Source organism: Notolepis coatsorum (genome assembly GCF_963971535.1).
Source record: "Notolepis coatsorum genome assembly, chromosome: 12".
Taxonomy (NCBI): domain Eukaryota; kingdom Metazoa; phylum Chordata; class Actinopteri; order Aulopiformes; family Paralepididae; genus Notolepis; species Notolepis coatsorum.
Genome location: NC_140176.1, coordinates 8,902,859 through 8,974,947, shown reverse-complemented (window position 1 = coordinate 8,974,947; position 72,089 = coordinate 8,902,859). Strand labels below are relative to the sequence as shown.

The 72,089-nt window shown below is 41.4% G+C and overlaps 1 protein-coding gene across 1 annotated transcript; it reads left to right on the top strand.

Moving 5' to 3' along the window:
* Positions 1–29,985: 29,985 nt before the first annotated feature.
* Positions 29,986–49,669, top strand: LOC311237599 (myosin-7-like; the record flags this gene model as incomplete). Its single annotated transcript, XM_084325540.1, has 37 exons — positions 29,986–30,189; positions 32,687–32,830; positions 32,921–33,077; positions 33,162–33,189; positions 33,292–33,388; positions 33,490–33,582; positions 33,868–33,931; positions 34,030–34,128; positions 34,821–34,924; positions 35,019–35,157; positions 37,182–37,300; positions 38,216–38,365; positions 39,173–39,343; positions 39,632–39,941; positions 40,131–40,207; positions 40,315–40,520; positions 40,614–40,737; positions 40,848–40,984; positions 41,063–41,318; positions 41,409–41,651; positions 41,755–41,931; positions 42,604–42,749; positions 42,830–42,920; positions 43,001–43,390; positions 43,791–43,917; positions 44,888–45,006; positions 45,094–45,290; positions 45,927–46,110; positions 46,190–46,355; positions 46,452–46,576; positions 46,680–46,988; positions 47,195–47,398; positions 47,515–47,811; positions 47,928–48,032; positions 48,127–48,222; positions 48,305–48,439; positions 49,649–49,669. The coding sequence occupies exons 1-37, from the start codon at positions 29,989–29,991 to the stop codon at positions 49,667–49,669; spliced, it is 5,808 nt and encodes a 1,935-aa protein (XP_084181666.1). The 5' UTR covers positions 29,986–29,988.
* Positions 49,670–72,089: the final 22,420 nt, after the last annotated feature.

Here is a 72,089-nt window from a genome sequence, read left to right as displayed (position 1 = left end):
CTTTCCCCCTCAGAATACATTGTGTTGTTTTCAGTAAGACGTATTCCTTTGACACTCCCTGAAGGTTTAACAACCAAAGTGCATAGGTCAAACAAATAAAGGTGGTGTTAAGTCTGAGTAAAATTCTATCTGAATTCTAACAGCTGACTATCACAATGCCCTTACTGGGCAGCTCCTTGTTATTCTAACCCATCCTCAAGAAACACCTCTCAACACTTATTGGTCATAATTATACCAAACAGCGACCTCTAGGCAAAAGAGCCCTTTGTTTACTTTTTTTTTTTTAATTTGGTCTGACATGGGGGTTGGAGTTTAGTAACTTATTATACTGTGGATTATACTGAGTCAATGACAAAACTGAGGAAAACAAAAACAAACCCTGTGAACTTTGGAAATTACTCAACAACCAATTTGTTATGGGAACAGAGGAACGGGACCCAAATAAGAGAGTGAAACAGCCCAACAGTTTAAACGCTAAAACAAGCGTCTATTTATTTTTACAAACAGAGACACATTTTTAATTTTTTTTTATTTACTTTTTCTCCCCATTTTCTATTTTTCTCCCTTCCCCAATTTCATATTGTCCAATTCTGCCCTCCCCTGTCTCGAACGCTGTTAGGCCATGCCTCCCACAAGCCGGCTGCAATGTGGACGAAGCCTTGCATCAAGTGTCCCCTCCGGTACACGAGGAGGCAGCCGTCGCATCTTTTCACCTGCACAGCGCGATCTCTCAGCGGCGAGGGTCTGCGTGGGAGGGACACGCCGCCCCCGTCGCTTCCTGATTCTACTGCGCAGGCGCACCAACCGACCTGTAGGAGTCGCTGTCCACAACGTCCGATCCCCACCCACCAGCTTCCCACCCCCTAATACTGCCAATTGGATTAGTATGAACGACCAGCCAAGCTGGTAGCAACGCCGAGAGCTGGGCTCGAACCCAGCATCTCCTGCGTTGGTGGCGAGCGCCTTTGCCCACTGCGCCACATAGCTGCCCCTAAACAGAGACAAATTCAACAATACAAAAAAATGTACAAGGCATACAAACAATGAACGGTGGAAATGTAGTGTCAGCAGGTCGGGACCTGGGTTATGAGGTGTGTGTTAAAACCCGAAGTATGTGTGATGTAGCAGACTATGTGTGTGTACTTAATATGTAAATAAAGTCTTACCGTGTTGAAAAGATGTAGTGGAACATGTGGCCTCGGCCACGCTGGGGCGAAACAATAACTGATTTCCCGAGAGGGAAAATAACACAAGGGACTTGGCGTGGCAGGGGGGAGAAAATAACAAGGGAATTAACGGTCGGATGAACGCGACGAGTATCCGAGACGGCGTCTTCCAAACTAGATGGAAGAGAGAAAAAGAGACACGATATTAGTTGACCAGTAAACATCTACCCACGTTGGAGGGGGAGAAGAAAACGAGGTCAGGGTTACAAGCATTTGAACACGCGTGTCGTGGAATATATTATCATGTCATTATGGATCTGTGTTGTTTTATCATGTTATACAGCTTGAGTTTCAATATGACCAGATTGACTGGTTAATGTGTGTATGTCTCTTTAAGATCACTCTGACATTCTACCAGTCATAACAAAGTTGCTGTTGATCCCAGTTACTGAGAACCATTTTGTTTGCCTTCGTCATCATATCTGATATATTGTTATGTCTGACAACTGTGTATTTGACATACGTGGGAACAGCGTTCTGGGTCAGTCCTCGGCCAGACGCTAGTGGGTTAATATATCTGTCTCTGGCTGTTGACTGTCCTTTCAACGTGGCCACGGTGAAATAAACTTTCTTATTATTGTTAATAAACCTTTCTATTATTATTAATAATGACTCAGAATGATTTGTAAACGGCTCATCGTTTAATCCTTAGATATTTCCCATTACACGTGCATCAAAACAACGAGGTTAGGTGGTTAGGTAGCAGACAAATAAATGACAACAATCAACGAGAACTAAGTTAGACAGAAATGTCAAAAGGAAATAATTAAGGCGCAACAAACCTACTGTTCCTACAGAACGAACTCGCCTCGACTGCTGGGGCTGGTCAGGTGTTTATAGTCCGGGAAGAGGCAGCATTTTCTAATTGTTCATTAGCACCAGCCGAGAGACGTACACCTCGGGGTTGTGTCAACGTGCCACGCGTCCTCAGGGTGGAGCCAACAGGCTGAGGTACTTGCTCAAAAGCAGCCCTCACAACACAACTAGGCGGCAGCAAAAAACTAAAAACCAGATTTACAAACATAAACATAAAGACAGAAAGCACGCTCATCACAGACAAACTGGATGTGGACAAATACCTAAACATATTCTTTACAAACATAGCCACAACACTGGTTAATAAACTACCCTCCCACTCAGGGCATTATGGGGTAGAAGTGACCACATAGTAGCATACTACAAAAACCTAGGGGTCCGCAAAGACGACTTCAAACTGGAAATGGTAACAACAGATGAGGTACTCAAAAAAACCAACCTAACAAGGCCACTGGTCATGACAACATCCCCTCCAAATTCCTCAGAGACTCAACAGCCGCCATCACCCCAGTCATCACACATAATAAACCTCTCCATAAAATAGGGACACGTCCCCAAGGACTTCAAAATTGCAAGAGTGACCCCCCTGCACAAAAAGGGCAGCAAATTAGACCTAGGCAACTACCGCCCTGTTTCTATTCTTACCTCCATCTCGAAAGTCATGGAAAAACATTTCTACGAACAGGTCGAAAAGTACCTAGTGGGAAAAAAATCGAATCTACGAATTCCAATCTGGCTTCAGAACATCCCACTCCACTGACACATGCCTTCTCTATTTGAACGACCACATCAAACAAGAGGTGGACGCGGGCAAATACTGCGGCATGGTCATGCTGGACCTACAAAAGGCCTTCAACACTGTCAACCACTCCATTCTGATTGACAAGCTAAAAGCAATTGGTTTTGATAGTTTATCAGTGAGCTGGATGCAATCCTACCTTGAGGGGAGAGAACAGATGGTGGATGTAAACGGTACCCTATCCCCCCCCCCCCTCACAGTGAGCTGTGGTGTTCCACAAGGAAGCATACTAGGTCCGCTACTGTTCCTAATTTATGCAAATGACATGTTGTCAGCTTGTGACTGCAAGTTGTTCTTGTTCGCGGACGACTCAGCCCTGCTGGTCTCTGACAAGAACAAGTTACAGGTTGAAAAAACCCTCAGCTCAGAACTCGGCAGAATCTGCACGTGACTCGCTGATAACAAGCTATCATTACACATGGGCAAAACAGAGTCCATTCTCTTCGGTTCAAATAACAAACTCAGCAAGACCGACGGCTTCTCAGTTACAGTGGGTGACAATATTGTCACAAGGAAAGACGAAATTACATACCTAGGTTCCATCCTAGAGACAAATATTTCCTGTGACAAAATGGCATCCAATGTAATAAAAAAAAGTCAACCAACGAACTAGATTCTTGTACCGGATCTCCTCTCTGGTAAACAAGAATACCCTGAAGACTCTGGCAGGAGCACTCATTCAAGGGTACTACGACTATGCTTGCACCTCATGGTACCAAAGTACCTCAAAGGCGCTAAAAACAAGATTACAAACATCACAAAACAAACTGGTCAGACTACTGCTTGACCTTACTCCTAGAACCCACCTCACCCCTGCCCACTTTGACTACCTAGGATGGCTTAGAGTAGAAGACAGAGTACAGCAACTTGCAATGGGCCTGGTCTACAAGATACACTACACGACTAAGATACCCATGTACATGTCAAAATACTTCCCAAAGGTCAGTGAATACCACAACCACAACACCAGAGGGAGCTCCACAAATCATGTTAAACCCAGATTCGGCTCAAACAAGGAACTAAACACGTTTCGCAATTATGCCACATCAATGTGGAACGCCCTACCCACAGCTGTAAAGGAATGTGAATCACTACCCACTTTCAAAACCACTCTCAAAAAACACCTACGGGAGACTGCAATTCGAAACTGGCCCCTGTAAATGTCCTAACCCAACCCCCTCCAATGTACAGTAAATGACCTAACCCAAGAATACACGAGACACTCTTCTTAGAACCAAGTATGGTTTCATCGATATTCCAATGTACAGTTTTGCTTGTACAGTTGTACAGTTCCCCCCCCCCGCCTACCCAACCCCCCCCCTCCCCACCCCACCCCACCCACCCAACCACCTCCAATGTACAGTTTCTATGTCAAATGTATATACTCTCTTTTTTAGACTCTTTTTGTATCACAAACAGTACTGTATTTGTAAATCTGGTATGTCATAAATGTATATAGCAGTACTGTCTGTGTAACACTATGATGAATTGAAAATGGGGGACCCTGATGTAAACAAGACGAAAGTCTTTCTCTGGTCTGCATCCCCTTAACAATTGTGTGTATTGAGCTGTACTGTACTGTACCCATTCTGCAATCTGTTAATAAAGTTTTCAATCAATCAATCAATCAATCAATCAATCAATCAATCAATCAATCAATCAATCTCAGCTTCAGATGGCATGGCAGCCTCACGGTTTACCTCATGTAGCCCCTATACTGTATGCAGTAAAATTTCACTCAGTCTTGAGGCATCAAAAAGTATAATATCGTTAGATTAGATCATTGTTTTTGTCATTGCACAGCATAAGTACAGTATAACTAGATTAAGTTGGCATCTAACCAGAGTTATATGATGAAGCTACAGAGTAAATATGCTAAGCTAATGTATGCATTATTAATATTATATACATACATTCATATACGTATGAATACACTATGGTAGTAAACCATACTAGCCAGTGTATATATATATATATATAAATTAATAAATGTATATACAGTGCATACTGTGTTATTGTACATTACTATCATATAAAGTGTTATATGGATAGATTGAGGTAGGTAGTTATGAGTACAGTGTAAGACAGTTGTATTGGTTATATGGATATAATATAGGCTAATACATTGTACGCAGTCCCAAAATTGCTATTGCTATTTCTTCATCTACATCATTTCGCAGAGCTGCAATTAACACAAGGATTCAATATCCCCAATGACATCACATGGCCATATTCAAACGCATTTACTCTCAATAACTCAAACTAAATGAATGTGTGCAAAACCGTTTCAGATTTCTGGACGTGTGTGAGATTACATGCACCCATGTGTTTTGGGTGAAGTGCCCCCTTAAATGGTACAGTATATGGCTGCATTTATATAGCGCTTTTATCCAAAGTGCTTTACAATTTGTTCCTCACATTTTACACATTCACTCACACATTCACACACCGACGGCAGAGACAATCATCATCATCATTAGGTGGCTTCTTCGTTCCGAAGGTTGCCTATCACTCTCCAACCCATTCTGTCCCCACTTCTTCTCTCCAACTCCGTGACTCCGCCTCTCACTCCGCTCCAATCACAGACGTCGTCTACCCAGCCTCTTCTTGGTCTTCCACTTCCTCTCTTTCCATCCACCTTCCCCATCACCACCTTCTTGAACATCTCCCCGCTGGATCCTCTCAGAACATGCCCGCACAACTCCATCTTTCTCTTTTTCAACCTCTCCAGCAGCTGTCCTCCTTGCATATCCGCTCTTCTCAGTACCTCCTCATTCTTGATCTTATCCTTCCATGTTATCTTCAGCATCTTCCTCAGCGTCCACATTTCAAAAGAGTCTATCATCCTCTTTGCCTCTTCATTCAGCGTCCATGCTTCTGCTCCGTATGAAAAGACTGACATAACATACGTTTCCAAAATCCTGGTCTTCGTTTTCCAACTTATGTTTCTTCTCAATAATTCTGTATGGTTCCAGAATGCGCCCTTTGCAATTCCGGTTCTTCTCTTAATGTCCATGTTAGCTCTTCCACCTTCACTGATCCAGCTTCCAAGGTACATGTACTCCTTCACTTGTTCAAGTTTTTCTCCATCCACCTGTATTTTACAAACAGTTCCTGGTGTTTTTTCAATGATCATTACTTTAGTTTTCTTTGTGTTTAGCGACATTCCATAGTTTTTGCATTCGACATTCAGCTTATTCATCATGTCCTGTCATCATCATCATGCAAGGTGCCAACCTGCTCATCGGGAGCAATTAGGGGTTATCGAACCGGAAACCTCCGGATTACCAGGCGACTGCTCTACCTCCTTAGCCACTGTTGCCCCAATAATAAATACTCCTTCCACCTTCCAACATTCCTCCTCTGTGACCACGACCTTCACACCGTCAGTGTGGCAGCACTGGCAGGCATGTGGAATGTGTTGGCCGTGTATTTTATTGTGACAATTAATAAACAAACTTGAACTTGAAACTAGTATCAAGTTCAGTTGATTTTGGCGCGGTGGTCAGAGAGACCAGCTGGAAGGTCACAGGTTCAATAGCCAATGTGCTCATCCCAGTCAAAAGTGTCTCAACTATGTAAGCAACTCCCTGACGAGCCTCTTTAGCCATCTCCCCTCTTTCCTTTTTTATATTTATTTAATTTAATTACATGTCCCTTTTTAAATATATATTAGTACTATTTTTTATTTATTTATCGTTCTCTTTTTTCTCCTTTCTTTTTTTAAATTATGTATTTATTTATTGAGGGAGGTCGTTGGGGTGGGATTACGTTGTTGTTGTCAAAGTACCGTTGTTTGTACATGTATTGTCTTGATATCTTTTTTACTGTATTGAAGTTTTGAAAACAATACAAAAAGAATGTCTTGCTAAAAGAAAAGCGTGTGAGCAAGATATTAAATCCCCCCCCCCCTCTGACCCCCCTGGTGAAATGCAAACATGTATGAATGTGTGTCTCTTATAAGACGATATACCTGAAGATGATTAATAAAGTCCCACAAACAATGATAATAGATCAGTAAAGAGCTCCATAACGTGAAACAAAGCCTTATGAGATTCCCTGGAAGCATCACATCTGAAATATAAAAAGATAAATCAAACAAGCCATTAGTCCTGCTACAGAGTCATATACGATTAGTTAATAAACATGATTACAGTGTTTTAAAGATGTCAGTTTTGCTAAACGAGTGACTGAAAAATATATATAATAATGATTTTAAGATTAGGTGTTTAAGCATTAAATTAATTCCTCAAATTCCTTAAATCCTCAACAGCCCAGTGGTTAATCTGAAAGGCTGTTTATAATTATTTTTTATCCACTTTTTCTCCTTATTTTTATCCAATCCCAATTTCATATAGCCATTTCTCCCCTCCCCTGTCTTGAACGTTGCTAGACTATGCCTCCCACTGGTCGGTTGTAGTGAGGATAGAAGCCTTGCATCACGTGTCCCCTCCGGTACACGAGGAGGCAGCCTGTCGCATCTTTTCACCAGACAGCGCGGACTCTCAGTGGCGAGGAGTAACGCGTGGGAGGCTCACGCTGCCCCCGATACTTCCTGTCTCTGCTGTACAGGCGTCACCCAACCGACCTGTAGGAGTCGCTGTCCACAACGTCCAATCCCCCACCCATCGACTTTCCACCCGCTACCTCTGCCAATTGAGATAGTGACGACTGGCCCAAGCCGGAGGCAACGCTGACTCGGGGAGTCGAGACCGGAGTCTCTTGCATTGGTGACGAGCGCAATCTCCGCTACGCCACCCAGCCGCCCATGTTCACCCCATGTCACTTCACTTCAGAGGACGTATATTTTATACACCAGTAATGTAGGAGCCATATTATGTAAGTTTCAGTATTCTCAAAATTACAAACATCACAAAACAAACTGGTCAGACTACAACTTGACCTGAACCCCAGAACCCACCTCACCCCTGCCCACTTTGCCAACCTAGGATGGCTTAGAGTAGACGACAGAGTACAGCAACTTGCAATGGGCCTGGTCTACAAGATACACTATACGACCGGGGTGCCCATGTACATGTCAAAATACTTCCCAAAGGTCAGTGAATACCACAACCACTACACCAGAGGAAGCTCAACAAATCATGTTAAACCCAGATTCGGCTCAAACAAGGGACTAAACACGTTTCGCAATTATGCCACAACAATGTGGAACGCCCTACCCAAAGCTGTAAAGGAATGTGAATCCCTGCCCACATTCAAAACCGCTCTTAAAGAGCACCTACGGGAGGCTGCAATTCGAAACTGGCCACCGTAAATGCCCAAAACCCCCACCACCTCCTAATAGACAGTCTCCTCACCACCGCATGTATATATTCCCTCCCCGCCGTATGTATATTTCCCTCCCACCCACCCACCCCCTCCTAATGTACAGTCCCCTCCCCATCATATGTATATACTCTGTCAGGATCTAGGGGTAACAGTACTGTATATTTGAATACCGTTATGTCACAAATGTATCAGTACTAAATACCTATATGTCCCTATGCCATAAATGTCATGTATGTTGTGTATGTCATAAATGTCTATATGAATTGAAAATGGGGGACCCTGATGGAAACAAGACAAACGTCTTTCTCAGGTCTGCATCCCCTTAACAATTGTATGTATTGAGCCGTACTGTATTGTACCCATTCTGCAATCTGTTAAATAAAGTTTTCATTCATTCATTCATTCACTCTATGGTGTTGTATTGTTAGTTGTACTGTCACTTTAGGTGGTGGGCGTTGTGTAATATCTTTTTTTGTATTCTATTTATTTTTGGACTTTCTGTATTTTCCACTCATCCCAATTTAGCCATTATGCCAATTCCCTTCTTGGTCGTTGCGCACATTGCCCCACTGTCGGCCTGGGGAGGGTGTAGAACTACCACATGCCTCCTCCGATACATGTGGAGTCAGCCAGCCACTTATTTTCACCTGACAGCGAGGACTCTCACTGGGGGAACGTAACACGTGCGGAGGTTCACGCTATTTCCCCCAGATCCCCTCCCTGCTGAACAGGTGCCCCAACCGACCAGTAGGAGTCGCTGTTTACAACGACCAGGACACATACCCCACCGGCTTCCCACCCGCTGCTAATTGTGTTAGTAGGGACGACTGGCCAAGCCGGAGGTACCGCTGACAGCTGGATTCGATCCCAGACTCTTAAATCCACTGCGCTACCCAGCCGCACCCCAGTTGTGTAATTTTAATTAAAGGACAGACACTTGCTTCTCGGCCTTGGGTGATTTATTCTGTAGTTTTATATTTCAGAAACCACCCAAGTGTATTAGGAATTACCAAAAACCACACTACAGCACATACAACTGGAGTAGTTGAGTAAAAATGTCCTTAATCCAGGCTCAATTCAAAACGAGTAAAACACAATGACGTGTTCATTCTGATAAATAAATCAACATTGCCACCTTGTGGCGTATGTGCGGTACTGCGCTACTGCTAACCAGCTGCAGGAGAGAACACAAATTCGTTTTCGATCTGATACATTAACCAATACTGCCACCTTGTGGCGAATGTGCAATACTGCGCTAGTGACAGTTTCATAGCGCGAGTCAAGCAGACTCACTCAGCTGCAACTGAACACCAGTAGGAAACTTGAGCTCAGGGAGCCTGGGGGAGCGTATCTTTTCTATTGACCGCAAGAGCGCAAGTAACGCAAGATCGCAACAGTATTAGTTTATGTATGTACGTGTGTTTCATTAAGTGAAATAATAAATAGTTTAAAAGCCTATTCTGGACGTGAAACTGAATTATTATATGATGTGCGAGCGTCAGTGTGGAGTGCGTCAGGAGTGTTTATAGTACTGTGTCATGTTCTATTCAAACTTGGTTTGGTCATTGTGTTTTCCCTCTTGTGGATGTTCTGAGTACTGCACTAATTTTCTTTAGCTTGTTCTAGAGTTGATGCTATTGGCTGATTCAGTCATGTGACGCTGCCAGGTCAGCTATTTTATTCTCCAGAAGGTGTTTTGCCATGAGGTCTGCTCTCAGCTTCAGCTCCTATTTTTTCAGCTCTGTCTGTGCCTTGGAAATTATTGCTTGTAAGTTTTGTATTGTGCAAGCATCATATTGTATTTTGTTTATAGATGTGTGAGTCATCTGTTCAGTTTAAGAATGCTCAACTAGAGTAGTTGAGTAAAAATGTCCTTAATCCAGGCTCAACTCAATTCAAAACGAGGAAAACACAATGACGTGTTCATTCTGGTAAATAAATCAACATTGCCACCTTGTGGCGTATGTGCGGTACTGCGCTACTGCTAACCAGCTGCAAGAGAGAACACAAATTCGTTTTCGATCTGATACATTAACCAATACTGCCACCTTGTGGCGAATGTGCAATACTGCGCTAGTGACAGTATTTCATAGCGCGAGTCAAGCAGACTCACTCAGCTGACCGCAAGAGCGCAAGTAACGCAAGATTCGCAACAGTATTAGTTTATGTATGTACGTGTGTTTCATTAAGTGAAATAATAAATAGTTTAAAAGCCTATTCTGGACGTGGAACTGAATTATTATATGATGCGCGTCAGTGTGGAGTGCGTCAGGACTCGGAGTGTTTATGTGTCATGTTCTATTCAAACTTGGTTTGGTCATTGTGTTTTCCCTCTTGTGGATGTTCTGAGCATTGCACTCCTTTTCTTTAGCTTGTTCTAGCTTTGAAGCATCATATTGTATTTTGTTTATAGATGTGTGAGTCATCTGTTTAAGAATGCTCAGTTAACATGTTTGCTTAGTTTTGGATACATTTGTGTTAGCTCCTGGTTAGCCTACCTGCATTGCTAATGCTATGCTAATTCTCAGTCAGCTCAAAGGCCTTTCATATTTTAGTTTAGTGAACTTTGTACATAGTGTACTTTATAGGGCACATTCACATCAGCATTAAGTGACATTTGTAACTTTAGCTTTCCTTTGTCATTTTACATTAGTTGATGTCATTTTACACATGTATGTATTTGTATTGTATACTGTAGTGTAATGCAATGTCATTGACAATTCTTTTTTCAACATTCTTTTTTGTGTATTTCAGTTTTACAAATTTGTACTTGGAGAACAGACAACAGTAAAGTCAATCAACTTTGCTCCAGCTTCTGGATCTCCTTTACTCTTGTTCACTATCTATCAATCAATCAATCAAATAAATTTATATAGCACGTTTAAACATGACGCTTGTCAACCAAAGTGCTTCACATAGCTAAGCTAAGAACAAAGAAAAGTATCAAATAAACAGAAAAAAGAAAAAAAATCAACGGATAGACAAAGGAAAAACAGAACAACACGTCAACAAGTACGGCAAGAGTCAAAGTGAGTCAGGGAAGGCCAGGCGATATAGGTGGGTTTTGAGTTTTGATTTAAAAGACTCGATGGAGGGGGCAGATTTAATGGACATGGGGATGCTGTTCCAGAGGTCAGGGGCTGCGACCGCAAAAGCACGTCCCCCCCTAGACTTGAAGTTAGACCTACGGGTGGTTAGGAGACCCTTATCAGCCGATCTGAGGGCCCTGGCGTTGGTATAGGGGGTGAGGAGGTCTGCTAGGTAAGCAGGGGCCTTACCATTTAGGGCTTTGTAAACCAATAAAAGGACCTTGAAGTCTATTCTAAAGCGCACCGGGAGCCAGTGGAGGGAGGCAAGTACAGGGGTGATGTGAGCTCTCTTCCGGGTACCTGTGAGCAGTCTAGCGGCAGCGTTTTGGGGGAGTTGTAGACGGGCTATGGTGGATTTATTTAGCCCCAGGTACAGGGAGTTACAGTAGTCTAAGCGTGAGGATATGAAGGCGTGAATTACTCTTTCCAGGTCTGAGGGGGAGAGAATGGCCTTGATCCTGGCTATGGACCGGAGCTGGAAAAAGCACCCCTTCACCACAGAGTTTACCTGCCTATTGAAGGAAAACTCGGGGTCAAAGAGCACGCCCAGGTTTTTAACAAAGGGCTTGACTAGGGGAGACAGGTTACCCAGGCTTCAATGACACTGGTTTGGTTCGGAGGGCCGAAAAGGAGGATTTCACACTTTGACTGATTGTGTGCCATCCAGCATTTGATGTCGTCTAGGCAGGAACGAAGACTGTCGAGATTGTTTATATTGTTGGGTTTCATGGGGAGATAGACCTGAGTGTCGTCAGCATAAAAATGGAAAGAGATGTTGTGTTTTTTAATGATCAGACCAAGGGGCAGCATGTATAGGGAGAATAGGATAGGGCCAAGGATGGAGCCTTTTTATTTCCTTTAAAGTGACCTTTTCTTTTGTGTTTAAAGTGACCTGTAGTGGGGCGGCTAGGTGGTGTAGTGGGCAAGGCACTCGCCACCAGTGTGGAGACGCTAGGATTCGCGTGTTCGAATCCAGCTCTCCACATTGTTTTCAGTTTAGCTGGTCGTCCGCAGTAATACACATTGGCCGTATTACGGGGAGGGAAACTGAAGGGTGGGGATCGGGCGTTGTGAACAAGCGACTCCTACAAGTCGGTTGGTGCGCCTGCGCAGTAGAATCAGGAAGTGTCGGGGGCAGCGTGAGCCTCCCACGCGTTACTCCTCGACACTGAGAGATCGAGCTGCGCAGGTGAAAAGATGCGACTGCTGTTACCTCAAGTACCGGAGGGGACTTGTGCTATGTATGACTTAGTCCACATTGCAGCCGGCTTGTGGGAGGCAAGAAACAGCGTTCGTGACAGGGGAGGGTTGAATTGGATGATACGAAATTGGGATGGGAGAAAATATAGAAAAATGGGAGAAAAAGTGGATCAAAAAAAAGTGACCTGTAGTGTGTTTGTGTGTGGGAGAGTGCAGGATGTGTGGTGTGTGTGCCTGTGTGGAGGGATCTGTGTTAAGTGTTCTGATGGCCTGGGGGAAGAAGCTGAGTCTGAGTCTCTCTGTTCTTGCTGCATGTATGTATAGGCGCTTGCCTGACAGCAGCAGCTTGAACAGGCTATTGTTGGGGTGGTGAGGGTCCTTCATTATTCTGCAGGCTCTGGATTTGCACCTCTTATTGAATAAGTCCTGCAGGGGAGGTAGTGCAATACCCATAGTATGCACTGCTGACCGCACCACTCTCTGTAGAGCATTCCTGTCCTGGGTGGTGCAGTTGCCAAACCAGGCAGTGATATTCCCAGTCAGGATGCTCTCCACAGCCCCGGAATAGAAGGACTGGAGTATCTTCCCCGATACTCTGCACTTCCTTATTGTCTCAGGTGGTAGAGGCGCTGCTTTGCATTTTTCACCACAGTGTCTGTGTGTATTGTCCATGTCAGGTCCTCAGGGATGTGTCCATGTCAGGTCCTCAGGGATGTACTTGAAACTGCTCCACAGCCAATGACAGGGTGCCAGACCTTAACTGGGCACACAGAGACCTCCGTCCTCTCTTTAAATGTAACATTACATAATGTTCAGTAAAAACAATCGTCTTTAATTTCAACATTTTCTAAGTTTAGGTTTCTTCCATATCTCCACCTTCCACTTATCCTGATGGATTGTTGATCATTTTGGTTTAATTATACTAACCTTACACTGCAGATTATTCATAAAAATCATACTTAAATCAGCAGAAGAAAAAATCATGGACATCTCTCTTGACCAGGGATGACCGTGTGCTCTGTCCCAGTTAAATATATTTTTGGTCACCCTGTCATCTGGCAGCTGGACCAGGCGGTTCCATGACCTAACTATTTCACATTTTTGCTTGACCAAACATGAGTCCCAACCCATGTCCCCTTCTATAGCCCCTTTTGCTGTATATTTATGGACTCCCAAGAAGTATCTCATAGCACGGTTCTGGATAGCATTACATTCAGGTGCATCATCAAAATCCCATACTCCAGCAACATAAAATAAAACAACCAACCATTGAATCATATAGTTGTGTAAATGTTGAAAACCCAAGTTCAGTGCACTCTTTCATTGTACTCAACACTCCCCCTATCGCCCTTCCTGCTGACTCAGACAGTATTTTCCTTCCTTCTATGAAGCTCATGTACTCATTAAAGATAAAACCAAGATATTCCTAAGAGTATGTGTAAATCAGGGGCGTTGGTCCAAATTGAAACCTATGGTTACTCTGCTGTTCATGTTTTTTCCTGAAGTGCATAATCTGTGTTTTTCACTGTTAATCGCAAGTCTCCATTTCCTGCACCAAGAACTCATCATAATATTCAACATGTTTTGTAAATTTGCTTCATTTTCTGCAAACAGGAATATCATCAGCGTACAGTAAAATATTTAGGATTATGTTATCGATTGGAATATCAAGATTGTATCTTCTTCTTTCGTGTAACGTCAGGTCTAAAAAAAAATCTAAATGATCTGCCAGTGGGATAAGATAATTCAAGATAATTCTACTCAATATTGGACTTATTGTACCAAATACAAGATATTTTCACTTGATAAGATTACATATTTTTGCAGTGTAGTTGTAATCAGGGTAAATGTCAAGATTAATGACATGCCTCAACACTAAAAATTACTATTTGTATTGAACATAGATATAGATGATTTAATAGATAATATAAATAGAAAACATAGACATATATACATATAACATACTAACTGTCTAACATACACAAATCATAACACTACAACAGCACATTACACCTAAGAAGTCTCAGTGGCATATAGGCTACATTCTTCCTTAGAGCATTTCTTTTCCTGGGCTTTTGAAAGAAAACCTCCAGGGCTCTTTGGTGGGGAATTCACTGGTAGGGGCCCATTGATGCTGAGACGCATACAAGCGGCCAGATGTTCTCCCTGCAGCCTGTTCCTCAGGTCAGTCTTCACCTGTAAATACGGAATCAATCACTAGACAATAAGTGGGGTGAGATTTGTGGCAAGTCAAATAACAAAATCCGATTACAAATGACTAGGGCTGACCACGACTAGTCGAATTGTCGACTAATCAATCGAAAGGAGCCGTAGTCGACTGCCAACCTCTTAGTCGAATGCACATATATATATATATTTTTTTTTGTTGTCACTCTTTCCAAAAGTAAAAAGGGCTATAAGCGTGGCTAACGCTAATGGCGCGCATACCAGCGAGGCTAACTGCCTAAGAAAAACGGGCACAGGCACTGAAAGAGGATTTCACCCGTCTAATGAACACACTACACAAATATCAATCTGGGGCGGCTAAGTGGCGCAGTGGGCAAGGCGCTCGCCACTGACGCAGGAGATGCTGGGTTCGAGCCCAGCTCTCGGCGTTGCTTCCGGCTTGGCTGGTCGTTCATACTAATACAATTGGCAGTGTTAGGGGGTGGGAAAGCCGGTGGGTGGGGATCGGACGTTGTGGACAGCGACTCCCACAGGTCGGTTGGTGCGCCTCTACAGCAGAATCAGGAAGTATCGGGGGCGGCGTGTCCCTCCCAAGAAGCCTTCAGTCGACTCCTTCAGACATTAAGAACCCCCCCACAGACCAAATGGAATGATAAAAAAAAGAAATTATATATTTTTTTTAAATTATTATTCTGTGGGTAGTCTAGTTCATAGCAGCGGCGGTCCTGATTCAGCAGGGAAACACTGATGTATATTCAGACTGATATGGATATTTATAATATATATATCCATATACAACACTCAAGAGAGGTCCTTGGAGATGTGGACTGCCAGGATTTTGAAGCTGGAGACACGCTCGACCCAGTGGCAGCCGGTCCAACGTGGAGTTGGAAGGGCGCACAGGGGAGGGGTGGGTGAAGGTCAATGACTATGGTGCCTCTGTAGAAGTTCACAAACCATTGCGTGCTCGCAGGGGGTAGAGGTGCTGGTGGGCCTCCATGTGGACGGGGGCGTGCTCGCTGGCGCTAGTCTTTCTGAAGTCCACGATGAACTCCTTGGTTGTTGTTGGCGCCAGGTGCTGGACCTCCTTGATATATGCCTCCTTTTTGATGAGGCCCACCACCGTTGTGTCATCTGCAAACTTTATAATGGTGTTGGTGATGTGTAGGAAGGAGTGCAGTCGTGGGTGATGTGGGCGATGACAGACTTGTCTTCTCATAAGGACGTGTCTTTATCCCCTCCCTTTTGCCAAACCTCCATTTTATGGTGTACTGTCCCCCCTCCCCCCTCCTGTATATAAGTGGCCCCTGAGCAAAGGGGTCGCTCTCTTACTTCGAAAGCACTTTACAATTTGTTCCTCACATTTTACCCATTCACTCACACATTCACGGCGGAGGCAACCATGCAAGGTGCCAACCTGCTCATCATCGGGAGCAATTAGGGGTTAAGTGTCTTGCTCAAGGACACTTCGACACGCTGCCCGGGAGGAGCGGGAATCGAACCGGGAACCTCCGGATAACCAGACGACTGCTCTACCTACCGAGCCACTGTCGCCCCATGATATTTCTAATGTCAGCTGTTGCCCACAAGATTGTCTACAACATTCCATACACTATAATGTTTGTTATCCAATGTAAGTAAAGTGGTTGAAAATGCATTTGTATGTTCAAGTTCAACTCAAAAGATTTGCTGTACATATGAAGAATAATAACAATAATAATCATGATAATCATACACATATTTTATATCATTGGAAAGCCCTAGTTGTTAGCTTCAAAATGGTACCAAAATACCCACTAATTAATAATCTTATCACAAACCCATGAAGTTCAAGTTCAGGAATTTTCTAAATGGGGCGCTATTAGGTGTACAAGGGTTAAAGCTAGCACACTGGGACAACTGCCTGGGCTAGTGACAGGTTGAAGATGTCAGTTAAAACTTCGATCAGCTGCTCAGCCCAGTTCCTGAGCACACAACGGGGGATGCTAGCAGAGCCAGTTGCCTTACGTGCATTAGTCCTGCTCAGTGCAGTACACACGTCAGTGGGGGAGAGATATTTTATATCCAGTTGAATTAGCTGTACATTGTATTTTACTGTTACATTTTCACTCTGGTTGAATGCCAAACTACTTTCTGTTGTACTGTACTTGTGCCCTGAATTTCCCCAAGGGGATCAATAAAGGAATATCTTATCTTATCTGTATAACAACAATACATTTTGAATCTAATCTTCCTTCATAGTACTCCAAGGTACTCCCTCATTGTTTGTTCTCTGGCCCTCATCCCCTCCTCTGAAATTAACATGCCTTATCTTTGTCAGACACTGCTGTCTCATCATTGAGTCTCCCATTTACAGCTGACTAGTCAGAGAGCCACAGTGATCTCAGCCTCCCATTTACAGCTGAATGAATGAATGAATGAAAACTTTATTTAACAGATTGCAGAATGGGTACAATACAGTACGGCTCAATACATACAATTGTTAAGGGGATGCAGACCTGAGAAAGACGTTTGTCTTGTTTCCATCAGGGTCCCCCATTTTCAATTCATATAGACATTTATGACATACACAACATACATGACATTTATGGCATAGGGACATATAGGTATTTAGTACTGATACATTTGTGACATAGGCGGTATTCAAATATACAGTACTGTTACCCCTAGATCCTGACAGAGCATATACATATGATGGGGAGGGGACTGTACATTAGGAGGGGGTGGGTGGGTGGGAGGGAAATATACATACGGCGGGGAGGGAATATATACATGCGGTGGGGAGGAGACTGTCTATTAGGAGGTGGTGGGGGTTTTGGGCATTTACGGTGGCCAGTTTCGAATTGCAGCCTCCCGTAGGTGCTCTTTAAGGGCGGTTTTGAATGTGGGCAGGGATTCACATTCCTTTACAGCTTTGGGTAGGGCGTTCCACATTGTTGTGGCATAATTGCGAAACGTGTTTAGTCCCTTGTTTGAGCCGAATCTGGGTTTAACATGATTTGTTGAGCTTCCTCTGGTGTAGTGGTTGTGGTATTCACTGACCTTTGGGAAGTATTTTGACATGTACATGGGCACCCCGGTCGTATAGTGTATCTTGTAGACCAGGCCCATTGCAAGTTGCTGTACTCTGTCGTCTACTCTAAGCCATCCTAGGTTGGCAAAGTGGGCAGGGGTGAGGTGGGTTCTGGGGTTCAGGTCAAGTAGTAGTCTGACCAGTTTGTTTTGTGATGTTTGTAATTTTGTTTTAAGCGCCTTTGAGGTGCTTTGGTACCATGAGGTGCACGCATAGTCATAGTACCCTTGAATGAGTGCTCCTGCCAGAGTCTTCAGGGTATTCTTGTTTACCAGAGAGGAGATCCGGTACAAGAATCTAGTTCGTTGGTTGACTTTTTTTATTACATTGGATGCCATTTTGTCACAGGAAAGATTTGCCTCTAGGATGGAACCCAGGTAGGTAATTTCGTCTTTCCTTGTGACAATATTGTCACCCACTGTAACTGAGAATCCGTCGGTCTTGCTGAGTTTGTTATTTGAACCGAAGAGAATGGACTCTGTTTTGCCCATGTGTAATGATAGTTTGTTATCAGCGAGCCATATGCAGATTTTGCCTAGTTCCGTGCTGAGGGTTTTTTCAACCTGCAATTTGTTCTTGTCAGAGACCAGCAGGGCTGAGTCGTCCGCAAACAGGAACAAGTTGCAGTCACAGGCTGACGACATGTCATTTGCATAAATTAGGAAGAGTAGCGGTCCTAGTATGCTTCCTTGTGGAACACCACAGCTGACTAGTCAGAGAGCCACAGTGATCTCAGCCTCCCATTTACAGCCGATTATACTAGCAGAAAATACTGGTACTTGCCCATACCCCCTTAACGTGCCTTCCATTGTCAAATAAATGATTGTCTGTCAATAGTCTCTCTCATAGTCTCACCCCTTGTATTGTGAAGCTAATTCCCAAACAAGATAGAAATTGTATTGTAGAGGCAACATCTAATGTACAATCACTTGGGTTCAGTGAAGGTGTCCACCAACAGCAAATGAGACCTTGCATGGTTTCATAAATGGTAAATAAATGTTAAATAAAATAAGAAGAGCTTTTTATGCCTTCAAAAGGAGCATAAAGTTGCCATTAGTTTAGATTAAAATGTATTGTCATTATACAGTACAACGAAAATACGCTTGGCATCCAACCAGAGTGCAAATGTAATAGTAAACACAATAGCCTACTCTACTGTATTGGTTTGCCCTGTTCTGTGCTGAAATAAACGACTCCCAACAAAGATGTACATTATTGAATTTAGATGTTGTCAAATAATTAGTCACGGACACAGAGTTGTATGTTACAGAATAGTTTAGAAGAAATGGTGAATTTGACAAGCCTACCATATCAATCCTGGATGTTATTTGTAATTAAATTGATCTTGGAACTTAATTTTATTTGGTTTCAGTACAATACTATGAAAATGTATTTTAACATGACGTGACTGTAACCCAGGTTATATAATGAGCTAATTCTGTCACTGATTTAATACTAAAATGATAAAAGAAAACATTGCTTCATAAATGTAAAGTGAACAAAGGGTTAACTTGCAGACTTGGCTGCTTTGAGCCCACGCGCCCGCCCCGCCCCGCCCCATGCTGCCAGGTCCAGTCAGGTAGCGTCAGTATTGATGTTCTAGTGACTGAGCTTGTCACACTTGGTAAGAATATTCCTTATAATAACTTTGATAAAGCGAACTTAGGAACAAAAAGTTCTCCATTGACAAAATAGCCCATTTTGCCCACGGCACGGCCGTATCCTCGCAATATTGGTATTGATATTGGTCGATCCGGTGTCAACAAAGAAATTACATCCATTTCACACTAACGTTACGGACTAAAATGGACAGAAAACACCTTCTAAAGTTCACAAAAAGGTTTCTAAACAATGTTATATGCATCTCACGTCCGTTCAGAAACAACGTGTACACGATTTTACACAGACACGGTGGGATAGATATATAAACGGCATCGAACGGTGGCTTAACCAACCAGGCCAGAATCATACCATTGTGGAGACATACAAACATTGTTTAGAGATCGATTTGTGTCATAAATGTCATGATGGATTGAAAATGGGGGACCCCTAAACAAGACGAAAGTCTTTCTCTGGTCTGCATCCCCTTATTAACAATTGTGTGTATTGAGCCGTTCTGTATTGTACCCATTCTGCAATCTGTTAATAAAGTTTTCAATCAATCAAGATAAGATATTCCTTTATTGGTCCCATTGGGGGAAATTCAGGCATCATAGCAGCATGGGGGAGGGGGGGTACAGGTAGTAAAAACAAGCAGTGTAAACAATATAACAAGTCAATATAATTAACTAACTAACTAACTAACTGAAATATACAGTATTCACATAAGGTGCAGTATGCATAAGGTAGTGTTATTGTCCTTTTTAGGTTCCTAATAGTTGTAGTTGGATGTCTGGCAGCAGTCCCTGCCCACTGTTGTGGAGCCTGATGGCCGCTGGTATGAAGGACTGACCGGAGGTTTATTCGTCACATACATACACAACTAACACAAGTTTAAAGTTTCAAGTTTGTTTATTATTTATCACAATAAAATACAGGTACTTTACGATGAAATGCTTGTTTCTGTATGAGCCCCTGAGGGTGTGCTTCATACAGTAAAAAAAAGTAAGTAAGTAAAGAGGAATATTCAATATACAATACAGAGTAAAATTAGTAAACAGTGAGGTGTGGAGAGATCAGTGTCAAACTGATCTCAACAAATACAAACAAATCACACTACTGTATAACCCTTATCCCCTCGCCCTATACATCCCAACCCAGTCCACACCCTCATCCACCACCACACTTCCCAGGCAACACTGATGTTAATCATCCTCACCACTATCATCTGAGTCATCATCCCATGTAGCCCTATCTTCGGTTTCCTTAGAAACATTTGCACAGTTTTGGCATTGACAAAGATCTGTACATGGCAGTTTTGCAGACACACATGAACATCTTCCTGTCTCAAATTGGCCTTGTTTGCAACCTTAGTGGACTACCTGCAACACACTATCAGAGGCCGGATTTGTAGTCATCCGTCATAGTCACTGTTAACTCCCCATCCTCGACATGCCACCCATTGCCAACAGGTAAAGGGGCACACATTATAGCTTTCAATGAATGTGTCATTATAGCTGCTTGGTAATTTGCCCTTTTGCAGCGTTGGTACAATGCGCCACTTGTCGGGGGCATAGAGAGTTCTGGCAAAGCCGATGATGCCATGCAGAATGCTTTATATCATCATTCACATTCTTAGCTGATGGCTGGCACACATATTTGCTAAGACCATCAAAGGTAGACTGGTCTAGGGTAATTCACCTTTCCCCCTCCTCCCACACTGCAACATCCTGATGTGCAATATCCACAGTGCAATACCCACCCACTACTGTCTGACACTGTGATTGTTATTTGTGTATTGCTATTCTGTATATTGTTGTTATTTTGTATATTGTACATGACTAACATTGTCTTATTGTATAGCATTTAATGTTTCTGTATATGATTTTATGTTTCTCTTTTATTACTTGTGATTTTATTACTGCACCTTAGGTTTGAGTCCCAAATCTCATTGTATGCAAATATAATGACAATAAAGTACAATCTAATCTAATCAGGGTCCCCCATTTTCAATTCATCATGACATTTATGACATACACAGATAAATATATATCATGACATTTATGACACAAATCGATCTCTAAACAATGTTTGTATACAATGGTATGATTCTGGCCTGGTCGGTTAAGCCACCGTTTGATGCAGTTTCTATATCTATCCCACGTGTCTGTGTAAAACATTTTTGTGAACTTTAGAAGGTGTTTTCTGTCCATTTTAGTCCGTAACGTTAGAGTGTGGATGTAATTTCTTTGTTGACACCGGAATGACCAATAGCAGCTCTCTTTGTTGCGAGGATACGGCCGTGCTGCTATTGGTCGAGCGCAAGATACGTGACCGAACTCGCACCAATTGCGTCAAATAAAACTCTGCAGTGACCAAATATCCGTTTGCGAGGAAAGATCTACTCCCGACTTTAAAATTATGATTGCGCAAAATGGGCTATTTTGTCAATGGAGAACTTTTTGTTCCTAAATCTACACCAATATATCTTTCACCCAGAGTGAAAATTGTGTAATTCTGGGAGGTAGGAACGGGATGAAAACGATACGGCCTTCACCTTACGGCCTATTAGTCTGTTAAGCTGTAGCCCTATTTTCAGGAAATTCGCCTAAAGGTACATGCCCAAGTAAATGGAAGATTGCTCCACTTCTACAAGGTCAATTAGCATGTTCTTGGTATCTAGGAACATCTATGGACCTGGGGGTATGTATTCCCAGTGTCAGAAATGTTGTGTCTGTTACTAGGCTTGAGTAAATTGTGATGTGGTGAATAACCAAGCTGATCACCGAGCTGATTCAGCACCTTTTTTGGTTTAATATGAAATATGAAACAATTTAAGCAAGCCTAGTAATAGACACACTATTTCTGATACTGGGAATACATTCACTGAGGTCCATAGATGTCCCTAGATACCAAGAACATGCAAATGGACCTTGTAGAAGTGGAGCAATCTTCCATTTACTTAGGTATGTATTTTGATGGCGATCAAACAATTGGAATATTATTTTTGTATCAGTCTTTGGGACTTTTCATGGTGTCCTTTCAAATACAACACTATCAAAAGTGCACATTTATTTTTCAAAATAAACACCCGTTGCCACTTGTTAGTGGGGAATGGCATTTCTTGCCTTCAAGTGTTGGATTATTGTACAACCATATTATTATATTATATTATTAATATTATAACCATATTGCTCTCACCAGCTGCCCATTCAGATGGATAATATAATTTCTAAACTTATGTATCACTCTTTTGAAAGGTTTTTGAAAGATCATCATCCTTGTCATAGAAACTACCTGATGTAATTTGAATTTGTCTTTCAAAAGAAACAATTATCATTTTAGACTTATTAGAGTTGGTAGTCAACCAGACTAGGCCTACTGCGTTTTCTGACACTTTGTTAAGACAGAAGGAATGAGAAAGACACAGAAGACAAGACTTACAAGCAGGAATAAGTACAATGTTTTAATCCAAGACCCAGATATCCACCATTAAATGATTATTCTGCACATCTAAGAACACAAAAGCTCTAGTTGTGTTTGATGGGATCTTTCTAATTCATGGTAGTATTATTCAGATTCAGATCACTTTAATCGTCATATTATGTTTACAAAAAAAACACATAGGAACGTGATACGGCATTTACAGTAGTGCATACACTTTTTTCACAGATAAAAATGTGTGCAAAACAGTGATACGAGACAAGACAATAAAGTGCAATATGTTGTCAGTGCAAAATAGTTGAAAATTCCACCCCTAGAGCTCCCCATAGAGAGGGGGGGGGTGGAGCAGGGGGACACCTGACTCATTAACTAGGCGAGCTGCTGAGGGGAAGAAACTGAGTCTGTGGCAGGTTTTCAATGTCCTGGGCAGCCGTAGCCGCCTGCCGTGGGGGAGCATGGTGAAAAAGTTGAAAACAATGGGTCTCATTCCCGAACGGGGAATGCCCATTTAAGACATATTAGGGCTGGTAGCGCGATTCCCCAAATTTTCCTGAGATCAGATTTGAGCGTGGCTGAGAGCAGATTTAAGAGTGCTGAGGAGAACACTTATGATTGATTGACTGATTGAACATTTTATTAACTTGACAGACTGTGTTCTCATAGTGATACCTTCATGTTAACGCTACAGGCCTCCATGGAATTAATTACTTAATCATAATTAAAATAAATATGACAATATTTGTACGATAAGAAATTACGCATTTGATGTCGGAAAAATAAATAATATAGATCTGATCACAGGGCAGCTAGATTAACCATCTGAACCAGCTATTTTGGACAAATGTATAATTACTTTAATTACTCAGATATTCAAACACAATTATGCAATTATTGTGAAATGATTGAAAATAATTATTTAATGCCTTCTGTGGAATTTGTATTTCTTATTTGTTACACATCTGTTTTAATGATTAATTATATACATTTGAAAGAATGCAGGTAAACATGCAATATATCCCATTGATTGGTATACAATGGGACAGACCTTTGTTTGATATAGCTATAAACCTGCATTCCTTTGTTTGAATATATCATTAATCAATTAAACTTATTATTCCATAACAAGTCTTGTGTGCGCCAGTATGGCCTACGTGTCTAATGAACAGTATAGGCTTAATATATTCTAGTTACTTGTTTCATTAGGATTTAGTAGATACTATATATATGCTCTGCCTTTGCCCTACGTACAGTATAAGTACAGACTGTACCTATACTGTACGTAGGGCAGAGCATATAGTATCTACTAAATCCTAATGCAACAAGTCATTAATGGAATAATAAGCCTATACTGCGTTCATTCATTACGCCGTAGGCTACAGTATACTGCGCGCGCGCGCGCATGTGTGTGTGTGCGCTCGCGCGCTGCGGCAGGTGTACCACGTCCACAAGCTGTACTATATATGATGACAATACATTAATCTAATCTCATTCCGATGGGTCGCGCAAGACTCGCAAGGCACTTCCGCATCCATTTCCACACAGCTGCGTCATTACTTTGCCTTATAAGGAGCTCTGGAGGCGTTGTTTTGTATGCAAATGACCTGAACGGGGACGTGCTTTCGAGTTTAAGACATAATGCCATTCCCCAAGCAGATATCAGATCATATCACAGGTGCGACCGTTTGAGCCACTTAAGACATATTACCAGCACGTTGGGGACTGAGAGGGTCTCAGAGAGTCTCATTCTCCAACGGACTTACGACAAAAAGTGCTTTCTCTAAGGGCCATTTGAGACCTTTTCGGGCAAGACATGAATATAGACAATATATTATAATATAATATTAATTATATATGTTTTATTGGGACAGTTGGTGAATCCCAAAATCGGCCCGAAAAGGTCTCACATTTTTGTCATAAGTCCTTGGCGAATGAGACCCAATGTTTGTTTTAACCTACCGTTTAATAAGTAAGCACAACAAATTAAGTTCCTGAACTGCCTTTTCCTTTCAATTGTGGGAATCCACATCCTTATCAGCTGCAGTTGGTCCCTGTGGGAAAATATTAGACCTGCCTGACACTGCTACAATCTCTTTGAGTGTGAAATATAACTGTTATACATACTACTGTTTGATCATTACATCCATATATACCGGTAAATGCCATGTTTATTATATAATTTACAGGGTTCCCACAGACATTGCAAAATTAAATTCAAGGACTTTTAAGTACTTTTCCAAGCACTATTTTTCATTTTCAAGGATGTCACTCGAAGGATACAATTCACTTTTAAATGCTGTTTTTTTAAGCATCTTCTTGGCCTGCTGGCCTCCATTTAGTGGTAGAAATGATGTGAACACAAACACTGTACTAAAAGTATGGAACATGCAATCAAAAGAAAAAAGAATAATACAAATATGAACAGTATTCAACATTTGGTCCTTTGCACTTTTAAATAAATAATTTTCAATTCCAAAGCTGATCCTGTCAACAGTTTTCTTAAGTTCAGAATCAACCATTATGAAACAGTAGTATTGTATAACAAATAACAAACATCCCTCAACATGTATAATATTATACTTTGAAGGTAAAAAAGAAATGTAATTGAAAACATTGTCAATGAAAATCAACATACGAAACACTGGGTCATATTTATCAAGCACTATACAAACTTATTATACAAACAATTTACATAGAGAGAGCATACAGTACACATGCATAAACATTCTAGCTGTGGATTAGACTATTATTAGTATGTATGTATATTCTATCAGTTTTGGCCCGTAACAGCATATGGCTCATTGCTTTTCTTTATATACAGGAAATACCATCTAATCAAACATGGACGGTAGTCTACTCTATACTGCCAGGCAGTGGTGTGTGATCTTGTGTGTTCTATTGCTGAATTAGAACACGTTATCTGTCCTTGATCTACATAACCTGGGTTCTGCAGTGGGGGTGGTGGGTCGGATGTCACTGTAAAGACCTAATAACCCTTACGGCATGTAAGGGTGTAATGTATATTGACTGATAACAAGATTAATTTTATATTTTATTGTCCCTTACAGTATGTGATGAATTAAGAAATTAACTTTTTAGTAAAATGTCTTCTATCTTTTTTTGTGGTTAACATCATTGCAATTGTATATGCAGTGCCTTGTAAGGCCATGTAGAGTAATTGACAGGAAGTCATGTGCACTTCATACAGTATGCAAGCAGCACTCTGCTGGCACTCAGGACAGTGTGTAGCAATGTCAGTTATCTTTGTCCTCAGGGACACAGTGATCAAGTTAATATGATAACAAGACACTAGTCATGTGTTCATTCCCTTAATTTGAGAGACACTCATGGTATGTGTAGCATGGAAACGTCAGCATGAAGTCTTCCCAAAGTGATTCAGGAAGAGATTTCAGAGATTTGGTCCAAAGTAGAACACTGGACCAAAGTAGAAGTAGAACACCAAAGTGATATTAGACAACGGGGTGGTTTTCTGGCACGGTTTTGATTAGGGATGTCCCGATCCCGATCACGTGATTTTCCGAAGATCGGGATCGACAAAACAAATCTGGATTCTGTTTTATTTTTATTTTTTTTGATCGGGAAAGATCGGTATCGGTAGATACTCAAAATCACATGATCGGGATCGGATCGGGAGCAAAAAAATTTGATCGTTTGAGGTTTGATAGATACTACACAGGTTCGCTGCTCAGACCAGCTCTCAGGCCCCTGTTTACAACATGTAAATACCATAGTAAAGATATTGTCAAATGTAAAGATATATCTATGCATTAAAAAATTTATTAATTAATCTGTCTTGAAATAAGCCCCCCCCCCATTCATAGCTCATGAACCGTTTGTCATAGAGACTTATGGGAGGTGACAATGAACTTCATGTTTTAAAGGTTTATTCCACCCAAATAGTTTTAAAGGTTTATTCCCCTCGAATCGTTTTAAAGATTAATTCCACCCAACAGTGTACTAGTGTGTAATATGGGGCAACAGTGGCTCAGGAGGTAGATCGGTTATCTGGTAATCAGAAGGTTCCGGTTCGATTCCGGCTCCTCCTCAAAGTGTCCTTGAGCAAGACACTTAACCCCTAACTGCTCCTTGCATGCCGTCTGTGTGAGAATGTGTGAGTGAATGTGAGGCACAAGTTGTAATATAAATGCAGTCCATTTAATAGTGTAATAGTGTGTAATAGTGTCATAGTGTAATAGCGTAATGGTGTGCTAGTATAATAGTGTAATAGTGTGTAATGGTGTCATAGTGTAATAGTGTGTTTGTGAAATAGTTTGCTAGTGTAATAGCATAATAGTGCAATAGTATCATAGTGTGTAATAGTGAGTCCAAAGCTGTGATAACCACTTCAAAGATTTCCAAAATTAAAATACGTATGAGGCCTTAGTATCTCCATATTCACCTTCAGAGATGACCGGAGGTGCTGTTCATATCACCTGGCACAGTCAGTCTGTCAAGAGACAAAGGGGTAAAGAGGAGAAAGGGTTGTGAATTTATGTCTGCAATGAAAGTGCAAGACAGCTGAGAATGGAACCCCTAACATAGAGTGGTATGTTCCAACCTGGAAGCTCACCAATCAACCTCGAGGTTAGAGCTGAACGTGAGGTGTGGAGTTGTGAAAGTTGAGAGAGGGTAAGATTATTGACAAGGGTGTTTCAAAGGCCCGCAAGGAGGTAACTCTCTCCAGCGAGGTGTAGGACCATAATGTCACCCTGCGGACACTTGACACTTAGCACCACGATGCACTAACAAGACTGTTGACAGCTATCTTGACCTTTGGTTATTTCAAACTTGTAAATCCAAGACAGGTGGCCCTATTGGCTCAGCACCTTATTAATGAAGTCTTCCCTTCCTCCTTTACTTACTCTAAGCAAGCTAAGGGTGTCCTGTTCACATGTTTACTATAGGCTGATAAGATGTTTTTTTGTATTAATCCCTGGCATGGTCAATAGCAAGACATACTGTAACATGCACAACAACATCCATTCAATGAAAAGGATGTAATAATAATAACAATAAAAAACCGTTAGAAAAAGGGTAGTAGAAGTAGACTTAGAAAAAGGGACTAAAAATAAAGATTTATTTGAGCGTTTTTTACAGCTTTCATGGTCAGACATGACCGACAGAGGAGAGGGAGAACGGGAGAGGATGTGGGGGAGGAGGACATGCGACGGATCCGTCCGGGAGCGGGAGGCGAACCCGGGTCGCCGGGTTCACTCGGGCGCCCGTATATTTATAGTTTAATATCATAAAAACAGAACATTAAAAGTATTTTGCAACAATATAATAGATTTACTGTATGGTAAGATAGAGAGCCATTCAAATTTTGAAAGCATAAACATGTGTTTAAGCTTATGGTCTCTGAGAATCACTGACACTATACTTTGAGGCTATTGTGTGTTCCATTATATAATGCTACCCAGGTCTATTACCGATAATTGAATAAACTACTCACTGTATGTGCAACATCTTGTCAGTTGTACTGGCTTTTGGACCTTAAGTTTAACCTTGGACATTTGACATACAGTACAGATGCCACATGAGACTGGAGACTGCAGAGGAAAGGTAAGGGAGCAATATAAATGTTGCCCTGGGCATGATGTAATGTATCTCTCATGCGCTCCAAACCTCATGAAACTCCAAATCAGGAGATACAATGCTGGATGATGCCCAAAATGTGTGTTCGCCAATCGCCACCTCCTCTTTCCTATTCTTACAACAAAGCTCATAGGTCTACTGGGTCCACACCTCTTGCCCCTCATGCTACGGTATGTAGATCAGGCTTTCAAATAATACAAATAATCTGATGTCATATTTCCATGTATGGCTCAGCAGAACACTATATAATAAAGAGGGGTGTAGAGGGAGAAGACAACATCAGACAAGCGGACACCAGACAAGCAGACGCCAGGCAGCCTGAAGGTAAGAGCATCCGGCAAGCAGACGAGAAGGTACGAGCACAGAGAAACAGTCAGTAGCTATATTTTGCATTAGTAGTAGCGGATATAATATAAAAATACAGCTGCAAGCAGCAATTCATGGCGTCCAACCATATTGTGAATGGAAATTGTGAATAATCAATGTAGGTGGAAATGGCAATGGAAATTGCTGTAGTTTTGATTGAAAGGATGGGAACAGGTCCTGCCTGGAAAGTGTTGTTGGTTCACGTGTTACATTTGTTGCTGGACGACGCAATTTAAGTACAAAAATAAAGAAAATGTTAAGAAAAACTGGGCCACCTGTGGTCGGATTTTCACCAAATTTAGCAAAGCAATATAGTGGATGCGTGTAGTAAGTTTGGTGAGATTCTAACAACGCATTTATGTGAAAGAGAGGTTTCATTAAATGACGGCATGGAAGACGTAGGTCGGAGACCTTTGATGTTGTATGTAGTACATAGACAGTGACCAAATTTTTCCACTCTGGCGAAAAACCTAGGACTAGTTAGTGATAGTTTGCTTTCCATACATGGCCATAGCCTTTCAGAAGATCTGGCTGGACTCAAGGAACATGGAGATGTACGGTCTTTGACTGTTTGACTTATGGTTGAGGAGTTATGGACCAAGCCGTAAAAGCTGCGCAACATCGCCACCACCTGGCCGATTACCCAAATATATTGCTTGCACAGGAAATGGCGCATGTCAAATGCATCAGAAGAGCAGGTGCAGGCAAGGCAAGTGGTGGCGGTGGAACTCTGGGATCTGCAGTTTGAAAACATTGATGTTACCACAGGTGTTGCCAAATCCACCAAACAGACGATGTTCAGGATTAACAATTTCATTGACTTTATTATACATATTCTTTTATTTTTGCAAAAGATTAATAATCTTGGATTACGTGAGAGGACATACAGTTGTTCACTGCTCTTTTTGATTGCATAGGACTGCTACATGTTAGACTCCTACACGTTCCTGTATCTTAAACTGATTCAATTTAATTCATATTATAGTACATGTATTGCTTTTAAAAGGTGCTTTCAAATTAAATACATTATTATTATCATCACTATTTTACAGTATATTATGGAAATGTTTTTATAGCTTGGGGGACATGATATTGGATTTAAAAATGGAAACGTATACGAAAATTTTTAAAAGTATATACATTTCTACTTATTTGGACAAACTTCAGGATGAAATGAAGCAGGGTGAAATTTAGAATGTTCATGTTTAGACTTTGTGAATAGTTTTTCTTTATGAAGTGTTTATATCTTTGTGAATTGTTCTCAGGTAAACCTCTACAACCACAGCCATGGGAGACGCCTTGATGGCGGAGTTCGGGGCCGCAGCTCCTTTTCTGCGGAAGTCAGACATGGAGCGTCTGGAGGCCCAGACTCGCCCCTTTGACATGAAAAAGGAGTGCTTTATAGCTTACCCAGAAGTGGAGTACATCAAGGCCAGAATCCAAAGCAGAGACGGGGACAAAGTCAACGTTATTACATACGACGACAAGGTATGTTTAGAATACTGTATAAAGACCAGTGGTGTGCACTGCTGTTTTTTTTTTTTTTTACTTCTCCACACTGTTTACAAGGTTTGTGCTGACCCTTTTGTAGCAAAACCTTTTATTATTATTACTATTTCTATTTGTACCACCTTTATTAATCCAGGGAAGACTAGCTGAGCACATACGCTTTTTCAACAACACTGCACATATTCATACAAACACACATTCACACACCAGGGAGCTGCCAGTATAACCAAAGTCTGACACTGTTGGCCAGAGCCGCTCCGCTGGAGCAGTTGGGGGTTAAGTGCCTTGCTCAAGGGGACTTCTGTGGTGGTTGTTGAGGCTTTGGCTTTTCATTCACTCCCTCCACTTAGATTTCCCTGCCAGCCATAGGATTCAAACCACTGATATAAACACACTTTGCTAACCTTTAGGCTGCTGCCCAGTGCCCATACCACCTATTTATTATTATTATTATTATTATTATTATTATTATTATTATTATTATTATTATTATTATTATTATTATTATTATTATTATTATTATTATTATTATTATTAGTCAGCAAAGCACCTCATAGATTACCAATACCACTAACTCACTCTGTCACTCATTCATTCAGTCAGTCACATTTAGCCACTCTGCCCCTAGTGGTACTTTGTGTTAGATCAGTTCAATCCGTATGAAAATGCTTGAATCAATGACACCGCATGTCCTTTTTGGTTTCATTGTAAATGGTGTGGGGTTAAAGGTGCTGGAGTATAGTGTGTGTAAGGTACATTCCAGTAAGAGTCTTGGTTGAATGGGGCTGTGGCATAGATTATAAAAAAAGGGTTCAACCCAGACTCTTACTGGAATGTCATTGTTTTTTTATGCAAACCATTTGAATCCCAAGGTGGTTTAAAATTATGAGGGTTTGATTTTGCGCAGCAAAGTATGTTAAAAATACAAAAGACTTTTTGAACATACTTCGCTGCACAAAATCAAACCCTCATCATTTTAAACCACCTCGGGATTCAAATGGTTTGCATAAAAAAACACTTTCGAAAATACATCTGTCAAACCTTCATTTAACCGAGACTCTTCATGTTCAAGTTCAAGTTCCTTTTATTGCCACACGGCCAGGCCGGTGGAATTAAAGCACGGTGCAGGTGGTAGCTACGACAATACACCACAGAAAAGACACAACGGAACAGTACAGTATAGAATACACCAACTAAAAAATATACACGACGGAACAGTACAGTACGAAAAAATACAAACATCAGGTGCAACGTAACAGAAAACCAGAGAACATAACAAGCATGGGGTGAAGATTAGGAGGAGTTGAGCAGTTGTTTGGCCTTGGGGAAGAAACTGTAGTTGAACGGTTACCTCACAGTTCGACTGCCCAGTGACCTGAACCTCCTACCAGAGGGGAGGCGTTGGAACAGGTGGTGAGCTGGGTGCAGAGGGTCACTGAGGATTTTGTTTGCGCGTGCGATGGTATGGTGTTTGTGTAAGGAGTCCAGAGTGGGGAGTTTGCAGTTGATAATTTTGGATGCCCTTTTTATGACCCTATCCAGTCTATGTAGTGTGTGTTTGGGTGTGTTGCCGTACCATACAGTGATGGATAATGACAGAATGTTTTGTATTATGGCTGTGTAGAATTGGACCATTAAATTCTTCCCGACCTTATATTTCCTGAGTTGTCTGAGGTGAAATAGTTTCTGATTAGCTGTTTTGAGTAGATGGGATGGTCCCAGCTCAGTTTATTGTTGATGTGTGTTCCTATATAATTTGAATGTGTCTGTGGCAGAAATGGGTTGATTGTTAATGAGCATGGGTGTTTTAGTGGGTGTGTTTTTCCTGAAGTCAATGACTAGTTCAACTGTCTTACTTTCATTAAGTATGAGATTATGTTCTATGCACCACGTTAATGTCATGGGTCCAGTTCCTGGAATTTTCTAACACACTCTATATGGAAACTTGAAACATTTATTCATGTTTACATTTTAACAAAACACACATGTTGCTTAAAAGATACTACTCCAGTTTTTGACATGTAGGTATTATACCACAATACTTCTGGATATTTTTTGGCAAATCTTTCTATAGGGACATTGGGACAAAATGGTGATTTTGTACTGGTTAATCATTACAATAAGTCTTCAGTGCAACTTAGTATGGATAAAGACACCAAAAACAGGTAACTTCAAGGCAGATGACACTGGATCATCACGCAACACTTGAAATCACAAGTCTTCAAGTCAGAAGAGTAAAAAAACCTAAGCATACTAACAATAAGAACAGCCTTAGTATTTGAGAACAGAATAAATAGGCAAGGAAGGATTTGGGAGAATGTACTTATATTTATATAACTGAATAATATTATAATATTAAATAATATAGCAGTAATAAACTCAGCAACCACATGTCTGTGCTGTAACTAATTCATATAATCCATTAAACAAGGTTGAATCTTGATGATACAAACATTTCTGTCCCTTCAATCATCAGGAAGCGACTGTCAAGGAAGTTGACTGCCACCCCCAGAACCCGCCAAAGTATGATAAAATTGAAGACATGGCGATGTTCACCTTCCTCCATGAGCCTGCTGTGCTGTTTAACCTCAAAGAGCGTTACGCAGCCTGGATGATCTATGTGAGTTAAGATCTGAAACAACCTCAACTTAACCAAGCAGTCATTAAAATGAATAAAACTAGTCAGCAAGTTCTCCCTTTTCCTCCCCAGACCTACTCAGGGCTGTTCTGTGTGACTGTCAACCCCTACAAGTGGCTACCAGTGTACGATCAGTCAGTGGTCAATGCCTACAGAGGCAAGAAGAGGACTGAAGCTCCTCCTCACATCTTCTCCATCTCTGACAATGCCTACCAGTACATGTTGTCAGGTAAGCTTTCTTTTTTTCTTTCTTTACATTACATTAACAATACTGTACGGTATCTAAAATTAGTTTTACTGTTTTTTTCAACAGACAGAGAAAATCAGTCTGTCCTGATCACGTAAGTCTAAATACCTTAACATGAATCCACAAACTGCCATTTAATTTCAACACATACTTTTTCTGAGATGTAAATATTATTATATGTAATATTTCTAATTAGTGGAGAATCTGGTGCTGGAAAGACTGTAAACACCAAGAGAGTCATCCAGTACCTTGCCAGCATTGCAGCTTCTGGCAAGAAAGTAGTCGATGCTAAGGTAGGGGCCAATAGCCATGCAAAGGAAGATAGTGTATTTTTTACCCTTTTGATCAGAAATAAAGTGAATATGTAAAACACATCATGTATGTTTATTTCTAGGGTTCCCTGGAGGATCAAATCATCCAGGCCAACCCTGCTCTGGAGGCTTTTGGTAATGCCAAGACCATCAGGAATGACAACTCCTCCAGATTTGTAAGTACATTGATGTAGTGGTCATAATTCTGAGCGACAGTGGGTGTACAGTGTCAACAACCATTATGCCCATAAATGTTTAAACTATACAGAAAAAGAGGTGGATGTACAGTACTACCTGTTTCTCTAGACTATTCTTGGGGAATCATTCATATACATGTTTTGTTAACCTATTCCAGTGATACATTAATTATACATCTTACAAGCATCAAGCCTGTGAAAAGATCTTCATATATACATATATCAACAATCTATATAAATAATCATGTTTGCAATTGTCTACAGGGTAAATTTATCCGAATCCATTTTGGAGTCAGCGGAAAGCTGGCATCTGCTGACGTTGAAACTTGTACGTTAAGAATGCATTTAACTGACTATCAAATATACCCTAAGTTTTAGACTAGAAGGAGTTGTGACTGTAATATGCACTTATTTTCTTCTGGTTAGATCTTCTGGAGAAGTCCCGTGTCACTTTTCAGCTGAAGGCTGAGAGAGACTACCACATCTTCTACCAGATCCTGTCTCAAAAGAAGCCAGAACTGTTGGGTTAGTATTAAGGCACTACCGGTAGATAATGATAAATGCACATAGTAAATGGCACCACAATGCCATAGCATTGAAGAAATCCAATCTATCAACTTGATTTGACTTGTGTTCATCTTTATTGAGTAACATTTATTTAATTAAATCATAATTCCATTATACACCATGTGTTTATCCAAATTTCAATTGGATCTAGTAGTCAGATGGTAAATAATACATATAAATCTGTTGGCCGCTGGGTGCCACACAGCAAATGTATGCGAATCAGGTGAACTGCCTCAGGAGAAGTAGAGGAAAGGGGATTTTCAAACGGTGGAGAAATACAAAAGGGTATTATTTTTGTGACTGTATGAATAACAGGTAAGGAGATACGCTCATTTGAAAATTCGAATTGGTCTGATGATGACACTACAGGAAAATCAATAGATGTCTTCCTCTCAGGTTCATGAATGTTCACAGCAAATCTTATAGCAATCTGTCCATTGCTCTTCGAGTTATCTTGTTCACAAACTGAAAAACAGACTATGAACAGATGAAGAGACAAGGTCCAATAAACTAATGCGTTTCAATGTTAATTCTTTCTATACTAAATGCTACACTAAAACATAAATATCCCAAGTGTCCCAATATTGAAGAAAAAATTAAACATGTATGAACGATTTTAAGAATAAAACAAACATCTAATGTGTTTACAGATATGCTGCTTATTACCAACAACCCATACGACTACCACTTCATCTCTCAAGGACAGACAACTGTTGCTTCCATTGATGATTCTGATGAGCTAGTTGCCACTGATGTAAGTTAAACAAAGCATGTGCCTTGTACATGAGAATTTATTTTACCATGTATTACTGTAGCTATTCCTCTGATCACATTACTTTGTGTTTCAGGAGGCCTTTGATGTACTGGGCTTCACCCAAGAGGAGAAGAACGGCATCTACAAGCTGACTGGTGCCATCATGCACTATGGCAACATGAAGTTCAAACAGAAGCAAAGGGAGGAGCAGGCAGAAGCTGATGGACAGGAAGGTATGTGTTGAGAGAAAAGTTAACCTCATCTTAACTTCAAATGATGGGCTTGGAGAGGGCTGTAGGCGGGTTTTGGTCAAAATACTTTTAATACGATATTTGTGACAAATGTTTGCTTAGAATATCACTTGCATCCTTCTGCTCCACCCACTCCAGGCAGGTCCTTGCTACACTCTATAAATACAGTAGACCTCTTAAGTGGTCGTCATTTTGAAAATATCTCTAAGCTCCAGCAATTTGGGTGAGAGGGAACATGAAAAATACTTTTTTTAGAGCCACATTGCTGACACTAAGGGAGGGGATGTTGCAATTTCATTACACCCCCACTACGAGAATGCACTGAAGCTGGTGATGTTGGGAGACCTGTGCTGCAATGCTAAGTTAGTTTAGGCTATAGCCCCGCTTTATCAAAGAGAGAACTCAGTAAGACTCAATTCAAGGTGAGCAGCCTGTGTGAACCACAAACAAAGCTAGACGTAGGGCTGTCACGGTATGACATTTTCTCACGCGGTTGTGTGTGTGGCTAATCACCGCGGGATGCGGTGGTACCACACTTCTATTAAAAAAAAAGAAAAAAATTAATTTTCATTTTTTTTTCTTTTTTAATATACCTGTATATATTTTTTTTTATTATTAAGACATGCAAGTTTACCCGCGATCGTGATTAGACAAAAATTCTAAAGTCGTAGGAGTCCCGAAACTATTTTAAACATGTTTGATAATCTATCCATTTGTCCCTCAACGTTCTGAAATGTGATAAAAGTAGTAGGGTGTTGCCTGCTCCTTTAAGAGTGATGCGTTGTGGGATATATACTGTAGGTCTACGCAAACAGCAAGCAGTCACACATCCCTTCTCCAACTTAAAACTAACGTTATTTGAGCGAACATTTAACGTTATTATAACACTATTTTAACGTTAGTGAATTTGAATGCACATACATAGCTAGTTAAATATCACAACTTGTCATCAATCATTGGGGGAAACTAGCCAATAGCTAACGTCATAGATAGCTAGCCTATAGCTAACGTCATAGATAGCTAGCCTAATAGCTAACGTTATAGATAGCTAGCCTATAGCTAACGTCATAGATAGCTAGCCTAATAGCTAACGTCATAGATAGCTAGCCTAATAGCTAACGTTATAGATAGCTAGCCTATAGCTAACGTTATAGATAGCTAGCCTATAGCTAACGTAATAGATAGCGAACGCTAACGTTTGCAAACAAAGCTAATGTTATCCAGTTGACATTACAGATCATAATAGCTATGATAACGTAGGGGTTAGTCAGAGTGTAGCGGGTCGGTAGAGAGAGGCAGCACTTCATTTGCGTGTGACGTTAGTCATAACATTGAGCAAGTTACATGACCGGCACTTCGGCCCGGGAGGGAGAACGCTCCCCTGTACTCTACTACGGTTCAGATTAATACAGGAAAATGTATACATTGGGGGCTCGAGTCCGGGATATGAAAATAAATCCTGATTTCATCTATTTCTTTTTTTTTTATTATTTGTATTACTGAATGAAACTGTAAACAGAGAGCCTATTGGGATGCTAGATCCTAATGTGAAACACTGTGATTTACCATACCTTGCTACCTGTCTATCTTTTTTACGCTCGCTTATGCCTGTATTTTTTACTGTTGTGAAGCACTTTGAACTGCAACCTCTGTATGAAAAGTGCTATACAAATAAGGTTATTATTATTTATTATTATCTGTGAGTTGTAAACTGTATGGAAACGTGAAGTTAGCTCGTACTACTGGAAAACGGACGTCTCGTCATTAAATTAACAGAGTAAAAAATGATCACGCCCCCCTTTTTTTTACCACGGTTGCCGCGGTTGTCTGTTCTCCATCCCGCGGGTGCCTTGACACACCGCGGGATTGCGGTGATGCGGTTACCGCGACAGCCCTAGCTAGACGTAATCTTTTAATAACCGATAGCCATGGGAGCTGGATGGATCATCAATGTTGAGAAGTCTATATGCTGCAAGCACATGCACAACTAAACACTGCCTTTTCAGATCTTGATAAAGCTGCATACCTCATGGGCATCAACTCTGCTGACTTGATCAAGGCTATGTGCCACCCAAGGGTCAAAGTAGGAAATGAGTGGGTGACCAAAGGTCAGAGTGTTGATCAGGTAAGATAGTGACAGTCAGTCACACAGTCAATATATAGTATACAGTATACACACAGTATTAGCTAATATCCTGGTTAAAGAATTACGTTTTTGAAATGGGTTCCATGTCATTCTCACCTCAATATGAGTTCATATCAAACTGTTACTTTTCCATAGAAATAGCTGGAAGCCATTCTGTGTCGAATGGCTAATCACATCGTCATACTTTCAGTGTATCTGAAAATGTACCTTAAACACTTTGAAACTCTACAAATCTGATGAAAATCACATGCTAACCTGTGGTTCTACACTGATGACCTTTTAAAGTGTCTTCATCACTCAATAAAACATTCTCAAAGGCAGCCACTCCAGATACTCTGGACCTTTGGGCACCAAATGGCTACTAAATATATTTACAGTGGAAAGCATGTTAAACAAAGGTCTGATATATGAACTCATATCAATGGTATATCAATGGCATAAACAAGTGGTGGAGTTATCCTTTAAAGTATTAGTCAGAATAATGTGTTTATTGTATATCCATCTTCATTTCTGGATTATATACCAATATCCCTGTATTCACAGTATTCCCATGATGCGTCATGCCAACCATAGTTCACTGGCCACAGTTGTCATTTAATGATGACATTAGGAGAATAAGATAGGTCACAGCCCCAAAGTTGTTACGTTAGTTCTACTTTTCACAATGTGATTTGCTTCCCAGTGGTAATGGGGAAGCCATTTTTGACCCATGCTCTTGTATTTCTATGATAATCACCCGTCATTTGATTACAATAACCTGTTATCTGCCAATAAGAATGTCTGCTATAGAAATAGGAAGAGAGATAGAAGAGAAACATCTTCAGAAGATGTGTGGTGGTTAGGAATATTCATATATATATATATAAATATATCATTCTTACTCTATTCTTTTAGGTAAACTATGCTATTGGTGCACTGTCCAAGTCAGTGTACGAGAAGATGTTCAATTGGATGGTCGTCAGAATCAACGAATCTCTGGAGACCAAGCAACCTCGCCAGTTCTACATTGGTGTACTGGACATTGCTGGTTTTGAGATCTTTGATGTGAGTAACTAATGTACAAGTACAGCTTCACATAAAGAACCAGGACAATGAAAATCATGTTTTTCAATATCTTTGCACTGTTTAACAGAAGGCATGTCATTGTAAAGTTACCCAAAATGGCATAGCTGTGTGTATTGTTGAAATATGACTAAATCCCCTTGAGAAACTATCCTCCTGCTTGTCATCATAATCAAACCATTTCAGATAGCCAATCTGCTTCATCTACTGTTACCCCGATTCAACAATTAGTCAGTTGTAAGTAGTTATTAGGATATCAGCTAGGTAATCCACAAAAGGTAATGCATTTTCAACACTTTAGTTAATTTTAGTGGTTCAATCGTGACAATGAATTTATCACCGGCTAGTACAGGTTAGCCAATATTAATCTCCCGCAACAACAGATGAACAGAGTCCCATGAATTTGTTTACATTTGAAAGCTTCCTGTATTATAACAATAACTTTACATTTCATTTAAATGAACAGAAGGCCACTCCCCCTCAATAAACAGAGAGTTGGCTGTGCTCAGAGAGAGTGCACTAAAACAGTTATAACAAATCAAATGATACATCTGAAGATATTGATCTGAACATTACACAACAAGCTTTTTTCTGACTGAATTAACATTATTGTACTGATTCTATCTTATTATGAATGAATCATACCAGTGAATATCGTAAAATAACAATTTAGTGAATTAGTAAAAGACAAAGCTAGACATCCACGAAGGAACACCATACAGTAGAATTGTGCCACAATACAAATGTGTCTGCAGAAAGGGGTAAAATATGAATGGGTCTCTTTTACAGTTCAACACCTTTGAGCAACTGTGCATCAACTTCACTAATGAGAAGCTGCAGCAGTTCTTCAACCACCACATGTTTGTGCTGGAACAAGAGGAGTACAAGAAAGAAGGAATTGTGTGGGAGTTCATTGACTTTGGCATGGACTTGGCAGCCTGCATTGAACTCATTGAGAAGGTTGGTATCTAAGTCATTTAACAACTAATGTTTTATACACAGCAATACTTGTCATCTTAAGGGAGGGAATGCATTTGGTTTGTTTAGAAAACTAACAATTAAAAGCACAGACTAAAACAATAATCAATTTACTACTTTGATTCAAGCCAAGACATATGCTTTGTGTCCACAACACTATCTCCAATACTATTGTAATTATACTCTGATAAAATGCTACTTATTGGGTGTTGTTTAAGTTATATATTTTATTGATTAGCTATTTGTTTTTAAATCATTCCCTCCCACCAGCCCATGGGTATCATGTCCATCCTTGAAGAGGAGTGCATGTTCCCCAAAGCCAGTGATGAGACATTCAAGGCCAAGCTGTATGACCATCATCTGGGTAAAAACCCCAACTTCCAGAAGCCCAGGATCATCAAGGGAAGACCAGAGGCTCATTTCTCCCTGGTTCACTATGCTGGCACTGTTGACTACAACATCGGCAACTGGCTTGTGAAGAACAAGGACCCTCTCAATGAGACAGTGGTTGGACTCTACCAGAAGTCAAACCTGAAGTTACTGGGTGTGCTCTATGCTGGTTTTGCTGGTGCAGAGGGAGGTAAAATACTGTATAGTGTATACATAGACAGATCAAAACCCCTGCAGATATTCAAGTTGTTATTGGTAACCAGGGTGGGAAATACATTACCCTTAACACTTGGCAAACAAACATATTCTTAACTAAAATTCAATATGGCTGGTGGATAAACATTTCATTTCTTTCCTGCTGCTAACCTGTGCTGTTTAGCTGAAGCTCCACCAGCTCAGGAAAAGGGTAAAAAGAAGAAGGGGGGTTCCTTCCAGACTGTGTCTGCTTTGCACAGGGTAAGTTGAGTTGACCTTTTTGGATCAGACACCAGTGTTTGAGGACATAAAGCTGCAAAGATTTGAGTGTCACATGGTATAATTCCTGAATACTGTTGCTTCCACAGGAGAACTTGAACAAACTCATGACCAACCTGAGGTCAACTCATCCCCACTTTGTGCGTTGCCTGATCCCCAATGAGACCAAGACTCCTGGGGCCATGGAGCACCCTCTTGTTATGCACCAGCTGCGTTGTAACGGTGTGCTGGAGGGCATCAGGATCTGCAGAAAAGGATTCCCCAACAGGGTCCAGTACGCTGACATGAAACAAAGGTAAAGTATGAAAAACTCAAAAGAAATGCATACCGGTAATTTCTTCTGCTCAACATCAATTACAGTTTGATAGATATAGTATGATCTGTACAGATACCGCATCCTGAATCCCAGTATTATCCCTGAGGGACAGTTCATGGACAACAGAAAGGCAGCAGAGAAACTGCTGGGCTCACTGGACATTGATCATGAGCAATATAGGTTTGGACACACAAAGGTAATTTCTGCAATACAAAGGCAACACACCCTTTCACCAAAATACGATACAAGTGTACAATACAAATGTAGGTCTTCATTTTGTACCACATTTCTATATTTCTTTATTAGGTGTTCTTCAAGGCTGGTCTCTTGGGTGTACTTGAAGAGATGAGAGATGACCGTCTCACTATCATCATAACTGGAATTCAGTCCGCAACACGTGGAATGCTTGCCAGAATTGAATTCCTGAAACTTGTTGCGCGCAGGTTGGGATATTTGTTGTTGATATCTAATGCCTATTTCTTGATGGAGGGTACTTATTCTAATTGAATTATCATTCACAGGGATGCCTTGCTCGTGATCCAGTGGAACGTGCGCGCCTTCATGGGGGTCAAGAATTGGCCCTGGATGAATATGTTCTTCAAGATCAAGCCTCTGCTTAAATCAGCTGAGACTGAGAAAGAGATGCAGAACATGAAGGAAGAATTCGTGAAGCTGAAAGAGGCTTACGCCAAATCTGAAACCAGAAGGAAGGAACTGGAGGAAAAAATGGTTTCACTTCTCCAAGAGAAGAATGACCTGACACTTCTAGTCCAAACTGTGAGTTACATCAAAGTCTAATTGTGTTTAAGGTGTTTTAAGTTGTTTAACCTACATGTCTAATAATAATATCAAATTGTTTTTAAACAGGAACAAGACGGTCTTTCAGATGCTGAAGAGCGATGTGAGGGTCTGATCAAAAGCAAGATTCAGCTTGAAGCCAAATCTAAGGAGCTGGCAGAGAGACTGGAGGATGAAGAGGAGATGAATTCAGAACTGTCATCTAAGAAGAGGAAGCTGGAGGATGAGTGCTCAGAACTCAAGAAAGACATTGATGATCTGGAGCTCACTCTGGCTAAAGTGGAGAAGGAGAAGCATGCCACTGAGAACAAGGTATAGTTACTATTCATTTGTGTTGAGCAGTTTTCAAAATGACAACAATGATTACACAACGTACTAAGCTTGCTAACAAATTCCCTCTACTATATTTTTTCAGGTTAAAAACCTGACTGAGGAGATGGCAGCTTTGGATGAAATCATTGCCAAGCTGACCAAGGAGAAGAAAGCTCTTCAGGAGGCTCATCAGCAAACACTGGATGACCTGCAGAGTGAGGAGGACAAAGTCAACACTCTGACCAAGGCCAAATCCAAGCTGGAACAGCAGGTTGATGATGTGAGTATCCAATTAAGCACAACTTGAATCTTGAACCTAAGGATGATTTTACATTTGCCTTGTTTATTCTGGATGAATCAAACCCTGGAGTGATTTCACACCTGCCTTGTTTATTCTGGATGAATCAAACCCTGGAGTGTTGTCCCCTTGGTTTGGTTATTTTGGGTGGATCTGAACACCGTAATCAAACTATTTTTGTTCACATACTGTTTATTTGGATAAATGGTAAATGGCTCCTTTTTTATATAGCGCTTTTATCCAAAGCGCTTTACAAATTGTTACTCACATTTTACCCATTCACTCACACATTCACACACCGATGGCAGAGGCGACCATGCAAGGTGCCAACCTGCTCATCGGGAGCAATTAGGGGTTAAGTGTAAGGACACATTGACACACTGCCCGGGAGGAGCGGGAATCGAACCGGGAACCTCCGGATTGCCAGACGACTGCTCTACCTCCCGAGCCTGACCTGCGTAATCACATGGCTTTGTTTATAATGTGGTTAATTTGTCAATTGGCAACGTGAAACAAAACTGAATCAATAACAACTGTAACAGAAGTAATAATTTTTTTTCCTGATCTTGAACATTTCAAACAAAGGGTGTGAAAATACTCTAAACTAGACAGTGTGGTTGATAATATAATTTTCTTTTTTATTATTCCTACTAGCTTGAAGGATCTCTGGAACAAGAGAAGAAGATAAGGATGGACCTTGAAAGAACCAAGAGAAAGTTGGAAGGAGACTTGAAGTTGACCCAGGAGACCCTAATGGACCTGGAGAATGACAAGCAGCAAATGGAGGAAAGGCTGAAGAAGTAAGCACCACCCCTAAACTACATTACGGTATCTGATAGTATGTCCTGAGATGAAGACCTAAACATTGTATTTTCAACAGGAAAGATTTTGAGGTCAGCCAACTCAACAGCAAGATAGAGGATGAACAGGCTATGAGTGCTCAGCTCCAGAAGAAACTGAAGGAGCTTCAGGTAATTTCAGATACTGTATACAATGACTGTTGTTTGGTGTAAAAACAAATCAAATGGAAACTGGACAATCATATTTTCAGGCCCGCATTGAGGAGCTTGAGGAAGAGCTTGAGGCTGAGAGAGCTGCCAGAGCCAAGGTTGAGAAACAGAGGGCAGACTTGGCCAGAGAGCTGGAGGAGATCAGTGAGAGGCTGGAGGAGGCTGGTGGAGCCACTGCTGCCCAGATTGAGATGAACAAGAAAAGAGAGGCTGAGTTCCAGAAAGTGCGCAGAGACCTTGAAGAGTCCACTCTGCAGCATGAGGCCACTGCTGCTACTATGAGGAAGAAGAATGCAGACAGTGTGTCTGACCTGGGAGAGCAGATTGACAACCTGCAGAGAGTCAAGCAGAAGTTGGAGAAAGAGAAGAGTGAGCTCAGACTGGAGCTTGATGATGTGGTCGCCAACATGGAGCAGATCGTCAAGGCCAAGGTGAGTGGAAGCAAATCAAATCAAATCAAATCAAATCAAATTTATTTGTAAGGCCCGACAACAAACGTTAATGTTCCCATGGGCCGGACACGTCTTCTTTAAACAAGTCTAGAAGAAACATCACAATAAATCAAGAACAACACAAAATCACCATAAAGTAAATTTTTTTTTAAATAAATGCAACACTCAAGACATACCCCACGTGAAGGTAAGGAAAAACTCACTAAGAATGATTTATCTATTTTGTCCTGTATGGCTAAACAATATTGTCAGTTACAATCATTTCTTTTAAATGTAATGTAGCTATCAATCATCGGAATGTAACAATATTTCTATAATGCCTGAAAATAAATTTTAAAGATGGGAAAATAGTGAACTGACTTTTCTAATTTATTTTCAGACTAACCTGGAGAAAATGTGCCGAACCTTTGAAGACCAGATGACTGAATACAGGACAAAATCTGAGGAGGGCCAGCGTTCCATCAATGACTTCACCATGCTGAAAGCTAAGCTTCAGACTGAGAATGGTATGACAACACGATCACAATGAATCTTATTCTCAAATGTCTTTGTAATTCTTGTTAATATTCTTGTTAATATCGCCTAATCTATGTTTTAAATTATGCTATGTGTCTAATCTGCCCATCGCTTATCAAAGAATCATTTTCCAGTCAACATTGGCAAAGCAGATTGTGTTTTTATCGCTTAATTTCCTTTTTATAGCATTTTGAAAACCACTCTGTTTCGAAGAAAAAACAACACATTCCATGATAATCGCCTTTTACTGGAATATTCCAGAACGTTATCATTTGTCGGTCTATTTATGAATCGTTTTCAAATAAACGCTAGATGGTCGATAGTATATGTGTGCGCACGCACGCTCGTGCCGCGCGCTGATAATCGCTGCTATTATTTCCTCATGGCTTTTACAGTGAAACAGCCATATCACATATAGTGGAAACGCTTATATCTCCATGAAAACGAGTCTGATTATCCTAACACTGATAACATAGATTCCTTACCTGACATCAGATGGTATCCAAATGGTGTATTCCAATTCCTGATCACCATCGATAAGTATATTGATCCAACGTGTGTACTGTATAACCCATGATCGCCGCGGCTCAGAGGCTCCAGAATGAACTCTGGTAACTCCAGCTGCATCAGTGGACTGGAAAATGTGGACTGGAATATTTTTTTCCCCCATCCATTTTCATTGAGTCCATTCCAAAAGGGTGATTTACCATCTGGGAGATGATAGGGGGCGCTTTTTTCACATCTGATCGCCGGCGGCCCCTGGATCTCCAACGGTAGGCTCGCGTGATGCAATATGATTTCAGATCGCTAATAAAAAATAAAATAAAAAATTCAGAGAAAAGCCGTGACGTGGCTTTCAACGTCACAATCGTAAACCCGAGATTAGCCGTGAGTGGTGCTCAAAGTGTTAATGAAGCTTGATACAACTTTACTAAAACAAATGTATTTTTAATCCGACAGGTGAGCTGACCAGACAGATGGAAGAGAAGGACTCTCTTGTTTCTCAGTTAACAAGAGGCAAACAGTCCTACACTCAGCAGGTTGAGGACCTCAAGAGACAACTGGAGGAGGAAATCAAGGTGAACAATGACATGATGCCCATCACCCACAATTTATCTACATCAGTGATCAAGGATGACTGAATATTGTGTTTTCCCTCTTAATAGGCCAAGAATGCACTTGCCCATGGAGTGCAGTCTGCCCGCCATGACTGTGACCTGCTGAGGGAGCAGTATGAGGAGGAGCAGGAGGCCAAGGCTGAGCTGCAACGCTGCATGTCCAAGGCCAACGCTGAGGTGGCTCAGTGGAGAACCAAGTACGAAACTGATGCAGTCCAGAGGACAGAGGAGCTGGAGGAGGCAAAGTAAGAACATTTCTCAACACTTTAGTAACACTTCATAATTAATTTTTTTTTATATATTTTTATTTCATTTTTTGGAAGAAAAGGCACAGGTACAGGCATACAATGCACATAAAACATACATTTAAATTATTTGCCAATTACACGCATTGGCTTGCCCCTTGCCTCATATAAAATAAAAAATCCTACCCCCTAAGCCCTGCACCAACCACCGTTGACAAAAAATTTATAAAATAATAATAATAATAATAATAATACTAATAATAATAGTACCCCCACCCCACCAACCCACCCCGTCATAGGCTTGAGAAGAAAAATAATTGAACAGAGATTTCAACAAAGATCAAAAAAATAAAAAAATAAAAGGAATTATACAGATATATTTAGTTATGTCCTGCTAGCTATATAGTAAAGGTCCTAACTTGATAGAGAATATGGTTCCAGCTATCTTAGATGAAGTAACACTTCATCATTTGACAAAGAGTTAGATGCCTTATAATCACTCAAAGCCTAAATGTTTGTATTTATCCAAGTACATTAATAAGACACAAATCATACTGACCAATAACTATAATCATTTAGCATGATATGACAATACTACCTTAACCCAAAGTCATGTTTCTGATCTTTGTCTAACAGGAAGAAGCTGGCTCAGCGTCTGCAAGATGCAGAGGAAGCTGTGGAAGCTGTAAATGCTAAATGCTCCTCTCTGGAGAAGACCAAACACAGACTCCAGAATGAGATTGAAGATCTCATGGTGGATGTGGAGAGATCAAATTCGGCTGCTGCAGCTCTGGACAAGAAGCAAAGAAACTTTGACAAGGTATAACTTCTGTTTTATGTTGATCTACTGAAGACCATGAAATGCAATGAGTCCATTTCTAACACTGTTATTTAACCAGTTCCTGGCTGAGTGGAAGCAGAAGTTTGAGGAATCCCAGACAGAGCTGGAGAGCTGCCAGAAAGAGGCCAGGACTCTCAGCACTGAGCTCTTCAAACTGAAGAACTCTTACGAGGAGTGTTTGGATCAACTGGAGACCATGAAGAGAGAGAACAAGAACCTCCAAGGTTTGAACATAAAATGTTCTTTAATTTTCAGTTTGAAATGTTGAACCTGTCAATTTCTCCTGAATTATTTGAGCTGACAGATTATTTTGTTCACAGAGGAAATTTCTGATCTGACTGAGCAACTTGGTGAGGGAGGAAAGAGCATCCATGAGCTGGAGAAAGTCCGTAAACTGCTGGAGCAGGAGAAGGCAGAGACACAGACTGCTCTAGAGGAAGCTGAGGTGAGACTGCATATACATGTATACATTCATAATATCATTACTGAAGCATAGAACAGAAAACATGAAATGGGCTTACATTTTATGACAACACATTTTTCAACAGGGCACCCTGGAACATGAGGAGGGCAAGATCCTAAGAACCCAGCTTGAGTACAACCAGGTCAAGGCTGACATTGAGCGCAAACTGGTTGAAAAGGATGAGGAGATGGAGCAAGCCAAGCGTAACGTACAGAGAACGGTGGACACCCTGCAAAGCTCTCTGGAGGCTGAGACTCGCAGCAGGAATGAAGCTCTCAGAGTGAAGAAGAAGATGGAGGGAGATCTCAATGAGATGGAGATCCAGCTCAGCTCGGCTAACAGGCAGGCAGCCGAGGCCCAGAAGCAGCTCAAGGGTCTCCAATGTCATCTCAAGGTGAATTTGAATACACATAATCACTGCTATATTCCTCATCGGTGATTCATTGTTGGTTTGGTCTTAGTTTCTGTCACTTCTTCTTAGAATACTTTGTTAGTTGATTAGTTAGTCAATGTCCTTGGTGTTAGTGGGAACCCCCTATCACAGATGCAAATAATACTATAAAACAGCACTTATGAGATGTGATACTTCCATATCTACAGGACTCCCAGTTGCAGCTGGATGATGCTCTTCGTGGCAGTGATGATATGAAGGAGAACATTGCCATTGTGGAGAGACGCAACAACCTGCTGCAGGCTGAACTAGATGAGCTGAGATCTCTGGTAGAGCAGACTGAGAGAGGTCGTAAACTGGCTGAGCAGGAACTGCTGGATGTCAGTGAGAGAGTTCAGCTCCTCCACTCTCAGGTAACATTGATGATATGAGGTAGTAACTTTTATTAAAATAATGTACTTATCTGAAATGCATTTGACACAATATTCATTGCACAGCACTGATATAAATATGTGTGATTCATTTATAGAACACCAGTCTTCTGAACCAGAAGAAGAAACTTGAGACTGACTCAACCCAGCTTCAGAGTGAAGTGGAGGAGTCTGTGCAGGAGTGCAGAAATGCTGAGGATAAAGCCAAGAAGGCCATTACTGATGCTGCCATGATGGCAGAGGAGCTGAAGAAGGAGCAGGACACCAGTTCTCACCTGGAGCGCATGAAGAAGAACATGGAGCAGACCATTAAAGACCTGCAGCACCGTCTGGATGAAGCTGAGCAAATCGCCATGAAAGGTGGCAAGAAGCAGATCCAGAAACTGGAGTCCAGGGTGAGTGGCAAAGGATCACTTTTTTCAGACTGACATTTTAAATTACATGTGACATTGTGAGAAAGTGAGACGACTCACAAAGTGAGACAATACTCAATCGTTCTTTTTATTTATAGGTGAAGGAGTTGGAAGTGGAGGTGGAAATGGAGCAGAGGAAGTCCGGTGACACAGTAAAAGGAGTCCGTAAATATGAGAGACGCATCAAGGAGCTTACCTTTCAGGTAATGTTCAATTAGTTGCATTGCTGTCGATTTTTTAATACGTATTCTGGTTGAATTATGGCATTAATACATGACTCATTCAAAAAAATTTAAGACCGAGGAGGATCGCAAGAATTTGGCCCGTTTGCAGGACCTGGTGGACAAACTGCAGCTGAAGGTGAAATCCTTCAAGAGAACTTCAGAGGAGGCTGTAAGTAGATACGTTTGGAGGCCGTACACATTATTTAAGCCATATTCCTCACACCTGAGTACTCACAATAAACAACTTTCAGGAGGAACAAGTCAATTCCAGTCTGACCAAGTTCCGCAAGATTCAGCATGAGCTGGATGAAGCAGAGGAGAGGGCTGACATTGCTGAATCTCAGGTCAACAAGATGAGAACCAAGAGCCGTGATTCTGGAGCAAAGGTAAACTTTGATTTAATGATGATGTGGGTTAAAAAAAAATTTCAATGTAAATCTACCTAAAAAGGAAGGAATATCTGTGTTCATACGGCTTTGCAGGGTGCAGGGTCAACTTTGGTGCCCTTTGGTTAGTTTAACAACAAACTTATATTTTGGCCTGTAACGTTTGAAGCCACACCCGTTTGCTTCTAGAAAAACTTTAAATCATTTCGATGTTCCGCTTATTCACTACTACCTCTGCTAACTTTGAGCACTGGTCACCACATTTGGTACAGAGCATTTCTGGACCAAGCTGAAACATTAACTTTTTCGGGTGTTTGATATTCCATATAGTTTTGCTATAGCTGGCCCTCAGATTTAGCTCAAATGCTGTGGGCAAGAAATGTTGTGCTATTGCAAACACATTTGGTGCATATGTGTAGAAGATATGCCTGAGTGACATTGACAAATCTGGTGCAATTTGGCCAATAGGTGGCACTGTAGCGTCATCATCTAACTACTAAGGAAGGAATCTCTATCTGTCTGCGTGTCGGTAGTTTGCATATCTTGAGAACTGTTCATGCGCATCAACTTTACGCTAGGCGGATCATGTATTGCTCAGGACCCAAGGGACTGCAGTGTGAAGTGTGACTGTGAAGTCGATTGTATGACTGGTTCTCGAGAACCCTGCAACCAGCCATACCGCAGGTCTCCACAATGCTGCAAGCAGCCATACCGCAGGTCTCCACAACGCTGCAAGCAGCACTTCCGGAGGCAAAGTTATTGGCCCGCTCCGAACAGGCACACATTCTGAACAGCCATGCATTCCAAACCGGCACACCCTCCGACAACGCTGCAAGCAGGAATACCGAGAGCCAAGCAATTAGCACGTTCCGAATGGGCACGCACTCTGAAGGGCCACAGTCACTGCACTAGTCATTTCATAATAAAGATCCAAACTGCCATACCGGTATGCTGATAAACACACTGTAAATGTATCTCCAGTCTTAAAAAGTAAGCTATGCTCAGGAAGATTGTTGGGGGTAATGTAAAACAAGAGTGCTGATTAGTAAACAGGCTAAAACTCATATTTAGACCAGTACTGCCCTTCAATCAATGTTTTGTTTCAAATATGCTACAATAATTAATCATATTAATAATTATTATTATCAAGTGCAAGGGTTAAATTATAAAATAAATGTCTCATGATGTGTATCTTATCTTTTCTATCAGAAAGGACAAACTGAAGAGTGAAGCTCTCAGATGGACTTTCTCCTCATCTCATATGAAATGTAGTGCTGTAGTTCTCCCTTTATTCTTTTATCTGAGGCAGAATAAAGAGTGGTGTTCTTCAAATTACATCTGCGAGTTGTGTTTTGTCTCTACAGCAGTTGTCCTTTGACAACAGTAGGCACATTTTACTGTGCATAAAATAGAATCTAGCAATTGTGCTAATAGAGGCCTTGCATTGCATTATATTACTGTTCCACTGACTGTGACTTGTTCACAAGATCCAACCAGATTATTATATATATTTAAAGCTAAAAGAAGAATACCTTCAAAAGAAAGAAGGGACCGCACACTCCTCAGGACTGGTTTTTGCTTTTTTTTTTTTTATTGCACAACGTGTTTAGCTTCTGCTTCCTCAGGTGCTATGCAGCAGGTGTCAATGATCATCATCATATACAGCATACTCCACCCCCACATCGTAACACATCAAGCCCATTGGCTACTCAATTATCACATTTAATTTATCATTTTGCAGGATGTAATGCATATAACTCACATGTAAAAATATGATGCATAAAGACCACATATATACATAGACTCATTTTGAAAATGATGTATAATAACACAGTATGAGATATGTATAGAAGTGACAAATACCTAGGTCATTAGATATGACAAACAATTTAAAACTATTTAAAACCACACCCACATAGGTTACACAGAACCCCTGGGATCGTGATTACAAAAATGGATTCAGCTTGAGGGATTCATTTTAGACCACAGAATTCAGAGTGAAAATCCAATACGCTCCCCTCTGTAGGAGAAGTTTTATTATATCACCGCCCCTAGGTGGCAGGGTGACTTTTTCGATTCCAATGAACTTTAGAGAGGCTGTAGATCCATGATCTCTCTCTTTGTAGTGTCTAGCAATGGCATAATCCATATTGTTGTTCCTGATGGCTGCCTTGTGTTCTGCTATTCGCACCTTCAAATCTCTATTATATATATTTTTTATATATTTCTCATATCAACATATAGCACCCCCCCCCCCCATAGAAACCATTGTTTCTTCCAACATGGAGCATTCTAAACATTGCATGCAAGGCTGCTATTACAAGTTAGTATGCAACACCTAATATGTTTCATCTGATTAGGGTGAGGGTTCTGGCAGCTAAGTGGTATTGTACATCTGGCAGTGTTGAAATTGAGTACATAGTAGTATAGACAAAGTAGGTAGTAGTATAGGCATGGTAGCATAGTAGTACAGATTGTATAGTATTTTTTTAATACAGTATCTGAGGATTCATTCCTCTTCTTCCTTTTTAGAAACCGTATTAAGGCACAATAGAGCAACCTTTCAGGGGGAAAGACTAAAACTTCTGGAAGATAAATGCACCTCAGGTGTTAGCATGGTATTTTAGTTAGATCTGGTTACTTTCATGGGTTTATGCAGTGTTTAAGACACATTTTCAGATACAATGGAAGCCTTTGGCAGTGGTGAATCGGCAATAAATTACTTCAACCCTTTTCAGTAACAGTAACAGATTATGAAAAAAGAAGGGCGCCTTGACTTAGAACTCACATCAAAAAGTGTATACCAGTGTATGATCCTTTAAGTCTGAGCAATTGTTGTCAATTTAAAGGGATAGATTTTTGGAAATTAAGTTGTATGAAATACTTGCCAGTTGATGCAATGCCATTAGCTTACTTGGTCGGGATTCAGAGCGAACCAGAAAACAAACGGGAGTCTCAAAACCAAAATGTTTTAATCCACACCACAACATGGAGGCAAAATGGTTAACCATTTACAAAACAAAACCATGGTCCATCAGCCTTTCAGATCCTGCTATCACTATTTTTGCATGTTTCTACACTACCGTAGTTAAATGTTCTGCCTTTGCTCTCTTCGATCCCTGCTACATTGGTGGCCCACACAGGGAGAGTTTTTTTTTTTGATCCACTTTTTCTCCCATTTTCTATATTTTCTCCCATCCCAATTTCGTATCATCCAATTCAACCCTCCCCTGTCACGAACGCTGTTTCTTGCCTCCCACAAGCCGGCTGCAATGTGGACTAAGTCCGGTACTTGAGGTAACAGCAGTCGCATCTGTTCACCTGCGCAGCTCAATCTCTCAGTGGCGAGGAGTAACGCGTGGGAGGCTCACGCTGCCCCCGACACTTCCTGATTCTACTGCGCAGGCGCACCAACCGACCTGTAGGAGTCGCTGTCCACAACGCCCGATCCCCACCCATCAGTTTCCCACCCCCTAATACGGCCAATGTGTATTAGTACGGACGACCAGCTAAACTGAAAGCAATGTGGAGCGCTGAGCTCGAACAGGCAAGCCCAGCGTCTCCGTCATTCGTGGCGAGCGCCTTGCCCACTACGCCACGTAGCCGCCCCCACAGGGAGAGGCTTTTGAGGCTTTTTCCGTTTTTTCTCCTTCACTTTAAAAAATTTTGTTCCGGCAATTATCTGCTGGCATTATGCGAGGATGAGGAGGAATTTTACTGGTGGCTGGAGTGTGGTGGACTGGGGGGAGGAAGAAAGGTCACATAGGCGGCGACGAAGGGGGACACTCAGAGGCAGGCCTCAAGCTCCGGCCCCTGCAGCCCAGGAGGTTGAAGCCCCAGCCCCTGTGACCTGCAGCCCAGGAGGTTGAAGCCCCAGCCCCTGTGACCTGCAGCCCAGGAGGTTGAAGCCCCAGCCCCTGTGACCTGCAGCCAGGAGGTTGAAGCCCCAGCCCCTGTGACCTGCAGCCCAGGAGGTTGAAGCCCCAGCCCCTGTGACCTGCAGCCCAGGAGGTTGAAGCCCCAGCCCCTGTGACCTGCAGCCCAGGAGGTTGAAGCCCCAGCCCCTGTGACCTGCAGCCCAGGAGGTTGAAGCCCCAGCCCCTGTGACCTGCAGCCAGGAGGTTGAAGCCCCAGCCCCTGTGACCTGCAGCCCAGGAGGTTGAAGCCCCAGCCCCTGTGACCTGCAGCCAGGAGGTTGAAGCCCCAGCCCCTGTGACCTGCAGCCCAGGAGGTTGAAGCCCCAGCCCCTGTGACCTGCAGCCCAGGAGGTTGAAGCCCCAGCCCCTGTGACCTGCAGCCAGGAGGTTGAAGCCCCAGCCCCTGTAACCTGCAGCCCAGGAGGTTGAAGCCCCAGCCCATGTGACCTGCAGCCCAGGAGGTTGAAGCCCCAGCCCCTGTAACCTGCAGCCCAGGAGGTTGAAGCCCCAGCCCATGTGACCTGCAGCCAGGAGGTTGAAGCCCCAGCCCCTGTAACCTGCAGCCCAGGAGGTTGAAGCCCCAGCCCATGTGACCTGCAGCCCAGGAGGTTGAAGCCCCAGCCCCTGTGACCTGCAGCCCAGGAGGTTGAAGCCCCAGCCCCTGTGACCTGCAGCCCAGGAGGTTGAAGCCCCAGCCCCTGTGACCTGCAGCCCAGGAGGTTGAAGCCCCAGCCCCTGTAACCTGCAGCCCAGGAGGTTGAAGCCCCAGCCCCTGTGACCTGCAGCCAGGAGGTTGAAGCCCCAGCCCCTGTGACCTGCAGCCCAGGAGGTTGAAGCCCCAGCCCCTGTGACCTGCAGCCAGGAGGTTGAAGCCCCAGCCCCTGTAACCTGCAGCCAGGAGGTTGAAGCCCCAGCCCCTGTGACCTGCAGCCAGGAGGTTGAAGCCCCAGCCCCTGTGACCTGCAGCCCAGGAGGTTGAGACTCTACCCCTGCAGTTTCAGTTTGTTCTTTTCGGAGAAAGACCACATGTTTTATGTTCTGCTTAGTTAAGGTGAGACACTGCAGGTGAATAGGCAAATATCCTTTTTTTGTTGATTTTGAGATTTTGTTATATTTTGCTATGATGTCTTCTATGAAACTAGTGACAATAAAACGTCAATAACACACATTTAGTTGTTTATTTTACTTCATTTTGCCTTATTGCATCCATAAATGTGCGCATATTTAATGGTGAAGTGCCTCATTTGCATATATAAACATAAATTTCAGAAAACTTGCAATATATTTTTTCTTAGTTTATATGTACATAACAAACTGGGAAAGTTTCATAGTGATATCTATTCAAATATTTTTTGCCTATTAGGGGGTACTACACTGTACTACACTGTTTGTAGCCTGTGTGTAGTTCTGTTCAGTTCAATAACATCATTATTATTATTATTCAGTTATCAGGCATGTGTTTAGGTTGTCTATTACTAATGGTTTGATTAGGTTTTGTGTTTGTAAATATCTGTTTAAAAAAAAATTATGGCATTTTACAATACAGAACTTTGAAGGCGTTTTCCCAAAAATGAGTTTTAAGAGTTTTTCCTCATACTCTGCGCCAGAAATCTCCACTGCAGTAGCACTCACATACACCAAACCTTCCAGTTCTATTCATATCTATGTTCTGAAGGTATTTACAGAAGGGTTTGTTGATATCGCATTCATACCCTGATTTATATCACATTTCATTCCTAAAAACATGGCGAAATATGGAATTTTACCATAAAAATTTACTGAATGGAGTATTTTCTGATTTATGGAGTGATAAAAAGAGATATCCAAAATCCCCTCTGTAATAACCTTTGGCTCTAATATGTCAACAAAATGAAAATATAATTTTGAAAATGGCTTTATCCAATGTTCAGATTTCTGTCCTGGAATTATATGCAAATTAGTGCATATTTAAGTAGATAATGCCTAATTTGCATATTTAAACATATAATTTCAGAAAACTTGTAATACAAAACAGTCTTGTCTTAATATAAGTAATCAACTGGGGAAGTTTCATTGTGATATCTATTAGTTAATTATTTTACCCTATTCACCTGTAGTGTCTCCCCTTAAGTATTTTTGTTGTGTTGAATAAAATACCATTTTGGTCATTCAAGCATTTTCTGCCTCTGCCTCTCTGTAATTCCTGCTACACAAGCCAAACCAGCCTTCACTTAACCCTTCCTCAATCATTGTCATCTTCATCCTTCATCATCAATCATCAATCATCATCTATTCACTGTCAGTTGATCACAAGAACATCAAACTCGAGATGTACCAAAACATACACTTTATACACATTATGCACACACAAAGTGAAACTTGGGCTGTCTTAAATATTTCGAAGCTTCGTTCGATGGGCATGGAATAAGAATATGAAAATGTAATTAGATTACCGGTATGTTAAAAAAAAATGAATATTATTATTTTTTTAATCAACTCTGCCTCTCTTTGTTAATTACAACAAGCAATTCTGTTTGTTATTTAAGATGAGGTCGGACTCGGCACTGACAGATTTGTGTTCATTGTGCTGCTTTTATAAAGCCTCAAATGACGGCTTACAATATTTCATGGAAGCAAAGTGTTTAGTTTGTCTAAGATTTAAAAAGGTTTAAACTTTACAGCACTGACAAAGTTGAACAAAGTGCTTTAAAAAAAAAAATAAAAATAAAAAATAAAAGTATTTCGAAGCTTCGAATTAAAATCGAATCTCGCCCTGAAGCTTCGAATTCCAAAAGAAATCGAAGGTCAGCCCTACGAGTAACATAACTAAAGTAATTTTGATTAGGAGTAATCAGTAATGAGTAACTCATTACACTTCCTGAGTAACTTGCCCAACACTGCTCATTATCCCGTTGGTACACATCCTTGAATAAAAGTGCATCATGGCCAAAGCCATTAATGCAGCTTTCTAACTAAATATTGTCTAACCCCTCCACTGCCAATCTCTATTTCACAGAAACAAAAAACACCAGCAACAGCATGTTAACTTTTTGGACTTGATTAGTGGATAGGCAATTATCAATTGCATAGGCTTCTAAAAATATGGAACCTTCTTTGACATTTCAGAAGTAATGTTCAAAAGGTTAAATGGTAAATAATGCACCTTCAACATAATCTATATAATATTCAATCTCAAAATAGTGGCGTTAAAAGAATTTTGCGTTAACTCGTTAATAATGCTTTAACTTTGACAGCCTTAAAAAATACATGTGCAAATATAGAATATACAAAAATAACAGTGGGATAGACTGTAGCACAGATAAGTCACCATACCGGTTTGACTAGTTTCATTGGTACTTCTAATTAACATGGCTACAAATCTAATGTTAACAACTTGATGACATTATTGTACATGTTCTCTTGGTGTTCATTTTAAATTGTAGATGTAAGCTTAAAGAAATGTACCTGTTCCCCCTGTGCGGTCCATCGGCGGACCGCAAATGACATCTGGTCATAAATCAATCTTTTTTATATGTTATGTATAAAAGTAGCGATTTATTAGCAAAGTATTAATACAATATATATATATTTTTTTAAATACAGCATATTATTACTACTGCATCGGTGATATTTAAATATCTACTTACCCCTTTCGAAAAGCCATGCATGTTGATGAAGTATAGCAGCAGTCCTCTGTGCCTGGTTGGGAATGCTGGTCATAGCATGCTAACATAGGCAGCCTGCAGTTAACAGAAACAAAGAAGGAGCAAAAGATGACAGGGAGAACGAAGAAGGAGCAAAAGATGACAGGGAGAACGGAGGAGTGAGTCCATGTCAAGACTCAAATTACCCCTGAAACACGAGTGCAAGACAGCTGCGTACTGTATGGGACCCTTGACTGGCGTTGGCATGTTGAGCCCTATATAAGCTAATTAGAGACGCTCAAGGTTAGATAAGACTTCAATGCTATGGACTTCTCAGAGTCAACAGAGCTCATGCTGAACTATGCGACGGTCCTGGAGTAGATAGCCCTTTCTCCAACAATTAAGTTATCATTTTGTAGACAGCCTTATACTTTCCTTGATGTTGAAATACTCTTGACAGCTATCTTGACCCCTTTGATAAATCCGAGATGATGAAACTTCACTTTACATGTTGTCATTGTACATGATATTGGTTGTCAACAAGGTCGATGGGGTCATCCTCATTTCACACTTCTACAGGTTATGAAATTAACATTGATAAATAAAATAAATAAAAACGTATCATTGCCTAACGACTTGACAATGTAAGAAAATGAAATCCAAAAGACATTGAAACGTGATGTTTTTGAGTAAATAACCACTGATCTAATGAGTTGCAATGGTGACCGTTCAGACCAGGGGCCTACTGCCTACATACTGTAGAAAAAGGAGTGAAAGACAATGGGATAAGGTTGGACCATTATGTGCAAGTAGCAGTAATAGCACTAGCACTTGATAAGTATGGGATCCTTGACAGGGACTCGTATCGGATTTGTATCTTTTTATTATCCATTATATTTTTTATTTGTATATTTTATTGCTATTAGCCTGCCTGTGCCCCCCCCCCCCCTTGCTTGTGCTGCTAGGACTGCTACAGTATCCCCCCTTGCCTGTGGTGCTATGACTGCTATTCCCAAGGGGATTGATACAGATCCAACCCACGGCTAGACAAAGCCGGAGGTGTCAAATTCTCATAGTTGAAAGGGCTTCTGTTGGTCAATGCAAAGGTCTTGAAGGAGGTAACATTCTCCACCAGTCTATGGCCACGTTATCACCCTGTAGACAGCCTTACACATTCTCACCCCTTATGCAGAGAATATTACAGCTATGTTGACTGTAAATCGTTAAGACACTTTCTCAGAGAATAATGATGCTATTGTCCAATAATAAAATCACTGTTGCTTGAGACTTTAAATTACTTTAAGATGGAAACACTATAAATCAAAAAAGATTATATATATACACAGTATATATAAAAATGTATAATAGCAAGCGAAATAATTACATCACATTTGATAAATCAGAAGTCTTACTACATGCTGAGGTCAAGCTGTTTCAAGTGGGTTTTGAGACCACCACAGAAAAACTGTGTGTAGCTATAATCTTAGATTAGATCTCCACTTTATTGAACCAGCAATTACATCATATATCACATAATGTAATTACGCATGTAGTGAACTACCAGAAGTGATCAAATCAGTGACACTGCATATCCGTGACAACAAAAACATGGCGGCATGGTCCTCCATGAGAAGCATTATGCACAGATTTATGGCTGCTGTAGATGTCTGCACAAGAATTTAACTATTGTGATGAGTTTATACCCAACAGCTTTCCTCCATTGTTAAGGACAAAGGCCACACAAACAATCCTGACATAATTATGAGAAGAGATCCCACTATTAGAGGAGATCCTTCCATCCGGCTCCAAGTAGGGGTGGGAATCACCAGTTTCATCACGATACGATACGAATTTACAGGAAGTCATGTGCACGATACGATATTTGCCGATATCACAAAGTCTGCCACGATACGATACGATATGATTCGATTCAGGTGCCTGCGATCGATATGAGACGATATTATATGCCCATTTAACAGAATCCGTAACATTTAGATCAACTCAAAAAAGGCAACGGAAATATCATTTGACATTTTTATTTTTGAGCTCTTCCAGACATTTAAATGAAAAACAATCTACCGGTATTGTTTTTAATAAACACTGTTCACTGTAAAGTGCCAAGTTTTGATATAGTGAGCTTAACACATTCAGCGCCAGAGGTCGCTGTGTGCCGTGTGTAGGGTTGGGTACCTTTCACATTTGAACCAATACCGGTACCTGTGAATCGATACCGGTACCCAACGGTACCTTTTTTCGGTACTTTAGTCTCTTAACACTATGATCGCCGATGACGAGTTAAGACGTCATTCCTAGCCATGCTCATTCTGCCGAAGACGCCGTAACTCGTCTTTGATATCAATATTTCAAAAAAATATTTCCCCTCCGGAGCCCTGAGACACACTGCAAAGCTCCACTCAACTCTCTAGCGGTTCAAGAGCGCCATCTGGTGGCCGATCAGCAGATCGCCAACCGGAAATTACCCTTTGAACCGGAAGTGCTCATCCATATGTGGTCCGGGCACTCGCTATCGTTAGAGAGACTCCGTCTTGACACAGTGAACATCGATCGGTGCAAATAACTCGAAAAAACAACATGATTTGGACGTATATACTATTATACAACCTGGAAATGGATCGGGCATTTCTCCATCCCATAATAGAAAAAATTCTGTTCCACGCTCATCTGCCAGCGGCGCGAGGAAGCCACGGTGAGTTTCAACGTTATTTTCTAACGTCTTCTATACTAACTGATCTGATGATCATATGACCCACACTAGATGAATGGTATAACGTTGCCCACGGAATTATAAACGCCCCCTCGCCCATCCGGTCAACATCAGATGATACGTAGTAACTTCTAGAACCACGTCCAGTTGAAATTTTTTATCTCGCGCCGATTGCTATCAAACTGTATTTCATCATCAATATAATGCATTTGGAGCTATAAATCACGTTCTGAAGAAAGCTGCAGAAAACGATAAAAACATACTTATACTTTAGACCGTATTTTAGTATGAATATGTGAATGAAAAAGTATAACATTGATACACCCTGAACAATACATATAGGACCTTGAATGGGCCATGATAATGTCAATTTAGCAATACAATTTAAAAAGTTATAGCCCTGCAAAGAAGGGGAACTTCTCCATAGACAAATAGAGATGGCGAGGGATGGTAAATTATGAATTTTAACCATGGCGATCAAAGTGTTAAAATGTAATCTACCTACCTCAGTTTAAAAAGAATTATTCAAATTCACACTTTCAACCGTTTTCGGCTTGCCATTGCCCCGACTGCTTTGTTGTTGAATCAAGTAAAATCCTAGGTAAGTGTAACGGCCAAAATGGACTTAATGTGCAATGGATTTATGTGACCAGGGGGTGGCGCTTCTTTTATATAAGCGTCAGGTACACCTGTAGGAGGAGGAGTTTTGACCCGGAAAAGGCAATGGTTTTTGACCGCACGTACGACGCAGGTCTCAGGTCGAAATGTTTGTATCCAATTAGGTATCATATTCATTATCATTTAATCAGTTTAAGGAACAAAAAACAAGGATATTCTGTTTGCACGGCGAAGCAAATAAATATCATTTTCCAAGAAAGCTGCCTGCATTGTGTCATTGGGACAAGGACTGTTTGGTATGAGACCAGGAATATAACGGCGCGTCAGCCAGTCTAACTGGGGATCAAGATTTCTCAGTAGCTCCGTATAAGACGGGAGCTCCTTTAATATTAGTCAAAAACCGCGCACCAGTTGGACTCTTGCTTGGAGACTGGGGAAGATTCGATGCGTTAGGGGACGTCGGAGAATCTCCACCGGAGGAAGGCGAGGAGCTGCTGCTGTTGTTGTGTGGAGGAAGAGGATTCTACTGTTGCTGCTGCATCGCGGATCCGCCTGCAGCCGTTCGTGGAGGAGGAAGACACCGGTGCTGACCCGAAGTGGCTGAGGATCAGTACTGGACCGCGAGTACTGATCCGTGAGGCGACATCATGGTACCCAACGCAAGGAGGTATGTGAATAGCGCTATATAAATACATGGCCATGTAAAATTGTGTGCACACATAACTTGGGGTTGAGCGTAAATCCATGGTTGCTGAAGAGGAATAACACTTGACTACGCGGACCTTTTTTGTAGTGACTATGTTGCGCGACTTGTCACCAGCCGTCTCGTTTTAATTCAGACAATCTAATAACATGGCGACGCGCAAAACGGCATCACACGTTTCCATGGAGACCACAGCGCGCTCCGCTGTTAGCGGTGACGTCACTGGGAAACGTGTTGTTAAAATGTTGTCAATCAATGAGTGTATTTCAAATGCAAAACTGTGGGTTTCAAATATTGAAGGTATAACTAATGTACATGATGGATATGATGGTAAAACAACTGAAGGTGATTTGCATTTAATGGATGATGGTATTGCTCCAAATGACAGTGTGTCAAACATTGTGAGCAAATATTCTAAAACAAGTAGCAGGTCATCTGCCAAGATTTTAGCTGAAGCCGATAGAGCTGCACTTCTCGCTCGTGCTGATTCTCTAAAAGAAAAACATGCTTTGGAGGAGCAGGAGCATCAGTTGAAGGAGCAGGAACTAAAGTTGAAAAGAAAAAAGGAACAACTAGAGGTGGACACTGAATTGGCTGCAAGCACTGCAAGGTTGGCCGTGTTGCACTCCTCTGAAAGTAAGCGTTCATCTCGTGCACCTTCAAATGCAATGAATTCCTATTTTGAAAGGGAACACCACAAGCTAAATCCTGTTGCAAGGGAATACCAACCTGGGACATTAACAAAACGAAGTCAATTGACACAATTGTCAATACCACCAAACAAGCCTGTGGATGTGAGACCAAAGGAACGTGGTCAATGGCATAGCACTGCTGCTAACCGCCAATATAATCACAACCACAAGGAACAGGAAAGCAGAATGGGAACAACTGACAATGTTCAATTCAATTCAAACCAACCTGCAAACATGCTTACCATCATGGAGAGGCAAAATGAGATAACTGCTGCTCTGGTGCAGCAACAGCATTCCAGGTCTCTGCCACCACGAAATATCCCAACATTTGAAGGTGACCCTCTCCAATACAGAACATTCATCAAAGCATTTGAACAAGGAGTGGAGGAAAAGGCAACAGACGCTGATGCTTTGTATTATCTGGAGCAGTTCACAAGAGGACAGCCACAGGAATTGGTGCGTAGCTGCCAGCATATGGCTCCTGAGCGTGGTTACGCAGTGGCAAAGGGTCTTCTTAAAGAACACTTTGGAAACCAGTACAAAATAGGAAGTGCCTACATGCAAAAGGCCTTGGCATGGCAAACAATAAAATCTGAGGATGTCAAGGCACTTCAAGCCTACTCCTTATTCTTGTGTGGCTGCTGCAATGCAATGGAGGAGCTTCAGTACATGCAGGAGTTGGACATGCCCGTCAACATGAGGGCCATTATATCAAAATTGCCATTCAAGATGAGGGAGCAATGGAGGAGTACGGCTCATGGCATAATGGAAAATACACAGGAAAGAGCTCACTTCGGTGATATGATCAGGTTTGTGGAGCAACATGTTAGCCTTCTTTCTGACCCTCTGTTTGGTGACATACAGGATCCAAATTCTGGTGTGGTTGGCACAACATCTCTCACCAGGTTTGAATCATATCCCAACAGAGTGAAAAGAAACATTGTCGCCACCACAGTAATATCTGAGAGAGCCAAGGAGCTGACATCACCAACACCAGGTACAGTGAATGCTAGGAGAGCTGGATGCCTTTGCTGTGCTCGCAGTCACTCGTTGGAGGAGTGCAAACAACTGCAGGAGAAGAGGCACAAGGAGAAAATGTACTTTCTGAGGGAAAAGGGAGTTTGCTTTGCATGCTTATGTGTTGGTCACATGAGCAGAGACTGCGAAAGGCGCTTGGTATGCAAAGTCTGTGGTCAAACTCACCCCACCCTGCTTCACATCAAAAGGCAACCATTTTCTCCAGAACAGTTACAGCAACCAACTTCACTGCAAACATGTGGACATACAGGGGCCGGTAAGGACCGGTGTGTATTAGCCATTCTCCCTGTGAATGTGAAAGCAGCAAACGGAAACATAGTACAAACATACGCCTTCTTAGACCCTGGTAGCTCAGCCACATTCTGCTCTGAACGCCTAATGCAGAGGCTGAATATCACAGGCAGAGGAACCACCTTCCTACTGAGCACCATGGGGCAAGAGACGGGTGTTCCAGCTTACTCCTTGACTGGGTTGGAGGTAGCTGGTTTGGACAGCGATGACTTTTATGTTCTTCCGGAAGTTCTCACACAGAAGAAAATGCCAGTCACGGCTGAGAACATGGTGACACCTGAAGAACTGTCTAAATTGTCATATTTGTCCAACGTACACATCCCACGCCTAAAAGCAAATGTCGACCTGTTGATTGGAACCAACACTCCCAAGATATTGGAACCTTGGGAGGTCATCAACAGTCACAGGAATGGCCCGTATGCTATAAGGACAGTGCTGGGATGGGTCGTTAATGGTCCACTGAATGGAAACAGTGGTGTTGTGGAGTCAGAGTTTCCCTCTGCTACAGTGAACAGGATCTCTGTGTGCAGACGGGAAGAAATGCTGGCCGATCAGGACAAACACAACTTCAAAGAAGTAGCTGTGAAGGAGAAGGAAGTGTCCAGAGAAGACCTAAGCCATACGGATCTTATTGTTCTGTGTCGCAAGGGGGGCTTCATCTTGGAGAAGTGGATCAGCAACAGTCGTGGTGTTTTACAGTCCATCGTAGCAGAGCAAAGGGCCAAGGATCTAAAGGAGTTGGATCTGGACAGAGACAAACTTCCAATGGAAAGGGCTCTTGGCCTACTATGGTGTGTGGAGACGGACTCTTTCAGGTTCAAGATCGAGTTGAAACAACAGTCTCTCACCAGACGTGGTATGCTGTCCATTGCCAGCTCAGTATACGATCCTCTAGGTTTCCTGGCACCAGTCACTTTGCGTGCAAAAATAATGCAGCAGGAACTCTGCAGAAGAGGATGTGGGTGGGATGATGACTTGCCATGGGACATCATACACCAATGGAAAAGGTGGTTGGAGGAATTGGAGCAGCTGGCTGCATTCCAGACGAATAGGTGCATTAAGCCAGTGGCTTTTGGGAAGGTCAGACATGCCCAACTACACCACTTTGCCGATGCCAGTGAAGGTGGATATGGAACGGTATCGTATGTCCGGATGTTGAGTCAGGAAAACCACATCCAGGTTACCTTTCTACTTGGCAAAGCCAGAGTAACACCACTGAAAGCTGTGACTATTCCTCGGCTGGAGTTGACGGCTGCTGTCCTGGCTGTCAGAGTGGACTCACTGTTGAAGGCAGAGCTGAAGTTCCAGTTGGAGGAGTCGGTATTTTGGACTGACAGCACTTCAGTGTTGAAGTATATTAACAATGAGGACAGGCGTTTCCACACATTTGTAGCCAATAGGGTCTCGACCATCAGAGAAAGGTCTGAACCCTCACAGTGGAGACATGTCTGTTCCAAAGACAATCCAGCTGACGATGCGTCAAGAGGAATGAGGGTCTTGGACTTCCTGAATGGCAGCAGGTGGCTTGAAGGTCCTGCATTTCTTTGGAAGCCAGCAGTGGAGTGGCCCAAAACTGTGTTGGACGTCTCAGTGGATTCAAATGACCAGGAGGTCAAAAAGGAGGCAACCGTAAACGCCATCAGTGTGGGTGACATAGCCAGTCCTACTTACCAGCTAATTTCCTACTTCTCAGACTGGAAGAGGCTGAAGACTGCAGTTGCCTGGTTCCTCAGGTTGAGGGTCATGTTGTTGGAACAGAGCCGTCTGAGAAAGCAGGCTGCAAGTCAAAAGCTCACCGCAACATCTATGAGCGGCACTTTGACGCTGGAGGATCTGCAGAGAGCAGAGGTTGCCATCGTTGGCTACTGTCAGCGACTGAGATTCGGTGAAGAGATTGCTGCTTTAACATCTGGGAAGGCAGCAGTGAGTCGACAGAGTCCCATATATAAGCTGGATCCAGTGTTTGAAGATGGACTCTTGAGAGTTGGAGGAAGACTGAGCAGAGGATCAATGCCAGAGGAAGCTAAACATCCGCTCATTCTCTCCAAGGACCAGCATGTTTCAATGCTCATTCTCAAGCACGTACACCAGAATCTGGGACATGGTGGAAGGACTCACACACTGTCCAAAGTGAGGAAGAGATTTTGGATCACCAACGCCCATGCAGCTGTTAGGAAGATCATCGCTGAATGCAGCTTTTGCAAACGCTACAATGGCAGAGCAGTGGAGCAAAAGATGGCAGATCTTCCGGCAGATAGAATCCTTCCTGACCTACCACCTTTTACCAACACAGGGGTAGATTACTTTGGACCAGTCGAAGTGAAGAAAGGAAGATCAACCTGTAAGAGGTACGGAGTCATATTTACCTGTATGGCAAGCAGGGCCATCCATCTGGAGGTTGCGGTGTCATTGGACACAGACGCATGCATCAATGCTCTGAGGCGTTTTATCAGCAGGAGAGGACAAGTGGCGCACTTACGGTCCGATAATGGTACCAATTTCGTTGGGTCAGAACAAGAACTGAAGGAGGCTCTGGCCGTTTTGAATCAAGACAAGATTCATAGAGTTCTGGCACAAGTTGGAATCCGTTGGAGCTTTAATCCACCGGCAGGTTCACATCACGGTGGCGTCTGGGAACGGATGATCCGCCTGGTGAGAAGGGTTCTCAGTTCTGTCCTACGTCAGCAGAGGTTGGATGATGATGGGCTTCATACAGTGTTTTGTGAAGTGGAGGCCATTTTGAATGACCGTCCAATAACCAAGCTCTCGGATGATCCCAACGACCTGGAGCCACTTACACCGAACCATCTTCTTCTCTTGAAGGGTAAACCAGCTTTGCCACCTGGAGTGTTCGATCCACATGACCAGTATGTAAGAAGACGATGGCGGCAAGTCCAGTATCTTTCAGATCTTTTCTGGAAAAGATGGGTACGTGAGTACTTGCCCTTGCTTCAAGAGAGGCAAAAGTGGAACCAGAGGAAAAGGAGTTTGACAGCTGGTGATATTGTGGTCATCATGGACTCTTCAGCTCCTCGTGGGTCCTGGCCACTTGGCAGGGTTCTGGAGGTCTTTCCAGACAAACAAGGTCTGGTGCGGTCTGTGAAATTGCAGACTAAAAGTAGCACCATTGTAAGGCCGGTGACCAAACTGTGTTTGGTTCATGAAATGTAAATGCACTTAATCCATGACATGTTTTGGCTCTTATTTGTTTTGTTTATTTATTTTTTGAATTGTTATGTCTGCCTGCCTTAACAATTAGGGGCCGGTGTGTAACGGCCAAAATGGACTTAATGTGCAATGGATTTATGTGACCAGGGGGTGGCGCTTCTTTTATATAAGCGTCAGGTACACCTGTAGGAGGAGGAGTTTTGACCCGGAAAAGGCAATGGTTTTTGACCGCACGTACGACGCAGGTCTCAGGTCGAAATGTTTGTATCCAATTAGGTATCATATTCATTATCATTTAATCAGTTTAAGGAACAAAAAACAAGGATATTCTGTTTGCACGGTGAAGCAAATAAATATCATTTTCCAAGAAAGCTGCCTGCATTGTGTCATTGGGACAAGGACTGTTTGGTATGAGACCAGGAATATAACGGCGCGTCAGCCAGTCTAACTGGGGATCAAGATTTCTCAGTAGCTCCGTATAAGACGGGAGCTCCTTTAATAGTAAGCGTATATTGTGTGTGTGAACGTTGACGTAAAAAAAAAAAAGAAGCAAAAAACGAATAAAAAAGTGATTCGGTAGGTATCTTTTAAAAGTACCTAATTCGCTACCCATCCCTACCTGTGTGTGCCAGCGATTTAATGAATGGGGATACATGCCGGTGTTTGCAGGGCTAAAACTATATTAAATACCATAGCTATGGATATAAAACTATTGCCCATTTGACATCGAGTATCTATCGTTCAATTTGTGAAAAAGAAAAAAAAATGTCATCCATACATTCCCGTTTTATACCGTGGTGCATATGAGTATAGTTTTAGAGTAATTCTGTGTAATCCCAGGAGACTCCGCTATGCAGCGTTTAGTGCATTTCACTAGAAACCGTGGCATTCCTCGCCTGGATCAACAATCAATCTGAAATCAACACTATTATCGGTATTATGTTTCATCATGCATGCATGAAAGGGTGGGGGGGGGGGGGTGTTCTATGCTGCGTCGCCAATGGCATACGTTGTGGAGTAACGTTAGAGTAACACTTTTGGATCACAATGAAGGCATGTTCGGATCAACGCAAGATTGATACCATATAGCCCTTACCTTGACTAGGATGTACTGCAAAAAGAATATTCCAATGATCTGATCGCCATTCCAAGTATTGATGTCAATCGTGTTGCCAACATAATCCACGTGTAGAGTAATTTACAGGAAGTCATGTGCACTTCATACAGTATGCAAGCAGCACTCTGCTGGCACTCAGGACAGTGTGTAGCAATGTCAGTTATCTTTGTCCTCAGGGACACAGTGATCAAGTTAATATGGTAACAAGACACTTGTCATGTGTTCATTCCCTTAATTTGAGAGACACTCATGGTACAGTATGTGTAGCATGGAAACATCAGCATGAAGTCTTCCCAAAGTGATTCAGGAAGAGATTTCAGACATTTGGTCCAAAGTAGAACACTGGACCAAAGTAGAAGTAGAACACCAAAGTGATATTAGACAACGCGGTGGTTTTCTGGCACGGCTTTGGTCCATTCCTCTGGCAATTTACTTAACAGCTTGCACCAGCCAGTTAACCAGTTAAGGGTGTTGCCATATAACTATATAACACCATGTTATGACAGCACAGTTTACTTGATCTTTAGTAAAACAAATAGTGTGCCTTGTGTTCCAACAGATGGCATTCTTACGCTCCCTGGCTGCTACATTGCATGCCATACAGCAATGTAGAGAGAGATTGAGGCAACATTAACGATAAAGATTAGGCTGTTTGCCGACTTTGTAAGAAGCAACTACCTGATGGTAAAGTATTATTAATGTCTGACGATCCTTGTTTGCTTGTGGAAAAGCTCATGTCATATTCCCCTCCAAAATGAAGAAGGAAGTGAAGCGCTCTGCTCTCTCTCTGGTTTCTGTCCAGAGGCAATATACAATTAAAACTATCCAAACTGATTTGGAGGGGGGTCAGAGTATTCTGATTACATAAAAGTTCAATACATTTCAGAAAATAATCCATATCACTTTTAATTTGTTCGAACGAAATAATGGATAATCTCAAAACCAACACCCCTCAGAAGAAGCATTTTGGATTTGACTATCGATGGCAAAATGCATGCGCGAAGAAGTGAGTGCAAAGAAGTGAGCGTGAAAGAAATATGAGAAGGTGTTTGTTTATTTGTTTGTTTGTTTATTTATGGATCCCCATTAATCTACACCCATGGGTGAAAGACTATTCTTCCTGGGGTCCTAACACACAACCTACAACATTACAGTACATTACATTACAGTAACAAAAAAACAATAAAAACATAAGAAACACCTTAGCCTAAGCACATTCTCAACATCTTCAAAATCTCACAAAAAACACACAAAGGCTCCAACCAAGAGACAGGTGTGACTGCGAAGAAGTGCGCAAAGATGTGATCATCAATCCCCATAACAACCAGTATTGTTGGAATGCTTGATTTAAACTAAATCAGTGAGAGAAACATTCCAAACATTCTAAATGCACTGCTTGGTTTATACCTTTATTTATTTAACCTCTTAACTCATTCCCTGCCAACAATGATTTAATACGTGTTTGTCCGCCAATCGTTGAACGCCAACCATATATATATACGTTATTTGATCGTTATTTCTTTTATTCACTATTTCCAATCGTTATCCATCCAGGGAGCCTGGAGGTATGCGGCCGATGTTACACTCCCTTTGAGACTCTGTGTATGTGGCTGTGTGTCGATGAAATTCATCTGGGTGGACTTTTCTAGTAGCCTGGACCGAGGGCTCTACCCGATCACATTGAATAGTTTTCGGGACCCCCGATTCATTATGCTGTGGTGGGTTATGTAGTGGCCCAAATGGACATACGATCTACCGGATGGCAATCAAATAATTGGAATATTCTTTTTGGAATCTCACCGGCATAAACTATATCTTAAATGATGGCTATGTGTCTAATATGGCCGTCGCTTATCAATGACTTGTTTTGTTTACATCAGGGTGAACGCTGTTGCATTCGCAAATATGAGAGCCAGCAATACGCAGCTCCAGTTAACCTAATTTATACCGTAATGAATCATTAAAAAAATATACCGTTAACTGGAATATGTTGTTTCTTTACACATATGTTGGATGATGTAATTGGTTTGTCATGACAAACCAATAAAAAATCGCTACTTTACATCAGGGTGAACGCTGTTACGCTGCCACCACCCACTTCAATGACAGAGCTCTCATATTTGCGAATGCATAAACTATATCTTAAATTATGGCTATGTGTCTAATATGGCCGTCGCTTATCAATGACTTGTTTTGTTTACATCAGGGTGAACGCTGTTGCATTCGCAAATATGAGAGCTCTGTCAATTGATAAGCGACGGCCATATTAGACACATAATTTAAGATATAGTTTATGCATTCGCAAATATGAGAGCTCTGTCATTGAAGGGGCTTGTCGCGGCTCATGCGCATGCGCAGGCGTAAGCGATAACTGGCGGCGATAAGGGGGGCGTGCTAGCGTAGGGTCACGTGGGCTTAGTGGCCAATCAGAGGAACCCGGAAACCGAACAGCGTTGTAGAAGGCATAGACGCGATCGGGCCAAATCTCCTCTTTCAAAGGGCAGAGTTCAATTAGGATTTAGTATCTCCAGGCATGCAGCAAGAACCGTGAATGAAATCTACTGTATGTACAGTTCCATTCTTATAATGGATATGGCTCCACCATTTAGGATCAGATTGCAACGCAGGTTGTTGGTAAACGTTCACAGAAGGTATAGACACTAACTGTGCTCCAATCTATGACAATAACATTCAGTTTTGTGATAGAGAATTCCGAGAAATAAAATAAATTCATACATAAGACATTTGCTTGCAGGAAGCTGGAATCGGCTAGGAAATGTTGTTTTTCGAAATTTCAACGCTCATTGAGAGCTCTGGATGCCGTCTCCTCATACGACTACAATCTGCGACGCAACGCACATTTAAAATGGCGGATATTCGCTAAATTATGAAGACATTCCATAAACTAAAATCTCACTAATAACACTTTAGACCAGGGGTCAGCAATTAAGTTTGGCCTCGGCCCACATTTTTTCCAAGCCATTGTATGGCGGGCCAGAAACAAAAACAATGGCTAATTTAATATATTGATAGTGAAAACATTTTAACTCTGTGACAGACCACCTTATAACTAAGACATACATTTGTGGCAGAGGCAGAGAATGGACAAAATAAACTAGCTGCATAGGTGGCATAATAAACTGTAAACGACATACACATTTGCACTGAACATTATACCTTTGTCTTTTTGCCATTTTATTATAAAAATGAGACAAGCGCCCTCTATTATCAGTCTATCTTACATTACGCGCAACCAATACGTCTATCTGACGGCCCTTTCTGTGGAGCGCACTGGACTATTGAGAAACAATAGGAATTTTCCATTGGTTCTCCCAGTCCATGTGACCATTTCTAGCATTTCCATTGGCTATAGTGATAGACATAGATATATGATAAATGGATAGATACAGCGGATTAGATGCAGTCCAGAGAAAACAACCAATCTAGATATTTCAAGATTCTATGCTTTACATCCGCGCATACATACACATACATTTTGAGATGACAATCGATTCCGATGCAATAAAGCAAGTCTTTATCACAAACTGATCCAAAGATATATAATGTCTACTGTTGCGCCCGGCTTTAGAGGTTTAAAAGTCAAATTGTATTTCTTATTTATTAAATAAATGTCTTGTTGTAATTCCTTATATACCTAATGTAGTGCATCTTCTTGAAGCGGATTCAGCTTATTTTGCTCTGATTTGACTTCAGTTTAAATTGCATTGTTACTGTTCACATGTGTGGTGCCATCAGTCATATATAAGTAAAGATAAAGTTTGAATAACTTACTGAACTGCTGTTTTAATTTCACACCACACTGCTTGTTTGTTATTTCAGCACCAGGCGCTGTCCACCGATTTTTTTCATGTTGAGCAAGCGCTACATTGCACCTCACTGCCTACCTGTTATTCACTCTCAACATGGATAAAACAAAGTATAATAAGCATTCTTTAGGTGGTGGTAGTTTCTCTCTTTGGACATTATAGCTAACATATAGCCTAGCCTAGTAGCTAACATATAGCCTAGCCTAGTTGGTCTGATATGTAACATAAACAAATATATATATTTTGGCCCGTGGGCCGCCTATTGCCGACCACTGCTTTAGACTATTGGTAAACAAACGTATTGTTGAAAATATACACTATGACTGCTGTTGTGACATGGTTAGGGTCTTTACTCTTGGATACATAAAAAAATAAAAACGCGACTGATTGATTTATGACGTGATGTCATTTTGGGTCTGGTACCGACCCATCAGGCTTAAGAGGTTAAGGTTTATACCAGTAAATATTATCATAGTGTGTAATAGTGTGTAATCATCTAATAGTGTGCTAGTGTAATAGTGTACTATATAATTGTATATGAATTCCTCTTGTTTCTTTGAAGTACATTGTTTACAGCTTGTTTTATTTTGTTTTCTTTGTTGTGGCCATCTTGGTCTATATACTTATTGTTAAGTATACTATATACTTATTGTTTATGTGTCCTTTTAAGCCCATATGGGTTGGGCATACATCTGTATGTAACACACAAAAAAAATCTATCAATCAATCAATCAATCAAAGTATGGTAGTGTAATGGTGTGTAATAGTTTCATTGTTTGTAATAGTATACTAGTGCGTAATAGTATAATAGTGTCATAGTGCAATTGTGTAATAGTGTGCTAGTGAAATAGTGTACTAGTGTGTAATAGTATAATATTGTAATAGTGTGCTAGTGTAATAGTATAATATTGTACTAGTGTATACTAGTAGTGATTAATAGTACAATAGTGTCAATAGTGTGTAATAGTGTCAAAGTGTAATAGTGTCATAGTGTGTGATAAGAGATAAGATAAGATATTCCTTTATTGATCCCCCTGGGGAAATAGTGTAATAGTGAGTCCAAAGCTGCGATAACCACTTCAAAGGTTTCCAAAATTAGAATATGTATGAGGCCTTAGTATCTCCATATTCACCTTCAGAGATGACTGTAGGTGCTGTTCATATCACCTGGCACAGACAGTCTGTCTAGAGACAAAGGGGTAAAGAGGAGAAAGGGTTACATATATAAAGTGCAAGACAGCTGAGAATGGAACCCCTAACGTAGGGTGGTATGTTCCACCCTGGATGCTTAACAATCAACCTCAAGGTTAGAGCTGTATTCTGAACACGAGGCGTGGAGTTGTGGAAATTGAGAGGGTATGATTAATGACAAGGGTGTTTCAAAGGCCAGCAAGGAGGTAGCTCTTTCTCCAGTGTATAGGACCATATGTCACCCTGCAGACACTTAACACTTAGCACCAATGATGCACTAACAATACTGTTGACAGCCATCTTGACCATTGGTTGTTTGAAACTTGTAAATCCAATTACCAGTAATACAGAGATACATATATCTAAGAATAAAATGTATGAAAATGTACATGTATTGTTTAATGTCTATTCACAATAAACAGAATTAATTTTTTTTGTAACAATATAATAATAGATTTACTGTATAGCAAGATAGAGAGCCATTCACATATATATACTGTATATTGAATGCATAAACATGTGTTTAAGCTCACCGTCTCCTAAAGAATCACAGTTACTTCAGTTACTTTGAGAGGATTATGTGTTCCAATATATGATTATGTATGCAGAGACTAGCAGTTGCAACAGTTCCTTGGCAAATCAGATTAAAAAGGGTTTGGATTTTAAAGTGTGTTCAAATGTCATGTGGTCAGTGGGGAGAATACAATAGCTACTGTAATTAAATTGGGATATATTTGAGA